The 69,350-nt window shown below is 37.0% G+C and overlaps 4 protein-coding genes across 5 annotated transcripts in view; 2 read left to right on the top strand and 2 right to left on the bottom strand.

Annotated features, from left to right (window-relative positions):
• Positions 1–3,856, bottom strand: part of LOC139114616 (uncharacterized) — a 4,613-nt gene extending 757 nt beyond the window's left edge. The window contains exons 1-2 of the mRNA XM_070676435.1: positions 3,737–3,856; positions 1–1,062 (exon numbers count right to left, since the gene is read on the bottom strand). The exon at positions 1–1,062 is cut by the window's left edge and continues 757 nt beyond it. Of these exons, the coding sequence (XP_070532536.1) occupies positions 347–1,033 (687 nt within the window). The 5' untranslated portion in view covers positions 1,034–1,062; positions 3,737–3,856 and the 3' untranslated portion in view covers positions 1–346. The remainder of the gene's footprint in view (positions 1,063–3,736) is intronic.
• An 8,007-nt stretch (positions 3,857–11,863) lies between these two features.
• LOC139114613 (putative methyltransferase C9orf114) lies at positions 11,864–29,209 on the bottom strand. Of its 2 annotated transcripts, none has more exons than XM_070676433.1 (12): positions 29,088–29,209; positions 28,212–28,242; positions 27,155–27,286; positions 25,365–25,453; positions 24,072–24,142; positions 22,709–22,798; positions 21,279–21,328; positions 18,592–18,722; positions 17,914–17,995; positions 17,417–17,618; positions 14,018–14,165; positions 11,864–12,042 (listed from the first exon to the last, which is right to left on the bottom strand). In XM_070676433.1, the coding sequence occupies exons 1-12, from the start codon at positions 29,145–29,147 to the stop codon at positions 11,980–11,982; spliced, it is 1,149 nt and encodes a 382-aa protein (XP_070532534.1). In that variant the 5' UTR covers positions 29,148–29,209; the 3' UTR covers positions 11,864–11,979. The 2 variants fall into 2 exon arrangements, with proteins under 2 accessions (XP_070532534.1, XP_070532533.1); XM_070676432.1 differs by having other exon boundaries at positions 11,864–12,038; positions 14,014–14,165; positions 29,088–29,208.
• A 175-nt stretch (positions 29,210–29,384) lies between these two features.
• LOC139114614 (eukaryotic translation initiation factor 3 subunit G-like) lies at positions 29,385–41,663 on the top strand. The gene is made up of 10 exons (XM_070676434.1): positions 29,385–29,460; positions 29,568–29,611; positions 33,533–33,621; positions 33,911–33,970; positions 36,551–36,655; positions 37,380–37,533; positions 38,272–38,382; positions 39,379–39,512; positions 39,837–39,943; positions 41,524–41,663. The coding sequence occupies exons 1-10, from the start codon at positions 29,441–29,443 to the stop codon at positions 41,537–41,539; spliced, it is 840 nt and encodes a 279-aa protein (XP_070532535.1). The 5' UTR covers positions 29,385–29,440; the 3' UTR covers positions 41,540–41,663.
• A 25,927-nt stretch (positions 41,664–67,590) lies between these two features.
• Positions 67,591–69,350, top strand: part of LOC139115024 (uncharacterized) — a 2,454-nt gene continuing 694 nt past the window's right edge. The window contains exons 1-2 of the mRNA XM_070676934.1: positions 67,591–67,774; positions 68,839–68,928. Coding sequence (XP_070533035.1) covers positions 67,640–67,774; positions 68,839–68,928 — 225 coding nt within the window. The 5' untranslated portion in view covers positions 67,591–67,639. The remainder of the gene's footprint in view (positions 67,775–68,838; positions 68,929–69,350) is intronic.

The following is a 69,350-nucleotide window of genomic DNA, read 5'->3' as shown; positions in this document are numbered from 1 at the left end:
TGAACAGTTTAACTCAATTAAAGTGTTGCTTGCTCGATTTCATCGACTTGATAGAGAGGTCGCTGTCACATGCAAATAACTGAAGAGGTCATCAATCTTGAAAACTACGCTCACGAATTTCTTCACTGAAGAGGTTGATATAAGTATACTACAGTTCGTTGTATCGAGGTGATATTACAATCGAACTCCCTCTATCGCCAAAAAAATTCAGACATCGATTTCTGTACTCTTCTACGGGACAAGTCTATCCTGGAGTCTACTGCTCATATATCGTTGAATTCCTTCAATTTATTCTGATTTAATATTTATATGCCCACAGACTTGGACCAAGTCTATGTGATATGCTTTAATAAAACAGCTGCAGTGCCATAGCTTTTGCAGAGGGAGGGCTAGTAATTCCAGCAAACGGTTTCTCATCGTTGTACGTATAGTCTTTGTAGAAAATTTCACCGATGTCCTCATAACCCAGCTTCTTGTACAGAATCTGACTTCTTAGAGCAGTAGCAACGAGGCAGATAAATTTTACAACCTTTTTCTCGGCCAGCTCTCGTCGCACGTCGGCAATTTTTGTACCGATACCACGACCTTCATAATCAGGATGGACACTTATTTTGTAACTCTTCAAAATTTTGCAGTCGGGATTATTTAGAAAGTTGGGATTCTGGAAGTAGCATTGTTCAAGTTTTCCAAACAAAGGGCCAAACCGTTCGTAATAAGGTTTGAGTGCGTCAGGCATCAGACTGATCTCATCTAACATCGCGTTTGGGTCAGTTCCGTTCACGATTTTTCCCACCGTGACTCCGATAACTTTATTCAAATTTTTGTCGATAGCAACAACGGACACCCCATCCTGTGCACACTCACGACACATAATTTGATTATATGCAAGTTCTGCTTCGTATGGCATCTTTACAGCCAAACGTAGTGGTTCTCCACCAATAAACGTACTCGTCAAAATGTGGGCAGCTTCTTCGAAGTGATCCTCTGTTAATACTTCATATGCAATCTCAGGATTGGCCTTTGACAAAGACATTCTGAAGTCGATGGTTGTCGAAAAGTAGCCTGCAAAAAAAGAGCAAACCAACGGAACATTTAGTTGTCACGAGAAGTCGTATGATTAAGATTGATACTATTTTTGTGGCACTACACAGAGAGGATATAGTTGATCCATCATCAAAAAAATTCCTACAGCAGAAAAAAAGCTTTAAATATTCTGTTTTCACGGATATGGACTCCTACAGACGTAAGCTGAATAGTCAGGAACTACCATGCTTTTATAAAGTTTACTTTTTTACAAACCATTGTTATGCAAAAATAGTTGCGATCATTATTAAAATTTATAAATCTGTATACCAACAATTCTCAGAGTGTGAAGCTTTAATTCAAAAATTATTGTACGAGTGCTTTCTGAGAGGAAACTATTATTGGCCTAAACGTCATTTATTCTTAGCGTAAAAAAATTCTGATATCGTTTCGAAACCAACAATTCTACACGATCTCCAAAGTCGACCTGTAAACTAAACGAGGTCAAAGCATTGTGATATTAGCTTCTTTCTGTTTTTCAATATCTTACCGTTTTCAAGTTGTCAGCTAATTCACATTCCTTATGAACTGACATGTTCGTTTGAACGAAATCCCATCCTAAACCCATGATGCATCTTCCCAGCATACCCGGATGTGAAACATGGCTATACAAAGACATTCTTTTCACACATCATACTCTATACGGTTCACGTGCACAGGCGTTCTGTTGTATGGGTAGTTTGTAAAAGTGTAGTCTATGCTACGTTCCCGCGTTCTGTTCCGTAGCCTTAATAAGTGATAAGGCTACGGAACAGAACGTCGGAAAGTAGCAGAAACTACACTTTTACAAAATTACCCGCTTAACAGAACGCCTGTGATACGGTTACCAAGGGCAGATAGACTGGTCTTTTGTTAACAACAGTTGATTATCATAGTGGTACTTAAACAGATATACAATAGGCTGGGGAAAATAGGTTAAGGCAAGTAAATCAATTTTAACGGCACTGGGCTATCGTTGTGGGTCATCCCGGCCGGGTCACATTCACCGCAGCAACCGCACATTGCCAGTGGTACACCACAGTCCATCCACAGCGACATGGAGGGACTGACTGAGGGTACACAACAGGGCCCAGTCAGTATTGTATGAAATGTTGTTTCACGGTCGACGTCCCGTGATGTTGTATAAAGGACATTTAGGCCTACATTATGCATATGGATGTTTATCTATTGTACAGCAAGGAAGCTGGTTTTCAATGTTGGCGAGAGTGTCACGGTCTGGTAATCATCGATGCTGGATGATGTTACACCGTCTTCAGATGGTACTGAGATATAACATAGCAAAAACAACGTCTGTTCTTAACCAGTTAACGAACAGGTTGGAGCAATTTCGAGTCAAAGAAAGTAAAAGTGAACAGAGAGAGAGAGAGAGAGAGAGAGAGAGAGAGAGAGAAGAGAGACAGGTCCAGTAGGCATAATTTGTGATGATTTTTTCCTATTATTATCATAAAAAATAATTATGAATATTAATAAATTATTAATATGAATGTTACAGAATATTTAAACTTTTTTACACACAATGTCGTCTACTTTGTGTAAATGCTGTCTGGAAACTCCATTGTTGTGATAATTATGATTATTAATAAATTATGATTATGATTAATAAAGTCATATTTTACACATTGTAATGTGCTTATATGAACAACCCTCTGGAAACCCTTATATAGTTTCACAATCTATGCCAAATATACAAGTGACACCATTGCCCAGGTTCAGTCTACGGCGAGAGTTACCATTGCCCAGGTTCAGTCTACGGCGAGAGTTACTACACAGTGTATACACTGTGTAGTAACTCTCGCCGTAGACTGAACCTGGGCAACGGTAACTCTCGCCGTAGACTGAACCTGGGCAATGGTGTCACTTGTATATTTTGGCATAGATTGTGAAACTATATAAGGGTTTCCAGAGGGTTGTTCATATAAGCACATTACAATGTGTAAAATATGACTTTATTAATCATAATCATAATTTATTAGGCCCCTAATAATCATAATTATCACAACATGGAGTTTCCAGACAGCATTTACACAAAGTAGACGACATTGTGCGGAACAATGTTTTAATATTCTGTAACATTCATATTAATAATTTATTAATATTCATAATTATTTTTTATGACAATAATAGGAAAAAATCATCACAAATTATGCCTACTGGACCTGTGTACACACAAGCAAAACCTCAAGCTACAGTTGTGCAGCCAAACGCAGCTGTCTGTGTTGCTGTGACGGGGTAGGCTGCGACTATGCGGGTCATCAAACCCCGGGGTTAAAAGTCATAAAAAGGCCCATAAAAGGCAGGAATTCCGTCTGTAACTACCACAGCCATGGACCCACAGCTAAGCCCCTGCATACTGCTCATGCTTTATTGGTATATATATTAATTTACATTATCGATTGAAATAGGCTTGTCCCTGTAAAATTATAGGGTATGATTGAGTGGTTTAACGCATAGACGCAGCATACCCCACAGACTGAACAGCTGCGTTTCCGCACTAAACCCTGCCATGCCCTGCATAGTGTGCCCCCATGTTGCGAACATACTGGCGATGGGAGCACCTCGAAAGCACACACCTGTATCCTGTACATAAATCCCATATGTAAGTGTGTACAAAGGACAAGCAAAGTTACTATAATTAATAATTTCTATGACTCACCAGATGGAAGGAGAATCTGACGTACGGAGACAAGTAGGTTTATCAAGTCAAGCCAGCTGCCGGGAGTTCTGCATTGGCTGCAAGTGGTTTTGTAGTCTGGTCCACAGGCCTGTCTGGTCCCTGCCCTATCCTACGCTGGCTGCGCTGCTCACGAAAATAGGTCAGGTATGGGCTAAGGGGTTGACCATTTAATATCCTGGGGGTCCCGGAAGATTGATGAGGTACCATTTTTTTACCTTGTCCATTGTACATTATTTTTTCCACTCTCTGATTTCTGGCACTTTTTTTTTGCACTCCTCATTTTGGTAGGTTCCCCCCAAAAAAGTGAACAAAGTCCTTTAATGCGCGTGGATTAAAATATCGTACATTAGATCACAATCGGTTGGGACATAATACTTGTACATATGTTCAAATACTTATGCCTCGGGAACTGATTGTTATTCTGGTGACAAAATAAAATGCACTTGATCTGAGAAAAGATGACATATCTGCATCCAAGGTGTCTGTACCTAGTGAATGTCTCCAAACAACAATTCAAAGATTCAAAGATATCACAGCTGGATTTACCACAGAATAATTCAAAAAATACCCTCTTTAAAAGCCATCTTTGACATTGTCTCCAGGTGGCTTAATTACAATACATTTAAAATTCAAAGCAGTATTAAATATCGAAATTTAAGTTTCTTGGTCCTATTTACAGTTTCTTTAGATTGTGAACGATGCCCATCAGAGGTATTTATTAAAATGAAAATTTAATCTGTGAAGCACCTTGTATCTTACTCCGGTATCTTACGCACTGGCTTAACATTACGTCACGGTTTTCAACGCAAACAGATACAAGCTACGTGATATTGTTTGGATTCAAATGTTGAATGATATCGGTTCTTAGACGAGGTGCCAAAGCATTTTGCCCACAAGCGATGGAAAAATGCATCGCTAAAACTTTCGATTTTTTTGGTTTTGCAAATGTTTTCAGGTAAAGTATGGGTCAGAATACGGTAATATGATAAATGAAAGCTTGCCCAAAGCCGAAATTTCGCCATTTCAGATGTTAATTTAGTGACTTTTTCGGCGTGTAAAGTTGACTTGCATGGATCAGAGCAAGGACTGACCGAAGTTGTTGCACCCCTTGAGTGACTATATCGAGAAATAGGGAAGAGTGTGTATATAGGGAGGAGAGTGTACATAGGGAAGAGTACTTTACGCAAGGGTTGGCGAACGTCACAGCCTACTCACTAATTTGCAGTATTTTCCAGCAGGGACATGAAATCACGGGCGAACTGAAAGTGAATAGTCTAAAAATATGATATTACTTTCGTAATTATTAAAAAATACCGTCAAGGACAGTGTGCTCACATTCGGTTTGAATTGGTCCATTCGAGAAATATTTAAACCTAAACCAGGAAAAACAAGAATGTCAAAAGCAAATAAGGTCTCCAACTTAGGTACTGGAGGTCATCTTTAGAAACATGCATATCAACTTCTATAGCAATGAGACAAGCAGATCCTAAATACATAAGCAAATGTCAACAACAAAAAATAGACAGAGAAGGCTTGATAAAAAGAAAAGGTGGGAGTGTAAAAAAATGTACAACGGATCTGGTAAAAAAGTAAAGCTACCCTACCTCATCAATCTTCTAGACCCTACCCCTCCTGAATATCAAATGTTCCATCCCTTGGTATTACATAACGCCAGATGACAGGAAATATATTTACAACCTTGGGGAGTTTTTAATTAATGCCATGAGTGTTATCATTCTAATGTAAACAGCACTTAAGTTAGTTACAGATAGTGAAATGCCTTCCACTGTGGGTGGTGATTACAACATCTGGAATTATCCTGGATCCAAATTTCTCATCAGTTCTTGTATGTCTTACATAGAAAAGTTGCACAAATTGGTCCGCAATGAAAAAATTCACCTCAGCTTTGTTTTCTGGATCAAAATTTCCTACAAATTGATACTAAATATGACAAAAATATGTTCACAGCCTTCAAAACTGTCTCACAACATATCCCGGGTTGGTGTAGGTCATTTCAGGTCACAAACTGAGAAAATTACCTGAAATATACAAATTTGGGGGTTTCCCAACACTTTGAGCAAAAAATTTGTCTAATAACATCCCTGGGGACTTAATACCAAATTACAAAGCTATCAAACAAGTAATTTTGAGAACAAGTTTTCTTGACCAAAAATGACAAAATTGTCTTAAAAATACAAATTTGTATATTTCAGGACAATTTCCACATATCTAACTATTGTCATCTCTGTACGTCTGTGTACCAAATATAAACGCTGTCAGTCCAGGGGTTTTAAAAAGAAAACACTGTTTACGATTTTTTGACCAAAAATGACAAAATTGCACCAAAATAGTAATTTTCCCAATTTCGTCATAATTTCAACAAATTAGAAGAGTAACACCCTCGCAAAGATCCAATTCAAATTTGAGAGCCATTTAGCTGGCGGTTTCAGAGAAGAAGAATTTTTACTGAAAATGAGAAAATCACCAAAAAATTCAGCAAAAATACAAAATTAAGGATATCTTCACAATATTCATAAAACTGTATAAGGTTCACCTAAGGTACTTGCACACAAATTTTCAAAGCAATCAAAACAGCAGTTCTTGAGTTATAAATTCTTGACCATTTTCACATTTTGTAAACTCATTTGCATAATTTTGGCAATGCAGACTTCATTTGAACAAAATCCCATCTATAGCCCAGGATGCATCCACACGCCAAATACCAAGCTGAAACGTGCGGCGGTTTGCGTGTTTTTGATGTTGACGGACATACTGTACATACATACATACATACATACATACATACATACATACATACATACATACATACAGACGCCATCGACTTCAGCTTATATGATAAACTCACATTGGTATAACCAAATGTGAGCTAAAAATCACCTCAGTTTTGTTTTCTGGATCAAATTTTCCTACAAATTGGTACCAAATATGACAAAATTATGTTCACAGCCTTCAAAATTGTCTCACAACATATCCTGGGTTGGTGTAGGTCATTTAAGGTCACAAACTGAGAAAAGTACCTAAAATATACAAATTTTGGGGTTTCCCAACACTTTGAGCAGAAAATTTATCTAATAACATCTTTCGGGACTTTATACCAAATTACAAAGCTATCAAACAAGGGACTTTATACCAAATTACAAAGCTATCAAACAAGTAATTTTGAGATAAAGTTTTCTTGACCAAAAATGACAATATTGTTTTGAAATACAATTTTTTATATTTCAGGACAATTTCCACATATCTAACTATTGTCATCTCTGTACGTCTGTGTACCAGATATGAAAGCTGTCTGTCCAGTGGTTTTAAAAAGGAAATACTAAGATTTTTTGACCAAAAATGACAAAATTGCACAAAAATAGTAATTTTCCCAATTTTGTCATAATTTCAACAAATTAGAAGAGTAACACCCTTGCAAAGAGACAACCCAAATTTGAGAGCGATTGGGCTGGCGGTTTCAGAGAAGAATAATTTTTATTGAAAATGAGAAAAATCACCAAAAAATTCAGCAAAAATACAAAATTTAGGATATCTTCACAATATTCATAAAACTGTATAAGGTTCACCTAAGGTACTTGCACACAAATTTTCAAAGCAATCAAAAAAGCGGTTCTTGAGTTATTAATTCTTAACCATTTTCACATTTTGTAAGCTCATTTGCATAATTTTGGCAATGCAGACTTCATTTGAACAAAATCCCATCTATAGCCCAGGATGCATCCACACACCAAATACCAAGCTGAAACGTGCAGCGGTTTGCGTGTTTTTGATGTTGACGGACATACTGTACGTACATACATACATACATACATACATACATACATACACACATACATACAGACGCCATCGACTTCAGCCTATACGATAAACTCACATTGGTAAAACCAAATGTGAGCTTCGTAATTATTAAAAAATAATGTATCGTAATTATGAAACATTGATATCACGTATACTGAGTTAGCCTCATCCGGGTTGAACTTACTATCCGTGGAGCAGCACTCGATAAAATCGCTGTACGTAACACGATTGGAACTAATTTGGGATAATTGGATCTTCATATTTTCCAAAGTTCTCAAAAGTGTTTGGTGCCATATAGCTGAATGTTGAAATATTACAAATTACTCATAAAAACAAGTGTGTAACTTAAAAAGAAAAGCAGATGAGCTTACATTTGCAGGTTAAAACGACCTTACTTCTCCATCCAATTATCCCAAATTAGTTCAAATCGTGTTCCGTGTATGAATTGTGAATGACATACGCCGGCCGGGGCGTCTAGTATAACCTAGTTATATATAGTCGATTTTATCGAGTGCTGCTCCGCAGAAAGGAAGCTCAACCCGGATGAAATACTAACTCGGAACTAGTGATATCAATGTTTCATAATTACGAATTATTATTAATAATTACGAAAATAACATCATATTTTTAGACTATTCATTTTCAGTTCGTCTGTGATGAAACAAAAGACCTGAACTAAAATACAAGAATGATAGGCACCTGCACCTGTTGGTTATTTGTTTCAGACTATGTAGGATTCTCTTTTCACACATCAAACTAGACAATGGAGTACAGTATGGACATATTGATTACTTAGAAGGTATTAACTGAAAGTACACTTCCCCTCGGGCCAAAATTACCTGACATAATTCTATGACACCCGGTCCCAAGAATATAGATATTTTGTGTGTTGAAGATTCATACTGACAGACTAAAGGTTAAAAAGACGTTATGCTGTGGTCATTCATTCAAATACCAAGCTAGATAGTGCATACATCATCATGTTCAGTGTTTGGCAGGCAAGGGGAATTTACTTAGCTTCAGATTTTTTTTCCAGTGATAACTCTTTTGATTTTATTACAAGAACAAGTGACAGAAGTGTTGCCTGTGCAAATTGACATACCAAGCACGCTATCATCTCTGTGGACAGAAGGTGCATTTTTTATTTATTCATTTTTGGTAGGGGATAGGATTCCACCCCCCACACCTCCACCCTGCAGATATGTTTTATGAAAGCAGCATAGGCTTTTAATTTTATTTCCAAACTATAACTTAAGATGGAAGCTTTCTTAGCATGCACAAGATGACACGTCTAAGCTGATATTATTGTACAGTATCAACAGTTCATGTACCATAATTACAGACATTGAAGTTAGTCTGACGCAACACAAATGACACTCATACTGATAGGACTTAGGGACTGGTTACATTGGGTCATGTGAGAATACTTGTGTACCTTGCATCTTGCAATGTACATAAACCACACTTTACCATTTCCCCCTTCTTTCACAATGTTACGCAGCTTTTACGTTCTGAACAAGTCATTTTCTATGACACACAGTCCCCGCCAAACATAAATTTAGTCAAATGTACTATGGTGAAAGTGTGCAAATAAGTTTGTAAATGCACTTTCAAGTCACAAGTCCAGTAATGGTGATAGTCACAAGTGTGTGTACACACTTTGTCGGATACTAAACATGCTGAAACTGCCTGATTGGAACATGGACAGAAAAGTGGCTATAGAAGGCGCTTCACATACAATTTTGCAGGATTATTTGGACAGGAAGTGTTAGCAGTGAGACAATAGTGGACTTGAAGTAGTAGAAATGGGGGATCGAAAAAAATCTTGGAATCGTTTTCTTGAGCAAATTTTGATACAGATTAATACCAATTACGACTATGTTACACTAATTACATGTTTTACCTTGCTATTGGTCATTTAAGGTCGTCAGAAGCAAAGACCCCAAAAATATTCATAAAAAATAAAAAATACAAAATTAAAAGTAGCCCAACAAAAGTTACACATTTGAATAGGAATTGTTAAAAGTACCTTTGAAACATATATCAACCTAATCTGACCAACGAATCAAGAGTTTTGGCAATTTTACGAATATTACCTTTTTCTGCCTCATTTGTATATTTACCAGAAGCACATTCAATTGAATAAATTCACATCTCCACCCTATGATGCACCTGCACACCAAATACTAAGACTGGGAGTTGCGGTTCTGAAGTTTTTGATGTGGAGAGACATACATACATACATAAGGACAAACAGACATTCATATAAATATACAGACAGATAGACAGATATACATACATACAGACATACATATAGACTAAGCCATACAGACATACATAAATACATACATATATATACACAAACACATACCGGTACATACATTTATACATGTAGAGACAGATGGACAGACAGACATACATACATATGTACATACACAAAAAAAAACACATACATACAATGACAGATAAATAAAATATACAGATATATATATATATATAATATATATATATATATACTATATATATATATATATATATATATATATATATATATATATATAGGTATGTACATACACATAACATACACATACATACAATACATACACACATGCATAGTATATACATACATACACTCATACAGACATACTTTCTAGCCTTAAAGTATAGCTTGCATTGCCATATACATATGGCAATATGGAAACTTACTAATATAGGGATCACATAGGTTTTTTATTGCGCGTATTAATTATCATACAAATGTCACCTATAGAAAAATTTAAACTATAATTATCAACAAGACCTAGCACAAAATATAGAAATTGACCTGTTTCACAGAATCAGTAATTTACATCAGTAGATATATCAGCATGATGTCAAATATCAGAGATGAAATTACCGGTTTGTTATGATCGACTCTGTTAAGAAAGCACAAGCTGTGTGACCATACGCAAATGGAAACTCATCAGATTTATGGTTTCTTGCAAAATGTTTACCCATGCTGAATGTTATTGTTTAGAGTCCTTTAGTCGGCAATATATCGATCAAATTTGGCAAAATTGTTCAGCTCAAAGACGGGAACGTGTTTACTTTCATGGCCTAGAGCAGCTCTTTCAGTCTCATTATAGACTCTAAGGGTCTATGGTCTCACATCTCAGTCACGTCACTCATAGTTCTGTAGAATGCTGTCCCATGCATATACCGTCCATACATCATCCTCATGGTCTTCAGACTTGTTGATTTGCATCCTAAATCAGCCAATTTAGCTTCGAAAGAAGAAATCTAACCTGTTTTGCCATCTTTGCCAATATGTTGGGCAAACACTACATAGATTTTTGGCATACTCGTTGATGTCTTGAACTTCATGGTTGAGTACAGCACAGCGGGCTGACATCACAGCCTCTCATAGACCTCAAATTAAACTCTTCACTTGATCAGATTTTCAGTTTTTTCTTTGGAAAGCCAGAGCAGAATAGCAACAGAAGTGAGAGTGCTGCTACTCTTTGGTGTGTGGTGTGAATGTGGCTTTCACTTCGCCTCTGCTTTCCTTCTTGAATTGCCACTGATTAAGATTCGTGTATGGAATGGGATTAAGAAAATTGCGTTCCATCGCGTCAGATTCACATTCATTTTTGGATACTGAAATTTCCACATCAAATAACGAGAAATTATTAAATTGTCTCACAACAAAACTCAACATGCTTATGTATACCAGAGTGTATGACTACATTGAAAGAATTAGTGCAGGAATGTTTGAGTTACAGCTCTGGACATACAAAAATCAGATCTGAATGACTGCCAGACAGCCACATTTGATTGTATCAAAAAATAATTTCATGATCATATTTAGTCCTTGTGCTAATTTTGAATGAAATCAGTTCATATTAAAGCTGCATAATGCCCACAGACATGAAACAAAATGGCCGCCTTGTGGCAATATTGGATCGTATCCCAAAATAAATTGATGTGCATATGTCCGCCATAGTGCGTACCCTTGTACCAAGTTTGAAAGAAATGTCAGGGCATGTCTGAAATATCTCTGCAGATGCACGGATGCATGCCACTCAAGCTATAAGTCTCCATCCAACTTTGTCGGTGGTGGGGACTTAAAAGTGTCACCATGTTTACGTGATACATCACCTTCGAGATATTTCAGACGTTGATAAATCAAATGTGAATCAAGCTATTTATGTCAGACGATTGGAGAACAAAATGAAGTAAAATTATTTGGATAACAACACTTGTTGATTGCTTAAAACACACATATGAACACATTACCATTCACAAAATATCTGTATCTTAAAAGTGGAGATTTAATTCTATGAAGTCAAAGGACAAGTGCAATAAAACATGCTTCACTGGTGAATTTCAAAATTCATTTAAAAAATTAATATTTGAAATATTTGATGTCACGACCAAAACGTTTCTTTTATCTTGGGTCTCAATGTTGCCATGGTGATCAGGATAGCTTCCTGAAACATAAACAAGTGAAGAATTTATTGAAAATGTAAAATCATATAGTATCAATATGCACTGTATGTACACCAATGTATTATTCTGATTTGATAGGAGTTCATGCCAGCTGTGGTAATAACATACGAGTGCTAAATTGGCCCCTCAACCAGCATATTGATAGTTCTTTGAAAAATAGACATCTTGATAAACAAGGAAAATTTGGGGTTTGAAAAACAGAATGATTAAAAACAATAAAATCATTAATAAAGCAGGATAAACTTTTGCAATTGTGTTTAACCCTTTGACAGCTGTAATTTTTCCTACCAAAATTTTAATGCAATATTTTACCAATTTTTGTGAACTTTTCTGTAATTTTCATGATTTTGGACCAAATGGATATCACATTTCATCAACCACAGTTTTTTATCAAAATTTTGGCAAAAGTCGGAAAAGAATTGACCATGGTATATTTTATAAAGGTGAAAAAAATTGATTTGGGCACTCAAAGGCTTGAAGAATTGCCCTATTAAACATTTGGCATGGTTTTCACCATACCAGAATTGTCATTTTGCTGTCTGCTTAATTTCCATGGTTGTAACATAGTATACATGTGATGTATCCTCATTATTTATGATGCTTTGTGTCGGACTGTGTATTTTTATTCAATGACACTTGCTGACTTTGCTAACTGCTTTCTCCCTTTCAGATGCTCCAACTACAGAGAAAATCAGATGCTCCAACTACAGAGAAAATCAGATGTTCCAACTACAGAGAAAATCACTCTAAAGTGGCACATGTAATATTGATTCCCCTATACAGCTGAATACACTTGATTTTAGTACAATTTGTTTCATGACGCACTTGTCTAGCTAATGAGTTAAACCTGGAATTCAAATGGACTACGGTACAAACATATACTTGTATTTTCATATGCATCTGTACACATGGGTAAATTTGTACAGCCACCACGTGATCTATTTCTGCATACTCAGTCTGTAGAACATGTGTCCTTTTTATTCCGGAGTAGAACCACAGTGCTACCTATCACGCAGAGCACCACAATCTTCTGGATACCCACTTGCAGTAGGGTTATTGCCTAATACACAAAATCTGGTAATCACTAAAGTGGTAAAGCTCACAGCTTGTCACTGACAGCACATGATAGTGTGTTGCAGATCCAGAACCCTTACATCACTATTTCTCACTATAGATTGGACTACAGTCCTGAGTATACTACCATTGATTCAAACTGAAGGTGATGAGTGTTCACCATTCAATGCTTCATTGTAGTATACACCAGCGTAATCTACTTGCATGCAAGTATGTCACTGATTCTTTATACATGACTGGCTATCCTTTGATAAACAATGTCTACTTTAAACTCTAATGATATGGACATAGCAGATTGAAAATGTAAATTACAACGTTTTTTTTCCTTTGTACATGTATGGTGTTAATGAAGTCAGCATACTATTTTTCCTAATGTATATCCCTATCACATTGGCCGAATTGCAATGTTTTCAATGTAAGTGGTGAGCCTATAAAAATGTGTGATGGGATGTGTGTGTGCCGTGTCATAGACAGAAAGGGGCACCTTCTTGCTGCTGTGTACAGGGATAAATTAAACGTGTTCAGCCCAAATTCCCTGTAAACAGGTCTACATCTACCATTGTATGGGTTTTACCACAGCATGGTGTTGAAAAGGTTAAAGGTTAGAACAATGTATGATATAGCAGTACATGAAACAGCTTAGATGTCCTCTTTTTTTCCCCTAGAAATCCACAATGTACTTTGTACAATTTTGAGCAAGTAGACCTGCTACTTATCAGGTGTGGTATGTCAAACTAGTGGAACATCTCAAAGGGTCCCAACATGGTGTATTAGGTTAGATAAAAAGCTTGAAATATCTTTAAGAAATTCATATGTACGGGAAAAACTATATCAATGATTTTGCCCACTTGCAATTTCAAATGTTAATGTTAATTTACTTGCCTCTGTTCTTATTGTCCTGCTGCCTTGTCCACTGCATGTGTTCAGATACATGTCAAAGAGATGTTCAACTTCGTTGACTTTCAGTCTTTCATCACATTCAAGACTGTACTCCAGTCCTTTCAATCCACCAAACACCACTAATAGATGACTGCCAAGGGCAAAGTCAAAGAAAAAAAGAAAGGAAAATGATGAATTGCTCATATGGTATAGACAGGTTCACTATAAATGTGTGTGCAGTCATTTGAACTTTTAAAGAGTCTAATTATAGTATTTAGGAGAGACACGCTTATAGTGAATGTAATGCTGACCTTATACATGGCATGTATTCTTAAAGGTATGACATTCCTATCAGTAATGTATAAATAATTATTATTTAACATTGTCATTTGTACATCTGGTACAAAATTTTCAGAAATTATGCATATCCTATTGACCAAAATTGTATTTAGTTATCACAAATGGTATCATGAACTCTATAAAAAGCACCTGTCAAGGGCAGTGATTGTAACTGACTTACTCTAAGCAGTAAGCAGTCTAATTAGACTGGCCCACTAGCTGCTAGGCATGTCTATAAAGTGGTTTATGTAAGCCTTTATATTGTATCTCGCTCAGGCATAGGCAGCAGTAACTAGTTTGTTGAGAGTGGTGCTTGTGATCAGTCCACCAGCAATGTGACAGTTTGCCAAAGTTTCCTTCAATTACAGAGTAACTGTTAAGGTATTTGCTCAGACATCAAAAATCATTATTTGGAGAATTATATGTTAAATTAGTAATTTAGCCAATGCCTCACTTTGCAAAGAATGCTTTTTAGCCAAGCTAGTAAAAGGCAAGTTCTGAATTGAGAATCTTTCATTTTCCCAAATAAAAATATCACGTAAATTTCAAAAACAAATGTAAATATAAAAATACCGCAATTATACGGTGTCGCTCACATTTGATCAGAAATGGCACATACCAGTATGGGTACCAAAGATCAACAATAATGTTGTTTCTATCTGTTCAGTGCAGGAAAATTCTATTTTCAATGTTATGAAAATGATTTCTGCCACAGTACAACCAGAAAAAATACAAGAAATATTTAAACCAGAAAAACAAGTTGACAAAGTTGGACACGCTGCAACAGAGAAATAGATGTTTTGATCAAAAAAGGGCAAAAATTGTCCTAAATACACAAATATTGAAATTTCACCACATTTTTTTGCAAACAGCTTCTCAGCTTGTCAAAAGATGACCTGCAACATTTCGCGAAATCTCTCAGCAATATAAATCACTGGCCATATGTATGTTGTAGTTACAGCACGCAATCTTACTTGCGCTAGTGATATGTATGTACATTGTATCCTCAGACAGCGTCAAACTAAGATAAATTATAAATCTTAAAATTTACTCAGAAACAAAATTAGCATCGCTTTTCTTATTTGGAAAATTTTTAGAAATTTACAATTGTAAAAAAAATGTTCACAATTTCATTGTGACCAGCCCCTCCCAAGATCTAATGGTCCATCCCTTAGTTTGAGCAGGTCTGTTAATATGTAACAGTTCATAAACAATGACAGGAAATGACTCAAGCTCAGTGGAGTAGCATGCTGGCATGTCACCACTCCTGAACATTTGCAGAATTTCCCTTTTTCTTACCTCATTCGCACATTTTTGACACTGATGTGTTCATTAGAACAAATTCACATCTCAACCCCTACATCTACCGGTACACCAAATACTGAGACGGTAGCTTTGGCGGTATGGGAGCCTTTGTGTGTGACGGACATACATCCGCACATACCCACAAATATACAGACATAGACGCCACTCAGACTCATCATATAAGCTCTTTTTGGTATTTATATATAAAACCAAATATGAGCTAAAAATATTATTATACATCTACCATCAAGAACAATACAATTTTGCATGCGTTTAAAAAATCCGTAGGGAATGCCAGTTCCGTAACACGTACGGTTTCCAGGTGCCCCATCCCCTGCAGCTGTATCTGAGCATTCACTGTTTAATGGTTTAACCCTTTTCCTGCCAAGTCCATATTTCACCATCAGGTCAAGATATTTAAAATTAATGAAACACAACATATTCCATATGGTGTATTTTAACATAATACTATACATTTGAAGGCTGTTGAAAACATAAATACTGTAAACTTGATTTTTTTGGACTAAAGATGCTATAACATACCAAGCCAAGTGAGTAAAAATACCGCAATTATACGGTGTCGCTCAAATTTGATCAGAATTGGTACAGACCAAAGATCAACAACAAGTGTTATTTCTATATGTTCAGTGCAGGAAAATTATACCTTGATGTTATGACAATTTCTGCACAGTACAACCAGAAAAACAACAAGAAATATTTAAACCAGAAAATAAAGAATGACAAAAGTAAATAAGGTCTGAAACTTTAGATACTGAAGGTCAACTTCAGCAACATGCATAGCAGAGAATCGTTCTACCATGGATGTACAAAAATAGACACGTCCATATGGTTTTAACAGATCTGTTAATATGTCACAGTTCATAAACAATGACAGGAAATGACCAATTAGCTGTTTCAGTTACTGCTACCACTCCCAAACATAATAGGTACCCTGCATACAAATAGGTTAAAGGTCAAAATCCTCTTATTCAGATGTGTGGGCTGATTCAGTTCACTGCCACCACTCCTGCACACTTGCAGTATTTCCCTTTTCCTTACCTCATTTGCACATTTTTGACACTGATGTGTTCATTTGAACAAATTCACATCTCAACCCCTACATCTACCTGTACACCAAATACTGAGATGGTAGCTTTGGCGGTATAGGAGCCTTTGTGTGTGACGGACATACATCCGCACATACCCACAAATATACAGACATACAGTCATCATATAAGCTCTTTTGGTATTTATATATAAAACCAAATATGAGCTAAAAATACGTCATGTTTTGGCTCAATACCGCTTTTTACTGACTTGGCTGATGGGGAAGTAATAGTCTTAATACTGTCTGGCAGGAAAAGGGTTAAAGGGACTCATTGGATGAGTGCCAGAACATGTCTCACATGCGCTCTGTACATATGTGTGTAGTGCATACACACTAACCAGAACTTGCAGAAATGCATCCGAGATAGTGTTCCACACTTGCGCTATTAGTCAGAAGAAAAATTGTTGACATTGCACGAAAACCGTCACTACTCTGACAATTTGATGCCCCAGTCAGGAATAGATGTATAATAATAAGGTTATCATGAAAACATCACAAAGGACGCATTCAGACATTGGTGCCACATATCACCTGACACAAAGTTGAGGCGATACGCTGTGCCAGTGTCCTTGTGCATCCTTGGTGGTATTTTCGTAATGACCTCATAATATTCTTCTAAAGCTTTACTGTTTCTAAGGCTATTCTCTCACCTAAACTTTGGCAGTGGAACTTCATCAGCATTTTCACCTCTGTCGGATGTTCCTATCGTTAGGTCATAACCACCCTTATATGGACATTTTGTGAAAACAGTGCCCAAAGTAGGTGCCAGCCTAACTGTGTAGCCCCAGTACAGACCCCTGTCTGTACGAGGTACCGTTGGTCCAACAACTGTACCGGTGAAAAATTTCTTTTCTGCAAAATGATGACAGTTAAAAGGCAACTATAAAAGGAACTGTGTCATTTTACATACTGAAGTGTATCATTTTGGAGCAACTGTTTCTATTTTTGTCCCCTAAAACACAAAAAACCTGGAAATTTACATTAAATTTTATGAGCACAAAATAGCTAACATGCTGTAGTTTCTATGTCATCAATTTATGGTGACTGTATGACTGATTTTATTGACAGTGTCGATGCATCCTATAGAGGAAAATTCCCTCGGTTAAAAGGCCGCTAGATTTAAAGTGTGATGTTGCACAGTCCTTACCATTTCCAGTTTGTTTTCCTTTATCATTTAATTTCACAGTCACTCTTATGCCTGCTTGCAACTGTCTGTCAATTCTGACTTCCTGAAAATATAAAAAGAGTACTAAGCTACTTACAATGAATTGTCAATGATGTTATTCCTCTCAACACCATTTTTTAAAGCAATACTTGATACCTATGCTGACAAAGTCAGCTACACCGGTAATTTCATACAATGTGTACCGGTAGACACATACGATGGAAAAATCTTGGTTGACAGAGAAGGGGTTCTTATTTTGAAATATAAGTGATGAAATTCAGCGTCAAATGCACCCACATGTACCTATATGCTACAAAAACACTGTCCAGTCTGATTAGCATTGTCAAAATAATTAAAATAGAAATGTCAACAATTATCTGGAATTTGACGGGGCTTTCAACATAAATCCTGAAAGTGGGTGCAGTAAAATATCGACAAATACAGTGACAATACAATACACTGTGGTTTCAATGGGGATCAAACTCACAACATACGGTAGAATCACCTAGCGGAGAAAGCATCAGAGAGAACCACTCTGCCAAATCCCCACTCTCAAAAAAAAATGCTGTGGTTCAATTTAACCGAGCTAAGCAAAATAGCAATCTGACATTTATTACTCCATTTATTCCTTCTTATTCACTGACACCTTGGAATTCTTACCTTTCTCATTCCAGCATTGACAAAAGAACCTTTTCCTTCCTTCGCTGGCCTGTTCAACACTACTCCTTCCCGAAATTCCGACTCATCATCTGTTCTCATGTGGTGAGGACAATCCAGTGGATTCAGCACACCTACAAAAAGATATTGAATACACAACTTTATTGCGAACGTCAAAATGAACCGGAGATCAACTTTGATAAGCCCCTATCAATTTCCCTCGCAATCTTTCAATATCCCTTGGAAAACACCGAGGTACTTTGGTCAGTAAACATACACTGCGCCTGCTGTGCTATCTCCATTCGATCTCCCTATGCAAGCTTCTGTATGGATCAAACCATTTTGCGCCAGTTTACAGCTATGGCTGTTTGATGTCAGTGTATTCAACGAAGCTCATGGCACACTTGTTATATATTACAAAACAATGGGACGCTGGAGTCCTGAGACAGTATCGTTCGGAAAGTGACACGTTTTCCCAGTACTTTCTTGATCCTTTGACCCTGCCCACCCCATCACCTAAACAGTATAGTTCATTACACAGTTACGTCCGCCATTGTTTATTTTCATTCACGGACCACGGCGATGTTAGTTTTCATCCTCTGAACATGAAGTTTCTTAGTTTGAAAGCAATTATTCTTTCATCTGTGAAGAGTTTTTACTGGTGACTATTACAATTTTCACTGCTATGTTGTTGTTTTCATAAGATGCAGACTGCTTTTCCGTGCAGTCAATCATAGACAGTTTCTCTACGCTCTACAGTCCATGAGTCAATAAATGCCAGTTCTCACTTACACTATGCTGTTGATCGGCACATGACGTCCTCATGTCAGGTTTTGGGATTTTTTTTATGCTGAAATTTCACCAAAATGCCATATCTGTATCCAGAGATTGTGTAATCAGTTTGATTGAAAACAGCGATATAAAACACTGTGTCAGTTAATCTCAGAAATTTCGGCCGAGTTTTGCTGTCAGTATTTTGTCGATCAGTATGTGCACTGCATTGGGGCCAGTATGAAGAGACCTTGATGTAATCAAGGTATGCCAATTCATAAAATCGTGAGAATATTTTTTTCTCTGTCAAGGTCGATTTGCCTTACAATGGATTTTTAGGCAAGAAAGAGCATCATAGAAAAATGGTTGACAGGCATTTCCCAAACCAGTATCGCCACAGAAATGCATCGCATGCTCAGCACTGTGAACGATGTCAATTGTCATATTAGAAATACCGGAGAACTGGGCATTTCCGGCCGGCCGAGAGTCAAATCAGGGCCTCACTCAGTACAACGACATTGTCTTTCACTAGATATACTAACTGGCTGTATCTCAGACGTTCCGTGTGAATGTTTCTAATTTTACTGTTGAACTCAACTTGTACTTGAAACACTGCCATTGCCTATCCATGTGCTCTCACACTGACATTTGTTTACTTTGCAGGCTCATGGAATTTACTATTCAAGTTTGGTAAAAGTATGTCGTGTGACATGACTGCATACAGGAAATACTTCACGATAACAAGATCGACGCAAGTAACAATGCAAAACAAGTTCTGTGAAAAATCGAGTTTGAAATTATTATCACAATTAAAGGTCTTAAAATCGCATGCTTTATTTCATTTCTTGTCAACCACTTTGGGCTTCAAAATGGTTTCTTCCGGAAAGGGAGCCAGAAATAGAAGGGAGATCGAATGGCGGTAACACAGCAGGCGCCTTGTATGTTTATTGGCATGTTTATCGGCAACACCAACCAAAGTACCTCGGTCTTTTCCAAGGGGTATTGGAAGATTGCAAGGGAAATTGATAGGGGCTTATCAAAGTTGATCTCCGGTTCATTTTGACGTTCGCAATAAGATAATGACTGTATATAAATTCAATTCATGGACATTGCGATCCAGTAGGCTACTTGTATATGGCATGTATATTTGTGATAGTACTTGTGCCAGATATGTACTACACAATGTTGAAAATCAGGAAGTTTTTTATTGATAAATAGAATTACGTTTTTATTGCTCTTAAAGGGACAAAGTCAGCCATTTTTCATGAATTTTGTTTGATACGACATACTACTTATATTGTTTGACATGTTGAAAGATACTGAATGAATGGGTGACCATGCATATATTCGACCCCGGTTTTAGACATGATACATGAAACGAATGCAAAAATGAATTAACGGTCATGACCATTAATTCATTTTTGCATTGGTTTCATTTAATTTGTCAAAAACCGGGGTCTAATATATGCATGGTCACCCATTCATTCAGTATCTTTCAACATGTCAAACAATATAAGTAGTATCTCGTATCAAACAAAATTCATGAAAAATGGCCGACTTTGTCCCTTTAAGTCAGTATGAAGCTGTTCAGCAGGGTTAAGATAATTTGCCTGGCATTCTTTGTGACACAATTGATGATTTAATCACCTATAACCCTTATGCTGCCAAGTTCATTTGTCACTATCAGGTCAAGTTGGTTAAAACAAGCAAGGCATAACAGGTTCCATACATTAGGTCCCTAGACCCTGAAAATATTGATACTGAAAATATTATTTTTACTGACAATACCTGCCATTACATACCATGCCAAGTGGGTAAAAATACTTTGGCTATATGGTACTTTTTTACCACCCTGACAAATGGGGAAGAGATAGCCCTGGTACGAAAGTGTTCAGGTATGTACAGTATACTATACTAACCTGCATATTGTAAATCTGAATGTTTTGGGAAAAAACTCTTTCTCAAGTATCTGTAAATTGAGGATATGAAGGATAGTTACCATAATAAAACACTAAATCTTAAGTCAATTTTTGACACTTTGCAGACACAGACACAAATTTTGATGTAAGTCATTCATCAAAAGTCAACAGCGAATAAATTAAAATATAAAGAGTAAGAATACATCAATGTTCACCTGTTTGTCTGTAATGATAAATCTTTACGGCCCTGATACGGCTTTTGCAGCCCGAGGTCGTGCGGCGGAAGGGCCTGAGCCTGCGAGGGCCCGTACGCCGTACGACCAAGGGCTGCAAAAGCCGTATCAGGGCCGTAAAGGTTTTATCATATACCTTATACAATGATAAATATGTAGCTTAAATAATATTCAACATTGTTTAGGAGATAAAAATGCGTGCGATATCAAACATTCATCACAAATTGTGTCAGTTTTTCATAAATACGATGGCCGCTTCCCGTCGCGGATTGACATACATAATGATGTCATTTGTTTACCTGCAGAATTCTAGAACGCGTAAAGCAACATCCGTACTATTACGTGACCAACAGAGATCAAGGCTGAAATCGACGTGTAAGAGGGACAAAAGTGTCATGTCAGTTTCTTGCAATTTATACTGAACAGGCACGCACTTAGTATACACAGGATTTCACTAGAATTGAGAAATAAAAGCCGATGTCACCGGCGCGGCTCCACTGTCGCCACGCGCAACTACGATCTGAGCGAGCAGACGTTTTCCTAATCTCGCGCTGGCTTTGTGTACGAATGGAACGTTTGCGGATAGCAACGTGCATAGTAACCAGAATCGAGATAGTTCAGAAATGCACGCGATTGCCCATATTTGGGCACCGGGCCGGGGCGTGATACATAAAAAAAATGCACGGATCTGAGGGCGCTTTCTCCCATAGCTTTACACAGGCACGTGAATGTAGGTATATGACTGTAATGATAAATATTGACACTGTCAAGATGCTTATGAAATGGATGTCTCTTATAGAGGTACATTACGACAACACAGGATAGAATTGAGGGATTTCACAAAGACAATTAATACAGTTAAAATGCATATACACTCTAAACTTGTTACATACATATTCACTTCAAAGACTTTGTGTTCATAACACATTGTCTCTGAACATTTAAAAATTTCAGCAGAGATCACATTTTTATTACCATCTTCCATATTGCTCACATTTAGCACCCTTTATTTTCTGCATGTTGTTTATCATTCGCTTATTATGCTTACATTTGCCTGCATTTTAAAGTTAACATTTCAGTCATGACATTTACAGACTTGCATTTATGGCAAAATACAATATTTGAATCTGTCAACTTGCGTCACACGTTATGGTAGATGTACAGACCTACGTCACTGAGTTGAGATATGCGACTTACTGTGGACATTCAAGGTACTGAAGTATTCTTGCTAGCTGTACATTGGCATTCCCTTTCTTACCAATACCTTCAAACACACCTTCTGTACTCCTGCAATTGAAAACAATTGAAGCGCTTATTTTCTAGCACCGTGCATGTTCCTTTCTGGGTAAATAAACTGTCTTGTGCTTCAACCAATCATGCAATGCTTTGAACTGTTGCATAAATAAATTCTACTAAAACACGCAGACTCTGTGTCACCTTTATATTGCATTGGTCTCAATAATCAAGTGAAACTTTCTCATGGTACACCTTAAGGATTTATGAAAGTAAATAAGCTGCAAACTCTTTGAAATCATTGTGTAGTATTTGACATATTTTAGGCTATTGATTAATCCCTTTTTTCAAATGAATTAAAGTGTGAGATGCACAGACGGATATTAATTGATCCTGGGGAGAACACTGAATTCTAAATTTTCGATAACTTGCACACATCAAAGATCTATCAAAATACCGAAGTAAACTTACCACTGATAGTTAATTTGAATTTGATTTTCTCATCTTTTGAGATGTCATTAGTACAGAGTTGTTCTACAACACTCTGCTTAGTGAACAAGGATAAATTACACCCATAATAATGGGTTTCTTTGCACATCAGCTGAAGCTAAACTTACAGGTACGGCTTCGTGTATACATCCAGTCTAATGTACATGACATTATTATACAACTGCGCCTGTAACCTATGCCGTTTTGTTGTACAGTAAGTTTCCGCATCAGAGGACATGGAGTCCAATAACTTTGACACAGAGTCCAATAACTTCTGGTGTTATTGAACGCTATTTGACCTTTGACCTCATAACACCTTGGCATCAACATGGGGAAGAAGAAGCAAAGATTTTATATTTTTGATAAAAAACATACTTCTAAACATTCAATACAGTGAAGAATTATCATTCCAAAACCCGTGAATTTGAGTGAAATTATGTTGCTGACCTACAATCTTTGCAATGTGCATTGTGCTGTGCAGGTTGAAATATCATTATTCTGTGTGCTTAGCAGATGCGCTAAACATGTTCCTAGTCTGCTCAGTGCAGTGCGCCACGGACATCCTAAAAACGCTTAAATTTTGACTTTTTCAGGTAAAGTTAGACTTGAAAGAGGTATTATAAGGTTCTTCACAAAACTAGGATTTATGTCCAAGTACATGTACATCCTATGCTTCAGTATTGTGTGCATTTGGACAATACCTCTGCTGCTTGATGTACTCGGACATATATCATGGTATTTTATGAATAATCATATTATTTTCTCAAACTGACAGAGAGACTGTGGCTGGAGGGGAACACAAAATTAAGTTATGATGGAGTGAACATATGATGCTTACTGTTTTGTGGTTCCACTCTCATCAAAAATTATAATTTCATCAACATTGAAGACAACACACGCACGGGCAATCTGCAATTGATAAAACAGAAACACAGTCAATACACATGTACCAATTTTCTTCATTCATTTAGAAAAACACTACCGGAATGTTTTACTTTTCCTGCATGAAATAAAGTATCTGAAAAGTGGTATGTTAATTGAGTGATTCAAATGCCAGACTACATATCTTCATACAACAATGTAAATGCTACTATATTTAACAATACCTTCCCTTTTTAGGGAAGTTGGGGTTCGATGGTGCTTGGTTGTAATGAAGTAATAAGGGGCCGTGGATAATTACAACACATACGTACACAGCAATCACAACTTCCGCATTTAGGGGGGAGGGGATTGGCTGTATTTCGATTGCCATGCGAAAAAATCGCATTACATGTTTTAATATCGGAACATCTCGCTCCATGTTTTACTCTATCACAAAATATCGCACCATATTGTTTGCCATTCTTGTTTTGGCCTGTACCAGGCCAGTGCAGCACTGGTGCTACACCATTCTTTTGACATACATGTGGTTTAGTGCACGGTGTAAAATAACATAACAATCATTTTGGAGTAACCATTTCAATTCATTTCATTGTATCATTGTCGAATATGCACTGATCAAAGATTGATTTTAGACGGGGTATGCCAGTTGGGGTGGGAGCATATGCGTGAAGTATGATTTGACCGAGCAGTTGTGTCTGTTGCTTCTCTGTTAGGTTAGGATGCCGTATGTTGTGGGTTGGAACCTGACTGAAAACACTGTATATTCATTGTGACGTAAATACCGATTGTAGTTATGGAAATGAGGCTGGGTTGGATTTTCGCACTTCCAAACGTTTATTGGGGGGAGGGGGTTGAGACCAAATGCACTGACTTCCGTTTACTGTGCACATTCTTTATTTATCCACAGCCCTTAACAATGAATGCCACCAGACAGTAATTTGCAGTAATAAAACTATCAATTATGCATATGCATCGCTACTTGTAAATTGTGTAATACAAGATACAATGATTTCCCCAACATTATAAAATTAACATTATTATTATATTATTAATATCATAATATTGGGGAAATCATTGTTTCTTGTATCACACAATTTCCCCAATATTATCATATTAATAATACGATAATAATTATAACTTTGTCTTCCAATTAAGGAAATTTCACACAAATGTCTTCAGGGTTAAGGTACCGAAAATACTGATAAATATGTTTCTCTTCTCTTTTTAAGATACATCCAGATGAACACACCTGACCAGCAAGATATGTGCGGAGTTCTGGTGACTGTGCATTGTCCAGTATTGAACCAGGTAGTGCAATGCTTATGGTCCATGGACGACCTACGAATACAGAATGATTTTAACCAACTGATGTTAATATTGATGAACAATAAAAAAACTTTCTTTCTACAACACAAAAAGCGACCTAGCGGCCGATATAGCTCCGCTGTGTGTATGTAGAGAATAACTATTTTTGACACATGTTGATGAAGAAGGTGGAAATCTTTGATAGCTCAATGCAGTGGCCAGAGAAAAGTGGCTAAAATAAGCTGCAAAAATACACAATTGAAGATTTCATCATAATTTGAATATATCACATCGGATCATCCCTAAGAACATGTCAACCAAAGCTATCTGACAAGTAGTTTTTTTGAGAATAAAATTTTCTGACCAAAAAATGGCAAAAATTGCCCAAAATAAAAATTGCAGATTTCACCATAATTTTAAATATATCATGTATTACAATAATCCCTTGGAAACTGTATACCAAATATCAAAGCTATCGACTTGTATTTTTTCAGAAATAAATTTTTTGACCAAAAAGGGAAAAATTGCTCGGAAAATACAAAATTGGAGATTTCATCAGAAATTCAATATATAAATATTACTTAGTTTATATGTTGAAACCTGTATACCAAATTTCAAAGCTAGTAGACCAGTATTTTTGAGAAACACATTTGTGACCAAAAATAGAAAAAATTGCCCAAAAATTCAAAATTGTAGATTTCATCATAATTTCATCATTTAGTTTATCTATAGGAACCTGTATACCAAATTTCAAAGCTATCAGATGAGTAGTTTTGGAAATACACATTTTTTGACCAAAAATTGCAAAAATTGCCCCCAATATACAAAATTACAGATTTCACCAGAAATTCAATATATATGACTTAGTTCATCTATGGGAGCGTGTATACCAAATTTCACAGCTATCACACCAGCACATTTTGAGAAACACATTTTTTGTCAAAAAATGGTAAAATTGCCTTAAAAATGCAAATTTGCATATTTCTGCACAATTTGAACAAATCTGAAATAGATCATCCCTAGGGACCTATGTACCAAATATCAAAGCTATCTGACTGGTAGTTTTGAAGAAGAAGATTTTTAAAGATTTTTTTTACCAAAAACGACAAAAATTACCTTAAAAATACAAATCACGATTTGAACAAATCTGACTGAAGTCACCCTAAGTAAACTGCATATCAAATTTCAAAGCAATCGGACAAGCGGTTTCAGAGAAGATTTTTTACCAAAAACAGCAAAAAATGCCCCAAAAATACAAATATGCAAATTTCACCACAATTGAACAAACTTAAGTGAGGTCAGCTGCATATAAAATTTCAAAGCAATTGGACTTGCAGTTTCAGAGGAGAAGGCAATTGTTGACGGACGACGACCGACGAAGACGGAAAATCAACCTATTTGATAAGCTCCGCATCGCTGACAGCGGAGCTAAAAATACTTTATCCATGATGAGTTCAGAGATATGCAGCATATTTGACACAGTGTTAATACTTAAAGGTATACCGCACGTCTGTCAACAAATAAATATTTCTTTACACATTTCCAGTATGTTTGTGTAGGTACAACTGTATTGGATCAAAATGAATGGATATATGAACTGTAATCCAAATGTTTCAGTCAAGCCACCTGCTGTGCAGCACTGAAAATGAAAAATAATACCATAATGCTGAAGTTACCGATTTCAAAAAGAGCATTATCATGTTTTGAGACCCCATGACACACAATTGTTCTTACCAAGGTTTGCTTTCAATTCTTGTTCTTCACTTTCTAGTTTTTCGGCTTCTTCAGCAGCAACTTTGGCCTTCTCTGCCTTTTTCTGTTTCTTTGCCAGAAGTGCCTCAGTTTGAGCACTCTTCCTTTTCTTCACTGTTTTGAAATCAAAATATGTACAAATATTTCAAAAGAACTGTGTTATATTTAGTACATGTAGTTCATACCATAGCTTTGGTCAGGTCAACGTTGTCAATATCGTTGAACTACATGTATACTTAACCCTGTCACTATGATGGTTTCATCCGAAGCCATCGTTATCAATGGCGAGTGTGGACCTATTAACATTGGATTGGGGTTGGGGTGAACAGTTACGCTATCAGAATTAAGGTTTAAAGTAAGTGACCTGCAGTAAGGAAATTCCTAAGGGTTGATTCCTAATAATGGCACATTTCTGTTATTTAATATGTAAAATAAATGTTTGTTTTTTTGAAGTTTTGACAAGATCTGTGGAAAATCTTGGCGCACAAATAACAAAATCGGTACTCCGCTATAACAAATGATATGATAATGGAAACCATTAAAGTTGCTCACATGTTGAGAATTTAAACCACATATACTGTTGTAAAACTAAAAAAATACTGTCATAAAACTATAAAAAATTTGCCTTCATTTGTGTATGCCCCAGCTTATATGTATATTGCTGTGATGTCACATGTAGTCAGAAACCTAATGTAAACCTCATACATCACATATGTTACGTTAAATGTTACTATGGACAATTGAATTTTGGTCCAGAATAGAATTTATTGGTAGACACGACTGAATTTCAGTCCAGAATAGAATGCATTGGTCGACAACAACATTGCTTCTGCTTGAGTACCATAAATCAATGAGAATCAGTTTATGTAGCTGCATGAGTTTACATTAGGTTTGTGACTACAGAATAAATAACCTATGAGACAATTTTTCCTGGTATTGTAATTGTATTTGTATCGTGTCTATCAATTTTGTAATTCATCAAAATAACATGAATACTGGTACTGGCTATATCATATATGATAAATTAAAGGTTACTTGCTTTCTTGCTTCCATTCCCGCCACTTTGAACTCTGCAAAGAAAGAAATAGGAAAGTTGATATGAACTCTTTCTTGTTCAAACTGATGGCTGTATATTATGTTGTGATGCATTATTATTTTCGCATTTTTGTTGTGTTTGTAAAATACATGTTCATTTTCCAATCATAAAATTAAGTCAAAACACCTAGTCTTCAATTTGTCAACACAGCCTGGATCACGTATGTTACGTGAAATGTTACTATGGACGACTGAATTTCAGTCCAGAATAGAATTCATTGGTCGACAACAACATTGCTTCTGCTTGAAATTGGCCAAGTTGATCATGGCAACACGGTCAAAATGAGCAGTTAGGGTAGACTGTTATTTGCATAAAAAACTTCTGTTCAAAACGTCTACTTGTACCCATTGCCTAAGATATGATGACTCTAAAACATTTGAATATCTTTGTTTGATAATGGCAAAGATTCAAGTTTCTTTTCTCAGACTTTTAGTTTCAACAGATGTCTTTTGGCGTTCTTTTTCTAATAGACACTTATTTTTAACATTTACGAACACTGCTGGCTTGCTCAAATTTTTTCACGAAATAAACGAAAACACGAAATACAGAATAAATAACCCATGTGACAATTTTTCCTGGTATTGCAAAGTACAACGAAGTTATGACTGCATGCAGGGCTCAGGCTGTTCTCTCTGAAACAACAAACGCCCTCTAGTGTGCACATCTTGTGTACTCGTTGCACATGTTGTAGAGCCAGGCGGCTGTGTGGTATATGAAGTGTTCCGTAGTATAGCGAGGACAAGTGTAGGGAAAGTGTGGTGATTCACAGTAACTGACTGTCTCTTCAGTATTCGTTTCGTTCTAAACAATCAAACTTACGGGACTTCCCTCTGAAGGCCGAGTAATGGACTGGCTGTTAGGAGTTGTGCTGCTCTCCATGTCGTAACATTTACCCACAATTCAATATAAGATCACCTATGTTTCTGAAAAAGAATAACACCAGACATTGATATTAAATTTGGAAAGTCGATAATAAACAGAGAATAGTGTTTTTTTATCTATTCAAAATACATTATCCTCTATATCTAAGAGACTTCATTAATTTAGCATCATGCAAAATAAATGTGAAAATGGGAGCATGCATCATTATTTCAACGTATTTGAAATGAGTTAGAGGGTCTTACAATGCGCCATCTTGTACATCTTGACACAACTAGACTGAAAACGTGAAAATGCCCACAGCCGATTCAGAGTAAGTGCGAAGTTATCTGTCACAATTACCAGATTTTTTGGGAAAATGAATATGCCAGGCTTTCATCAGAAATAAGTGAATAACTGCAGTGTTGATTTTGTTCACAGAATCAAGCCGAGCTGGGCTGACCAAGTTGAAGAAGGAGAGGATGGTATGTCGCTGTAGCATACAATTTACAAATGATACACGTCATTTACATTCATTCATTCGGACCTCAATTGCTGTCTCAGAACGAACTCGGGCTGGCAGCTTGTACTAATTCTTATGTAACAACTCAAATTTAGCAAACGAAACTTGTTACCACATGGGATGGTCCATCGAATTATTTAAGACACACTGGCGCAACTCTGGATAGAACCAAAGTATCGTAGTGGACGCGCAGTGGACGCTACTGTACTTTTTTGTGTTTCACAGATAAACAAACAGACGGTACTTGTAAGTGTAACTGACTCTGGCAGTACATTTCCGGGCTAGGCAGTACATCAAGGCAATTCAGTAAATTTACGAAAAATATTTAAGGTCTCTCTCCATTATAGTCTTGACAAACAAGTTTATCAATGCACAGTCCCTCGTGGACTATTCAGCTCTGGGACTATTCGCCCCATAGACGAGTGTACAGAAGCGAGAAACAACCCAAGTCAGGAAATGAAATGGCTATTTCGTATAGGGATTGTGCCACCATGTCATCTTCGACGTTCAATTTTACCGTGAAAAGTAGCAAGTTCATCTATCATGTAACCGTCGACCGTTCCCTATCATTCTCAAAATTCATACCTGGTACTTAATTTGCTTCACAAACGCTCGTTTCGTGTGATTTTCGGCCAAATTCGACGGACACATCGCTAAAACATAAGCGTGAGCAACATTCCGGTCACCTCACAGTGGACGTTGGGCACCTCCACTTTACTGACGTTAGCGCCGTGTACCCATGAGGGGTGACTGGAAGGTTGTTTATGCCACGGTCCCTCCACAAAACGGTCAAGAAACGCCATCAGTTTCTTTTGTTATAGTCCGGGTTTCAATTGGGCTTTCTGTTGATTTTACTGATGGGGATGATCCCGGATTATCACGCGTGCGGCCGGAGGTGTTAACAGTTACGTGCATAAAATTATCGTAAGCAGAAACTTAATTCTTCCAGAATGCATTCTGATTATTGTCTGCGCATGCGTCTAAAGGCCAAAGTTTGTTTACATCTGCCTGCCGCGGAGTCACGCAGCGTGAATTATGTACAAGTTCGGAGACGATTTCGTCAATTTTGACGACTCCCATGTTGATTGGGACTTCATTTTGGAAGATAAAAATCCTGTGTCGACACGTACTGCTGCGAAACCCAAGCCTTGCGTGGTCTATCAATGTCCACAGTGTAGCAACCGATACAATCAGTTTGTATATAAATACCATCGATGGGCTGACCACGGTCTCTCGTGGGTAACATACGAAACCCATACACGACATGATTTGTATCTCACTTGATCCTCAATCAGGAAAATCCATGGCAGAGAGTTTGGCACCCAGGCTTGGAGAGGTCATGTCACCAAATGTCGCGACACTTGTAGGGTTTCTAGATTCTCTAAATTTGGCGGTCTGAGAATTCGAAAGGTCGACAAAATCAAAACATTGGGTTCGGCAGTAACTTGTGTCTTTAGAAAGAACAGATTCCGTCATGAACCCGATTGCCTACTTTTGAGAAGACTGAACGATCGGTAGGGACGCACTTGACACCTCTGAACGATCGATAAAGGAGAAAAAAAGGGGAAAAAACGTTGCACTATTACCATAACGCCAACTCTCAATGGGTCGACGCACGGTCGACGGGAGCACCTTGCAAAAACAAGGTCATCGTAAGAGTTCCTTGATTTCGTGCATTGATTTTGTTGAAAACGATTAAAAATTTCAAATCAAACTCTCAAAGCTTAAAACTGAGGAACTATCATGTTAAATCGATATCAAAAGGGAGTTAAGGAAGACATTTTAGGATTTTCCCATGTAATGCAGATGCGATTCGTCGATCCCAAGCGACGCCATTTTGTTTTCAGTTGAAAATATAAACGCGGCAAAAAAGACTAGTTTTTTTGTCGAATTAGGTTTCAAAATAACAACACGACACGATTCCCTATTTTTTTCGAAGTCTTTGCCTTGTTAGGAGGTGCATGACTTACTTTTTGATGAAAGGTGAAAAAACAAACGGGGGAGTAAAATTCACAGTGTTTCCGAAATGCATGGCGTCGGTCAAGATCACCTCATGGCTGAACTCAGCCATAAAATATCATCCAAGATTTCTCGATAGTGACCTAGATCTTTAAGAAACTGTTTTACTCATCTTCTCACCAGTCTTCAGATACATGCGAAACAGTGCAGAAAGATGAAAATAAAGTAGCTTGATTGACTGAAAATCGTAGGATACCGGAGCGGGACCGTGTCACAAGACGCCACTGAAACAAGACGCTAACTTGCCTATGACGTCATTCGCTTCCTGTGTCCACCGCAACGCGGACTGTTGCAACTGTGTAGGTGATTAGCACCTTTGAACAAAAGCGTTTCTTGACCGTTTGTGGAGGGACCGTGTTTATGCCTTATGTTTTGGCGAGGTGTCTTCTGAACTTGGCCGAAAATCACAAGAAAATCATACCTGATACTTCATCTGCTTACAAATGCTCATTTCGTGTGATTGTCGGCCGAGTTCGAGAGACACCTCGCCAAAACATAAGCGTGAGGAACATTCCAGTCATCTACCCTCATGGTAGGCGGCGCCAACGTCAGTAAAGTGGAGGTACCCAAGAGGTGCCCGGAATGTTGCTCACGCTTATGTTTTGATAATGTATCCGTCGAATTCCTTTGAAAATCACACAAAATGAGCGTTTTTGAAGCAAATTAAGTACTAGGTATGAATTTTGAGAATAATTGGGAACGATCAACGGTTACATGATAGATGAACTTGCTAATTTTCACAGTGAAATCGGACACGGAATGTGACATGGCGTGGTTTTTATAGCCCATTCTGTTTCCAGACTTGGGTTGTTTCTCGCTTATGTACACTCATCTATGGGGTGAATAGTCCCAGAGCTGAATAGCCCATGAGGGACTGTGGTCAATGCCATAATTAAAGCATAATGTCAGAGAAACTCTGTAGATGCCAGTTTACAATACGATACAAGATTGAAGTACATAACGACAGTCCACTACTTTCACAAAGTATATACATGTCTACTGTCACACCTGTTTTTCTCATGTAGTCTTTTCTCGGTGAAAATTTCGTGACTGTGGTAATTTGTACCTTTAAAATTGCGATAAACTTTGGCATACAGTACATGTACAGTGTATTCTTTGTATATTTTGCAATGTGAGTAGTTCAAAACTACCCAGTAAGTTGTGTCTAATTTTAGCGTGTTTCCTTCACAGTGCATTGAACAGAAAATGTCAGTTGATATTGTGCCTTGTTTTCTAAATATTAGCGTGTTTCCTTCACAGTGCATTGAACAGAAAATGTCAGTTGATATTGTGCCTTGTTTTCTAAATATATGATTCACAGCCGTGGATATTCACGCTATATATTTAGACCATTTACAATGGTTCATAAGTTCACTGACGATCAAACTCAGCACATTCCAATGGAATCACCATTATGAATTATGGGTGCTATCGTTCACACACGGTCATCAAGCTTGTTTACACTGGCACAATGCCACTGAAAAGCTCAGCAACTTTGACGGTTTTCAGTACTTTGGTTTTTATGTGCCAATTACATTTTCTTTCTTTCTCTCAAAAGCATGCTGGGGCACAGAGGACTTTGCATGTATTAAAACACACAGCATATTAACACACCTCGTGCATACAGTATATGTGTGACAAGCATACTTGTTAGTTAGGAATTGGTTTGAAATAGACTTGCAATTTTTCAAGAATAACAAGGCACCCAGCATGTACATGTGTATAGGCTGAACTGAGAAGCAAAATATTGGTTACTAACAAGTGTAGAGACTGAATCTAGAAAAACCATGGTTAACAATACATGGAATAGTTATACATAAGAAACTGAGTTTTGGTTTAAAAGGCATAACCCTGTCTATTGCAGATAACCTACCTCCGCCTTCTGAAGTACAAGAAGGTGATTTAAAGATAGTCACAGAGTACAGGCTGAATGATGACGGAAAGAAAATCAAGGTAAGGAGGTTTAAAAAAACTATATTCTTCGGCAGTGATTTTGATGTTTCTGAGCTCTCACTATTGAAAGTTACCTTATACTTTTGAAAGTTAACTTATGAAAAAATTATATATCTACATGTTCATAGATATGCAGTGTGGCATCGAATATAAACATTAGTAATCTTCAAATGAGCCTCTTCTACTGCGAAATGTGTGTCCATAAACAGAATCATATTTTATCTGTTCAATGAAGTCAATGGAGAGCTGTTTGTGTCTACATGTATGTCGATTCCCATCATTCTTGTAGGTTGTGAGGACATTTAAAATAGAAAGGAGGAAAGCATCAAAGTCTGTTGCTCAGAGGAAGGTAAGAACTTTAATTATATGTGTTTATGTTTGTTGTGAAGTGACCATTGTTACCTTCTTGTGTCTATTTATAGACAGAGAAGGTATTAGAGTTGAAAACCAATATGCTACTGTCAAGAACTTCCGTCTGTCAAGACTTCCGTCTGTCAAGATCCGTTGACGTCATGCCATTGTGATGGATCATATCATAAACTGTGGGGGTGTTCATGGCTCAGGTTGAGGTGTGGGAGAACGATTTTGAGCTATGACAAAAATCAAAAGGGACTTAGCGGCATAGCCACAGTGTTAAGCCTTTCTCCAAGGTTTCTTAGTTGACTACAATCTATTACAGACTACTGAGCTGACGTTAGGGGTACTTACTTTGTGTTTGCTCACTCTGTGAGCGCTAGTGTTTGGTACTGAGTTGCGTGGATATCCTCTCATGGCCTCACGTGATCTGGGCCTGTTGCATAATCTGCAGAGATGATCATATGCCTCCCAGTCTGAAAACTGTCATTGTAAGCCGGTCGGCATTTTCCTTGCATTATTTCTCATTCAATTTTGCAAAATATCGGCGAGTACCTCAATATTTCAAGATAACCCTTTCTTCCCAATCGTTTCCTGGAGTTTCAGAGTCATATGAACGAAAATGAGTGAAAGTTTTAGACAGGAAAATCGGATGTCGGCCATGTTCAATGTTTACAGTACAATCAGAAGTTTACGTGGAGGAATTAACCAACAAACACAGGAGTGTTCATGATGCCCGCCCTCTAGAGGCAGACCCTCCTATATGAAGTACCACATTTGATGCTTGTGGAAAGCTTGACCACACAATGGAGCATTTAAACTTTTAGAAAATGACAAACTGAATAAGAAGGTATTCAGAAAATGTCAAATACTGAGGAAAAATGCGCAAATATTCAAAATAAACAGGTTAACTGATTGGTCAGCTATAAAAAACAATGAAAATGTTTATGATCAAAAGTTTTTGAGATGCGCACATTTGTAACAAATACAGAAATTATTAACATTATAAATATAAGACCAAACTATTTTTTCAGGGATGGGACAGGTTGGAAATGAAGGGTGAGAGACAAAGGCACTCCTATTGCTGCATGTGGATGCAGCCACACCATTTCATTTACAGCATACTTATTCACTGTGTTGTGTTCAAGTTCCATATTGTACTGACTGGCATACAAGGATAACATAAGCAAATCAAATCAAATTAGAAAAGGATCAATGCTGTTGTGTGGATTTTGCTGAACATGGCTGATATTTCGCCCTATATATTTGGTATCCAGCAAAGGCATATTTTGATGTAAAGTCAAAATTAACACTACATTGCTGACAATATATTTTACCGTTTCTGCATGAATTTTTCTTTTTTAAATTATAGTATATTAGTACTTCAAACACATCAACAGTTATCGTGATGTCAACCCATAATTTTACATCACAAAGACTGTAATTCTGCCAATTTTTTTTTTTTTTTCAGTCATTTTATAAATTTTGCACTGCACAAGATGATTGAACAAATTGCAATGTTTGAATTTGTAAACTCAAAGAATAAAATCCTTTGGTAACAAATTTAATTATTTTTTGAAAAGAAATTTACTCTTAAACACTTTTAGCATATATTCTTTACACGGTCATGTATTTCAAGGAAAATATGCCTATTAAAAACAGTAATTTCTTAACTTCCAATTTTTTTTCAATACTATGACAATTATCAGCCATGAGGTTATACAAACACAAGACCAGATAAGCGTTTTTCATCATTTCCACAGGACTCTTTGGAAAATCCATTAAAAACAGTTAAAAGTGACTGGAAATGATCACTTGGTATACATTTAATTTACAGATGCCAGGTTGTGTATTTCACATGCACTCAGGTCAGTAAGGAAGTGCGTCATTACTATTTTGGACTGTTAATTCTTATTTCTGAATTGTTTAACTTTTTTCCACATTGAACTATCTTTAGGCAGTTTATACTGTAGCTTAGAATTTTTTTGATTGATGTATTTAATCATCTTTTGGGTTCTTTGGTCCATATCCCACCTCATGCCCCTACATCATCAACTATTTACCAACAACTCCATGCCAACAACCAATTACCTGACCTGGCCACACATTAGAGAAGGTACAGCGTCATTGACGGTATTTTATCGAGATGCTGTCCAAATTTGTGTAAAGACAATTTAATCTAGCTTATAAAAGATCTGAAACTACAGAGCCAAAGTAACCAACCATTTGTGTTCTATAATACAGAAAAGTTGAACTACATAGGAACACTTGGTTACTAGTTGAGTGATTCAGTTGATTCAATTGAATTTAGTGACCAGTGTCCAAACTACATTTCTGACCATTTCTACATTTCATAGTGACTCAGAAACATATTAGGCCGAAGTGATACATGCTAACACAATGCATTCTCCATAAATTTCAGACAAAAGAGTTTTTGAATGAGTATGTGCCTGAGCCGGTCTACATGTATGCATGTAGACTGTAGGTACTGTACTGTAGGTTTGTCTCTCATGGGCTACATATGTACTTCAAACATTACAATTTTCCTGCAAATAAGAGTATTTCCCATTTTCAGAAATGGATAAAGTTCGGAGCTGCTGAAGGTGACAAACCAGGTCCAAATCCAGCTACCACAGCCATTTGTGATGATGTCTTCATGCAGTTTTCAACAAGTAAAGAGGTAATAGTGTTACATACATTCTGCTATAATTTTCACCAGGAGGGACAGCGCTTACAAATTAATCTCTCCAATTATTTTTGGCAATTAAATGATGAAATATGAGTAAAAGAAACCTTGTATAGTTAAGTGAAATACGTATGACACTGTCCATGGCTGTTTTACCTGTCCTGTGTTGTTGAGCAATAGCAATCATTTAAATGTAAGATCATTCTTCTGTATCATGAAATTGTCAACAACCATCAGACAGTGGATGTGTAAAGTCGCTCTTGGTTCTAGAAGTCTTTTCTGAAGTGGTCACACATGTGATAAAGTTTACCTGTTACATAGTAATGGTGATGGAAGAAATACCACGGTTCAAAGTTACTTATTGAGCACCAGTCATGCATAACATGGCCTCATACCTTCTTGATTGATTTGACATTATTAAATTTAAAACACCAAAATTATAATTGGTTTATCAATTGAAGATTCATTACAGCAATCCTTAATTCTAGTCAGTGAACAAAAGAAAGTTGAGACTGAGAATATTATTAGTTTCAATATCCTTGCAATAAAGAAAATCACAATACACTACTGACATAATAGAGCTTCACTATAATTTCATTTATTTTCATTAGTTACCAGTATTGCTTCTTACAATTGGTACATGTAGAGTTGCCTACTTGAAATCTTTTGACCGCCAAAATTGTAATGCCTACAAGAATTTAAATGTCTTTGTTGACAGGATGCATTGAACCAAGTTGATGATGATCCATTGAAGAAACTAACCCAACAGAAAATAGTACAGTGTCGTGTCTGTAAAGGTGACCATTGGACCACCAAATGTCCGTACAAGGACACTTTGGAACCCCTACAAATGGAAGAAGATAAAAATAAACGTATGCATGAAAATTACAAAAACTCTCTGTTTTTGCTATTTACAGAAGTCTTTTCTGTGATACTATGGCAGTGTATGTTGTTATACATGTTGTGCTCAAGTCTTTGGTAAACCAAACCTACCAGAATAGAGACCTAAGCAAATGTAGGCTTTTGTTATGATGATACATGAGTGTTTTGTAGGTCAGTTTATCATGACAGTCAGTGTGGATTCATGCTGACACTTGTCACATTTGCAAATGGTAATAAAATCTGATTTGGAAAAATAAGAGAAGAAAAACTTGGCAAAATATTCCCATCACTAGTCAAATTCTCATTTAGTCAGGACTGAGCAAATACATACATTTATTGAAAAACAAGTTTTCTTTTTAAGCTTTTATTTTCAAATATTCACATTTGCAAACCTACATTTGTTAGCAACTAAAAAGCTGTCTGATTCAGAATTATGCTATGTATGTTTAAGGTCTTTTGTACAAAGAACTTTGAGATTTAGTGGATATAGAGTTTTGACCGTTACTGAAAAGATTGTTCAGCAAAATGTAATGGAAAATTAAGTTACAAGTATTGAAATAGACTTCAGGTTTTGAGCTCCCTCTTCTCTCCAAGCAAACTAGTATTTACCATTTATCTGCATTCTGATAAGTCATGCTAGTTTATACAGTCTGAGTTTTGAAGGTGTTGAAGATACCAATCTGTGTTAACAAAGATAAATTCATTATTTTTTTTGTATACTTTCACAGCAAAACCTGGTGCAGAACCACCCAAACCAGAAAATAAAAGTGGGAAATATGTTCCACCAAGCATGCGAGATGGTGCAAATCGTAGAGGGGAATCAATGGCATCACGCCGAGGTTTGTGAAAATCACAATTTTTAAAGCTCTTGATTGAGGACGATAGATAACTACATTGTAGAGTGAGCTTTTTGAGTCCTGTCTTACAACTATTGTGAAATTACGCAGGTTAATTGTATCTTGAGTAAAATTTAATGACATTCAAGCAAAAAAGGTACTGAGAGAGTAAATGATCTGCTGCAAGAACTCTGATAAGTAAACATTGACAGTAGCCACACACATTTATACCTGCTACTACAAATACCGTATAGTATGTGCAAGTCATTTCTGAGAAAATACAGAACTCGATGTAGGGCTATGTTAAATGCGAAGACTGTTTTTGCACAGATTTTGGACTGATGTATAACAGAAGTTACTTTGTATCCCTCCCCTTTTAGCTAGACTCATGTATACCTGCATTCCTACATTGTTTGTGCATTGGTGTACAGGCTGTGTTAAAATTGACCATGTTGTGTGGGAATTCATGTATAACAGAAGTTACTTCATGCACCTTCCCTTTTCGCTAAACTTGTGTATCCCTTTTCCTGCCAAGTCCATATTTCACCATCAGGTCAAGATGGTTAAAATTAATGAAACACAACGTATTCCATATGATGTATTTTAACATAATACTGTACATTTGAAGGCTGTTGAAAACATAATACTGTAAAGTTGATTTTTTTTGGACAAAAGATGCTATAACATACCAAGCCAAGTGGGTGAAAATACGTCATGTTTTGGCTCAATACTGCTTTTTACTGACTTGGCTGATGGGGAAGTGATACAGTTATTACTGTCTGGCAGGAAAAGGGGTATACCTGCATTTCCATCGTTTCTTGTGTGTTAGTACAAAACAGCTGGTATGAGTTAATACCCAATTAGTTGGCATGAGAAAACATGTAAGTGACACAAACAAAACAGTTGTTGTAATATTGATCCCTTTTCAGAGCTTTAATTAGTGTACAATTCACATTATATCTCATGTTTGAATGAATATGAATTTTCCTTTGTCCGTAGATGAGGGTGCCACGATACGTGTAACAAATCTTTCAGAGGATACACGTGAATCAGATTTACAGGAACTGTTCAGACCATTTGGTACAATATCCAGGATATACCTTGCTAAAGACAAGGCCACAGGCCAATCAAAGGTAAAGAACAATAACATGGGAATCTATCTTTCCTCACTATTGTGAAGATTTTGGTAGAAAAAGGCTAATGCTTTAACCTTATAACCTTCAAATACTTGGCTTCACACTAATTCTTGACATGGTTTTGTATTCAATTCTCTTTTATAAATATTAAAGTTCATAAAGAATATGACGCTGAACACCTTTTGCAACTTCTGTAAATGTGCACAGTCTTATATCATCAGTTTTCCAAAGTGCAAATGTTTAGGATCTGATCAACATATACTTAATATTAGTGCATATCTGTTGCCAGTTGTTAAAGTAATGTTTCATTCTGTCATTTAGGGTTTTGCATTCATAAATTTCCATCGCCGTGATGACGCAGCACGAGCCATCAAAGGTGTATCTGGCTTTGGATATGATCATCTTATCCTCAATGTTGAGTGGGCCAAGTAAGTAACATCAAAATAGAGTATTTCTTGTCTGACTTAAACCCTAGAATCCCCATTTTCTGAATTAAGTCCAAGAGAGGATGCATGGTACGTGAAAGTACCCATAATGCAATATGATTTGTACACATGGAGATCAGATTGCACGTTATCCCATTCACATGTGTACTCTATGTGAATTCATAGCAACGCAATCAGTTGAGCGCACCTGCAATCACAGTCTGTCACCGCGATAGCCTCAAAAATGTTTACATTGTAAGAAGAAAGTTTGCCTTGTGCATGCAGGACATGCCAGGGACATGTACGACATGGTTTTTATGGTTTGAATATATGTAAAGATGGAACTCGTTAGCACAAATGTGCCAATTTTTGATACATGATCACAGAAACAGAAACACATTTTGGCCAACTGCAAGCTGCATTGACTTGATACCCGTCAAATCCAGCAAAGCTGTTGCTGCTGGCTGTGAAAGTATAATAGGCCACAATTTTCAACAAGCGATTGCAAAGCTCTGTAAATATATCAGTATCCTGTGAGCTACAGTAACATATCTAACACCCCTATAGGGTGTGTTCGTAGTGCAACCAGCCGACATCAGTTAGCAGCCTCATAGGTACACATCGAAACGAAAAACCAGCAGTTTAAGTATCATCAAAAATTTCATTTGTTCACCCAATATTTGTGCTGAAATTTCTAAAAATCGGTCAAATGTAAAACTGAGCACTTACTTTCACTGGGAGAAAGCATGGCAATGACATCTGTACTCTTCCAGGCATTATCGATAAAAAACCAGAGCGAGAAGATAGCCAAAAATATCCCAAGAAAGGTCAAACAATAGAAACTCAACTTTAATTTTCCAATGATATGAATATTCCGAATAGAATAATGCAATAAAGATCCGAAAAATAAAATGTACATCTTTCAGACTATTGCATGGAAGTAATAGTGAAGGAGGATAAGAAACATGCATGTGCATACGACCTCAATTTTCAGATTGTCGCCTTTTATGGACTCTGCTTTAGTCATACTTTGTAATGGCGCCCTCAGTGGTAGAATCGTGATCCCCATCTGAACAAATCGTGTTGCATCATTGGATAAACCACATGCTGTGTGATGGATGTACCACAGCCTTGTGGCTAAGGGTTAAGATGTAAACATGTGACATTACCTTTTTGAAAAATGATGAGATTTCGTGCAAACATTGAGCATGGTGTCCAATTTAGCAAATAGTCCACATAGTGGTAACATGCTAAAATCTCATATTTTCTATCAACTCTTCTGTGGCATTTTAAACATTAGTAAACAAGAAAATCACACAATTACAGAAGCAACTGGTAATAGTGACTGCAGTATTTTTGCTACGTGCTTTGGGTGGTAAGCCGGTAAATGTCAACGGGAGCCTCCCAGTCATCTTACTGGAGTTCCCTATAGTATATCAGTGCAATCAGATAAGACGACAGAAGAATTGTTACAAGGGCTCCAAAATCATTGATCAAGATTTCCCACCCATAGCAAAAATGAAACCGACTAATCCAATTGCTGTTGCTCCACCTGAAATGCTCTAAATACACTCTTATTTCAGACCATCTGGAAGTTAGACATCGGGAGAGAAGAAACCATCAGGAAGTCACTTGTCTTTCTTTCATTGTAGTGTATTATTCAAACATAGTTGTATTAACTTAATACTTTACCTGTCATGAGAATAAAACACTTGAAATGTAACTCATAGTGTGAATGTTTGAATGTTTTATTTGCTAGTTTAGGCTGCAGTACTTCGGTTGTTCAAGCTGAGTGTTTTGATGCAGTTTACTGTTGTAAGGTAGAATGCACCCAGGGGACAGATATTTGGACTCTCAAACTTAACAGTTCTTTTCTGCCATACCACTTGTGGGAGTTCATTTTAAAGCTCTTGGTGTAAGAAAACCGCTTAGTTTTTCGAAAATTGAAAATTTTAATTTTACTCCCTAGAGTTAACACAGGGATGGCGGCCATTTAGGATTGTAAATATGGGTAAATCTTGAGTTATTTGTTTCTCTATTACCAAAATTTGCACGGTAGCCCCGATTTTTAGTTCCAGAGACCAGCTCTGGAACTGTTAGTTTTTGCTCACTTTCTTTCTTGCTTTCTTTCTTTCTTTCTTTCTCTTTCTTTCTTTCTTTCTTTCTTTCTCTATTTCCGGTATAACTACCATACAACATGCTATACACAAATTCTATCTTAATTACCCAGAATGCATTGCGACACGCTTATGACGTCATCGCTCAGCTCGGACGGGTTTTACGGGCATTTATTGCTCGACTATCATATTGCGTTCAGCTATTAATAATTCTAGCTTTCTTTCGCTTTGTTTTTTGTTGCTTTTTGATTTTATTTTTCTCTAAATACTCGCCGTACGTGGCGCTATACTGTTTCGCCCGAATACTCATGAGATAACAATGGCGGCGGATTTCACTCGCATAGCGAAAAATATGCTTTCCGTAAGTTTACAAGGACGGCTGGGAACATCGTGTACCTAGGCGAGGTGGGTGTGCTCGAAAACGAAGATCAATGCAAATTTTGGATTCAAAATCGGCTGTTTTGGCGGAGAAACTGCCCGCCGTATTTCTGAGTAGCCACCAGCGGTTTTTCCTATTATATCAGTCTGCGAGGCCGTTTTGCGCCGGTAACACACAGCCTTGTCACCGCATCGCAAGGGCATGCGTTGGCTGCACGTTAAAGCAGCTCAACTTTCCAAGATCAAACGGTCAGTATCTTGTGAAAACAGCGACATTGCAATGAAAATCGTTTTAGTCTGTGCATCAAATGATAATGCATGTGGCCTCGGTTTTCAATTTCAACGGCCTAGGTCCGATCATGGATGTAAAAAATAGATCCCATGGTCCGATGTTTCCTCTCGTCTGATCATCGTCGTAAACCACGCGCCTCTTTACGGCAACAACTCAGCGCTACCCGTCAAGCGATTGATTTTTGCATAGGTCAGCGGAGCGAAAATTATTGCTCTGGCTCGCGAAATGTTGTCTGATATACATTTCCGTGCGTTGTCGCCCCCGTATGTATCTGTTGCGTTTTTACCGTACATGTAGTCATTTGTAATCTGTGGACTGCCTCGCTTTTAGTTGTATTATGTTTACTGCTAGCAGCCCTAACTATAGGTACGTGCTTCAATATTAAAATCCAAAGCACTCTGTTATTCCGCACGTATCTTTGTCACACACTCTCTTGTTTCTTCCGGTGCTCTGCTCTCTGGAACTTCGCTTTTGCTTGCAAATGCTTTCTAGTTATTCTTGATTTTGAAAAAGAATGTTTGAAAGATTCCTTATGGAAAGGTTGAGCAAAAGTGTAAGTCTTTCACTTTCGAGGTGCATACTACCTTAATTCAACGACCATCAGAGAAAGGTAGAGAGAATCATAATAGCTCGCGTCTGAATCTAGCCATCTGCTGGATAGAGGCAGAGTATATATTCTGAACCAAGAAGACTCAGGCTGTAGATGTTGAATGATGAAATTCTAAGAATTTGATTTGCAATGGCATGAGAGAGATGTTATCTACTTAGAGTCTGTAAATCTCACTGTTTGTGACATTGTGAGAGTTCAAGACTTTCAGTTTTTGGTCAATTTTGATCTACTTGCACTTGATTGAGAAACTGATGATGAGTTTGTCAAGGCAGTGATACAGCGATAGAACATGATCATGCTGCAGATAGAACAACATTGATCTTTCTGTGCTGCAGGTACATGCTCACTCTATGCATATATTTCTAATGAAATATGTTTAATAAACCCTTGTATTTTACTATATATAGTACTTTTTGGTTGTTGTTAAATTTGTTTTCACTATAATTCAACCGATTTCAGTGACTTGTATGTGTGTCACCCCCATACATAAATAAAGTCAATATGTACCACTAATCCATACTTGTCATCGGCCAACCCACTTTATGATAAAAAAGAACACTATATATTGAATGCGAAGCTAATATATAATAAAACTTAACCCAATTCTCAAAAAAAACCCTTCATATATGTTTCACTCTATGTCTTTTACAAAGCAGAGAATAACTGAATAGCACAGTTCTGTACAATGTATTACTGATACAGCATTGCAGGATAAAGAACTGACGATTGGATATTAATGATAATTTTTATGGCACAACTATATATTTATACTTACGACAAGTAGTACATATACTCTCAACCCAACGGAATATCACAAATAAAGTCAAATACCTTGCCGTTTGTTGTAATGTTGACGATTTCGTGATGGTAAGTACTCTATTTGGTGTCATTTATGATATTGAATGACGTTCTTGAATACTGATTTCATATTAAAAATTGGACTGGTATCTTTGTTCAGTCTGTCATTCCAATTCTTAGGTAGGCGATAGCTCAATGTGCATTTCAAAGAACAGTTGCGTACGATGACAAAGATGGTTCTGTGAGATTTTCTTTTCTTTCCTGTCATTTCTTAAATTAGACTACTAATTAGTTTTGCCTAGTTTGGTGCAATTTTTGCTGTACTCGCTGCTAGCGACTTAAAAGACATTTTTGAGGCTTGTCTATATCTTTATGGCATTTGAATGTCATCAGGCAAAAATGAGATTCACCCGTTGGCTTGACATGAACATTTGCCTTTGTTGAAAGCAAAATTAGAGGAGAACAAGCGTTTTGCAGAAGTACTAGAAATCGCTCATAAAGATACCTTGAGTGACACTTATACGTCTTTGCCAATACATGTTAACATCAAATATCCCTGAATTTCGGAAAATGTATCATTTGCGTGGGACAGTGTACGTAAGCAAAAGGTTGACATTAAAATCAATCTCAAATAGTGGGGCTAATTTTCAAATCCATGTGTGAAGAAAAACACAAGTAGGGTAGGAGGTAATGCCACTAATGACTGATGTCCAAATGACGTACCAGAGATTGGGAAAAATTGCTTTTTCCGAAAGCTTGTTTTCGTTATCCATACATGCGTAAGCAGCGTATTCCCTTCAACCATATACTGGCACTGTTCAGTGAGTTTTAGTCATAGGTGTTTCTAATTCGACTTGTCTGTAGTAATATATATCATTTGCGCTCTGGCCTCTGGCCTAAAGATGAACTTTAGAGGACCAGAACAAAACACAAATCGCAAGAGAACATTAGAGTAGTACAGGATATTGCTGCAAATAATTGTATACAAACAATGACAGGCTGAGAGCTATTGAACTGTGAGAGGAAAACTTCAGTGAATGAATTGTCGACGGTTGTCTTAAATTCTGGTAAAAAGGGCGGACACAAACAAAAGTGTGTTCATCTTCTATTTCATGTAGAGACACATATTTAATGTCCTCTCTTTAACAACAATGACTTTGGCTCTACCCTTTCCTACTTCTACTCTAAGATCACACCTTCTACGACAGAGAATGGGCCCTAAACCTGAAGAACGGATAATCGTAAGTTCGAAATAAGAACTTAAAGTTACAGTATAGAAGATTTTTAGCTTTACTTCATACAGTTTTATTTGAAAATATTGGGTTAACTCATAGCGAAAAGTTGAATGAATACACCAAAGTGTAAGGCCTCCCAGAACCATTACACTTCTCCAAAACAATACTCACATAGCAGATATTTGATACACGGGTTACCCAAGATTCTTTGTTATAGTTGTCAAGTTCGCTAGCAAGCTCGTCAGTATCTTTCGCCGTTCTGTGTAGGGGTATTTTAGGAGTCTTTACCAACTTACAATATGAATGGAGTGATCCCTAGTGATTTCCATTAGTCAGTAGGGATCAGACCATTCATATTTTAAATGGAAGGTGTGCGAATGATCTTAAAGGAATAATTAGGGGCCCAGCCTACCGGCTGGGCCCCTATTGGTTTCGTAAGAGTTCAACTTTCTTCTTCTTCTACTGCTTCTTCTTCCGCTCTTTTTTTGTCGACCTGGAACTTGAACACCACTTACCGCAAACTTCTGAAACTTGCAGGGCTAATAGGTACCTATGAGATCTCGTGCAGCTGGGTATACAAATTTCGATTGGTCACGTGACCTGGTGGCCATGTTGGATTTTCCAAAAACCTAAAAATGGCTTCTCCAGAAGACCCAGGGGTCTAGTCAATTTGAAATTTTTGTATAGCAAGCATGGCCTAAGGTCTTAAGAATTTGCCAATAAAATCGCATGCGGTCACGTGACCTTGGCCGCCATATTGGATTTTGCGAAAATCGTGATTTAATCTTTAAAAATCTTCTTCTCCAGAACCAAAACACCGATTTGACTGAAATTTCACATGTAACATCTTAAGTGTGATCTCTTTCAAGTTTGCGAAAGGCGTTTTGATCGGTCACGTGGTTTGGCCACCATATTGGATTTTGCAAAAATCGTGATTTAATCTTCAAAAATCTTCTTCTCCAGAACCAACACACCGATTCGACTGAAATTTGACATGTAGCATCTTAAGTGTGATCTCTTTCAAGTTTGCGAAAGGCGTTTTGATCGGTCACGTGGTCTGGCCGCCATATTGGATTTTGCGAAATCGTGATTTAATCTTTAAAAATCTTCTTCTCCAGAACCAATGCACAGATTCGATTGAAATTCGACATGTAACATCTTAAGTGTGATCTCTTTCAAGTTTGCGAAAGGCCTTTTGATCGTGGTTTGGCCGCCATATTGGATTTTTCGAAAATCGTGATTTAATCTTTAAAAATCTTCTTCTCCAGAACAAACATCGAATTGACTGAAATTTTGCATATACCATCTTTAAAGTGATGTGTTTCAAGTTTGTGAAATAGGTTTTGATCGGTCTTGTGGTTTGGCCGCCATATTGGATTTTCCGTAAAATATTAACTTCCAAGTGAAACGTACAGTAACTATTAGATGATGTTCAAAATCCTACTTTTTCAAGCTCGAATTTTGCACATAATATCATTAGTGCAAGATTTTTCAACCATTTAACCGCTTGGGCCCCGCCAACGCTGCTTGCAGCTTTAATTTTATTTGTATTGAAAACGGGGGAACAAGTCTACTGACTAGTGTATTGAATATGTAATATCATTTACTGCTGTATTTCATTTTAGTTGTGTGTTCAATGTTGATCCCTACTCAATTCCAGGAGTCTCCTTCCAAAGTACTCTGTGATAGTGCCTTCCGACATGCACTATTGGTCAAAACCATCAATTTCAAATTTTCCAGTGTCATTGGTGTGCGATTTTTGAAATCACTGATTTTAATCGTATCGCGTGCACTTCTTGCACTGAAATCTCCCCTAAGTAGCAGGCCTAGATGATTGTTGGGATATGTTGCTTTGTAATATGTAATTTGATGAGCCAACATCTGGTTCCCCATCTTTTCAGAAATATATCGCTTAGACCCTTCTGGAGAGATGTAGGAGCCTATAGACATCCTAAAACAACATTCTTGCAATAGTCGAACTTGTGACGGTCAGCATAACGATATCTGAGCATAACGATATCTGAGGTACACCATCTTTGACTAAGACAGATACTCCCTCAGCACATCATGCAACTTTGGAACTTATTTCCTTTGCACGAATGGTATGTTTCATAACCCTTCCAAACAAGATCTGATGACTCCTTCTAGAACTAGGTATCCACAATACAAACAGGGTCAAGTGTTTTAAAGCATTCAACAAGCAGCTATCGTAGAGCAAACCTTGCTCATTCCATGAAAGGAAGTGCACATCCTATTTACAGAGTTCTAGGACGTTGCTAGCCGTTCTATCATGGATGGTCTTCACTTAAAACAGCATCTATTATTCACATTATTTATGATATATTTTTGGTCCATTCTAATAACCCACGAGTGTCTTGTAATTTACAAGGCTCTTACGTTTTTATTGAAAAATTCTTAGTATTTACTAAAGTTTCTTCCTGGTGGAACTTGTCTCACTGGAGAAATGTTCTCCGACGAAAATGTTTGTACGATACCACGGAGCTCCTTTCCTCGAACAGAATCTTCTCCTTGTCTCTAAATACGTAACATGGCGACTATTCGTCTGTCAGTACAAGTTTAGATTATAATTTTATTCAGTCTTTCAAAGTCAATGTTTTCTATGATGTTCATCTCGGATAGTGGCGTCTTTCTTTCAGTTCTGTTCCTCCCAAGTCTCATTATAATCTTTCTTCATCGCTCTAAAAATGATCTTATTGCTTTTCGACCAGTCTTTATTTCTACATAAGCTGAGATTAGACCTTTCATCACTACTTCCATAGTGTAGATGTCATCTTCTAGTCAGTCAGTCTTTCTGATATGTTCTTTTTTCGCCTTCTGCAGTTTGCTTGACACCATCAATCGTTTCTTACATCTCATTTAGTTGTTTCCATTCTCTCTATCTTACTGTTTAACGTTTCCGTTTCCCTTTTAGCTCTCTCAGGTTGTTCCGGGTATCTTTCACTATGTCTGTAATTGATTCATCTGCAGGTGCCGCGCTGAGTTCTCATGTTAGTGTCAGGGTTGCTGGTCAAGGATTTTGTTCAACATTGCCCAATAATTGTAATAATCTGCTCACAAATGCATTTGGATTGCTGTCAACTAGAACTGCCTTGTCGTAGAACTGCCTTGTTGTTACGACTTGGTGCCATTCAGTAGGCATTGAACAGAGCTTTGTGAATAGTCAGTACAGATGATGGGTACTAGCCAGGGCGCGAATTCTTTTGGTGCGTCAACGAACAAGCCATATTTAAATTTCCAAGACAGATATGGTGTTATATTTCAAAGACGTTATCAGCCCATCCAGTAACTTGTCAGTATGGTCAATAGTGAAGGTTCCTATATGTTATGTTAGAAGAAAATGCAACAGGCTTGTCGGTATGCAAGTTCTTTGGCTAGACACCACTCTGAAAATGGCGTATTCTCTGGGCCTTGGCCTCGTGACCTCCCGACAAAGCTATAGTAGTATTTGTCATGTACTACATGAGGAAGCATCAACCACGGTTGACCAAACCATCATGATCGAAGTTATTTATGTACCCAATTTTCGCGAGCTTATACGATGCCTTTAAACGTTCTGCTTTACTGTTGGAAAATATTTGAGTAATATGCCAATTAACAAATATGACCAGCACTTGAATAAGTATGAATCTTGACACGCAATTACAGCGGCCTTTAGTAAATATTCAAATTTATCTCAAATCAAGACGTTTTAAATCGCTAGTGGGAAAGCACTGAAATTTTGAAGGGCCAGACAGCACGACAGTCATCATCATAGCAAAAGGTCAAGATACACAGAAATTGAACTTGTTTAACTTTTGGTTAGGTCGGCCACTATACTTCTAAATGTAAAGACAAAATTGTTCAACTGTAGTTTCAAATTTGTAAGGCTATCATGTAAGCAGAAAATAAAATATTCCTGTGGCATCAAGTAAATCCATGGATGTCTTGCACATTTTGACGGCCGTTTAAGCGTCTTTATGCCTTTTTATATTCCGGCCAAAACAAAAACTGTTTTATATCATATAGCTTCGAACAGTCTCAAGATATAGCTGAGGTATTTGGTAACTTTGCTTTCATTTGATGTTTGGCATCTGTCCATCTATGGAAGTGACATGAGAAATTACTCTAGTTCCCTAAAAGAATATGTTCAGCATTACCGGTCACTTGCGAGGCCGGCTTACATGAAAAATTTTTTGTGTCTCCATGTTCTGTCGGCTACAAATGAGCAACAAGGATAGTCTTCGTGTGGCTTCGGAGTGTGACTGTGTTGGGTTCTCTTCTCGTTTTAAAGTTTACAGACTTCGAGTTATTTGATGTTTGGGATATCGTCTACGTCAGATGTAACATTGATACTGAAACGCTTTTGTGTTTGTGTCATGATATTTACTTATGAGAAAACAAAATAATCGGGTGTAGATTTCGATTAATAACATCTCAATAACAAGTCTTAATCAAAAAAGTGATATAAAAAGTGAAAGATTGTGAAATTTTACCGACGAACTTGATACGCAAGGATGTGCGTCGTCACCTTTTTTGTTATCACATGAAATAAGCAATTGTTTTAAACAATTCCATTTCCTCATCAAATATCTATTAAGTACTTCTTTCGGTTCATTGATTTCGTAACAAGATTTTTACCTTAATAATAACAGTGTACACCTTTCTTTTGGAAATAGAACATCTTTTCTTTTCTAGGTTTCGTTCTGCCGATTCGCAATTATCTCAGTCTCTATCATGTTATTGGCACACGTTCGTGGTGACGAAGAACCACGTTGTAGCAAGTGTAGACTAAGAGTAGATGAAGACGGAAGGGAATACGTAGACAATTGTGAGATTCTTCCATCGTGTACATGTCCATTGAATCTACTGGACATGGTACAAAACATCCAAGAAGGTCTTGTTGATGTTGCCAGTAACGTGTCAACACTTTTTTGTGCCAAAAGTTCTGGCGAAAATTACAAATGGTTTGATTTGTCAGAAGGGATTCTCGACAAGGAATTAAACATGGTATGTAAATATTTTACGAGGAAGTATATCGGAAAAGTGGAATGCAATAACCCGATATGGCTTTTAAATTGGATGAACACATTACAGATAATTTCTTGCTAATTTGCAACTTGAAATGCTTCGAAAGATTTGTATTCCTTTGAAAATCAAATAGATATGCATTTGTACAAATGCCAACGCCGAATGTTAGGTGAACACTGATGCTACAGGCGTGACGACGTTAAGGTTCAATGCGCCTCTGGGACAGATATTCTCAACCTGAAACTTTTAAAATACTTGTTTATTCTACCAATTGTAGAGGCTCATTAAGAAGGTGATAGTAATAGTAAATAAAGAGAAAAAGTGATAAAAGTAAGACCTACATGGGCGAAATTTAGATTGCATTGATCATTGTGTACTTATAGTTTGTATCAGATGACATGTATATGACTTGTGTTGATTAAACCAAACTATGTGGAAACGTCGTGGTTAACAGCAACAAACGTATAGCAGACGTTGGGATGTATCATTGAATAGCTTTCGATGTTGACCTCTTTGCTGTATGCGATTTTGTTTCGTAGGTTGCGAGTTCGAATCCTTGCCAATGCAGACATTACTGAAATTGTTGAAATGGTCACTGTTTTTCCATTAGAAAGCCCAATTAGGGTGGGAAATTCAGCAATAATATAGAATGAACAAATGGAATGCAAAAATAATGCTAAAATAGGACCCGAAACCAGCGGATGATTTTCTCACTATGTAAATATTATTAATACATCATATCGCGAAAGGGAGAACAAAATAAATCTGGCTAGTTACCATCAATAAGACTCGAGCTAAATAGTAGAACCTTCGTACGGTGATTCCTGCACACTGCAGGATATTTTTACATGGTGAAAGTCATATCCAGGCTATGTGAAGTCGTTATTCAAAATCATAACAATCACTTCAATTGCTAAATCATTTTTCAAGGGAAGAGAATTCAGTGAGATTTTGGCGCAGATTTATTTAGAGAATACCAGTATTGTTTTATACGATATCAAAAAATCGATTTCCTTGATATGTGAGAAACTAAGTAAAACATTTAATTTTAACACGATTGGAACTAATTTGGGATAATTGGATTTTCATATTTTTCAAGTTTCTCAAAAGTGTGAGGTGCCATAAAGTTGAATGTTGCAATTTTGCAAATTACTCATGAAACAAGTGTGTAATATAAAAAGAAAAGCAGATGAGATTACATTTGTAGATTAAATCGACATTATTTCACCATCCAATTATCCCAAATTAGTTCTAATCGCGTTTAATTTATCTACGTTTACTGTAGGGCGGTAGTGCTGGGGACAAGCTGTTAGATGTCTGTGATCGGTGTGAAACGGCAGCCTATGAAAACGGAGTTACATCTGGAGATTGTGAGGTACGTATGAACAATATTCAATATAAACGCTATATTTTATAGAGGAGTAGGAATTTCTTTGTTAGTTCGACTTCAAACTGGCAATGTGTGCATCGTCATTATCTATAGTACTGACTCTGAACAAGGATGGCTTCTTAAAGTTTACCCTGTTTACATGCAATATGTGAATATTATATCTGAGACAGAGGAAGTGGGGACAAATCCGCAGATTATCTGTAAGTGTGGTTGGCTATGTTTCTGAATCATTGATCGAATGGAAACAATAAAAGTGCATGATTTACACAATTAAGACACCTAAAATCTTATTACATTAACATAGGTTTTAGCACATTTCACTTGATACAAGTGTGCGTCCAGTCAAGATATAGATCTGATCCATAATGAGATAAATCTTAGAGAATATAGCAATTATCTTCATTTTTTATCCTCAAGACAAATCAACATATTATTCTAAAGTGTCCAATGGGGAATGAATGTATCTATAGTTAAATGATTTAAGCTTTTCATGCCACCATTAATGCATTCACTCCTAAACTGACTGAACACTAAAGCGTAAAGCGGCATTCGTAGAGTTCCATGATTGTTTCAATTTATTGCGAATGGAGTCTATAGGTTTGTAGACGCCGGGACATAACAACTTTCATTCAATGAAAACACTATGTGAATTTGTCCTCTAAGTATAAGCATCATAACACTTCCTCACATCATACGTCCCACTTCCTCTTACGTAAAGATTTGGCACATTCAGCTGCGGCAATATAAACAAACTTAAAAGGGTGGCGAACTTTCTCAGCCATCTTGATGTCAGACAAACGTTGATCTGATCACGAATACGTTCTAACATATCCTTTTCAGAAACTGATATACCTAGAAAGTATTCCAGTCTGTAAACTTACCTTTCACAAGTCTAATTGATACTAGCTATTTCTTCCTGTTTGTTATCCTACCTTATCAGGAGATAGAATGCCCGGATGAGTTTATCGGTAGCTTTTCTTGGGATCCGTTCCGACCTGTCATCACCATTCTACCCACTGTAACATGTACAAGTATCGTTGGCGAAGATACAGACAAGTACTATTGTTACTACAACATGTAACTAAGGTTTTGGCGCCTGTTCATTTGATGATTTCGCATGGAGACAAAGTAACTTTTTTTGGAAATACAAAGTTTGCGGCGTTGACTGTGACATTGTGATGTTAAGAAACAGTCACTCCAATTCGACAATATAAAAGTGCTACCGTATATGTATAGGCCTAGAGGGGTCATTATGTACGATGTAGATATAGCTCTCTCTCTCTCTCTCTCTCTCTCTCTCTCTCTCTCTCTCTCTCTCTCTCTCTCTCTCTCTCTCTCTCTCTCTCTCTCTCCAATATACCCAATAAAACAACATGACATTTATCAGTCTAAGTTGATTTGAGCTAATCAAACTCTAACCAGGTCAATTGCACCTGCTGACGAGCACACGAAATGACAATCATGAAAAAGTATGCAAATTGCGATTTTCTGGCTACATTTTGCCAAATTGTGAAAAACTGATCACAATGACTTACCAAAAATATTATTTCAAAAGTACAAGATATATAATGTTGATCTAAATTGAGAATTGTGGAAATTTAAAATATTCCATAAAATAAGCGTTTGAATCTCTGAAATAATGGCAAATTTGGTAAAAAATAATTCCATTTAGTTGCACATTTTTTCATTTACATTAGAGTCTTTACTGGTCAAAGTTTTACTTTTGTGTTATTTTACGATGAGAATGTGAAAATTTAGAAGATCAAGCATGGTAGCCCCTATTTTTTCTTTAACATTTGATTATTTTCATATGCAAGAATTAAAAAATTACAGTTACTTTCAAGTCTACTGGTCTAACATATCATGTGTTGCATTCTGGCCTGATCTTGTGTATAAGTATATAATTCACCGTCATGAGCGTCATTTGACCAAGACTTTTCTTCAACTACATCAGAGTCAGAGCTATCTCTGTCACTGCCGGTATTCGGTGACAGTGACACTGCCTGTAGGCAGTAGCAGGGCAGTAGCTGTGTTAACTTTGATAATTTTTACAATATTTTCCTTCAGTTTACACAACTGTGTTCTTGTTCTTCTTCCCGCAGCATGTTAAACTGTCCAGTATTCAGCTTGCCAGTTTGGATTCTAATTCAATTATCACTCAATACATATATTCATATATACAAGCTTTGCCAACAAACTGAATATTTTGTGCTTCATGCTGTAAGAAGACAGCAAGAAACTGTAATTGATATATTGCATAGAAATATTGAAAACATTATCAACAGTTGCAGCTTCTGCCTCGTGATGAAAAATGTGATGATGATCAGAGTAACTGTATTTCAACATCGGTACATAAAGATTATAGAGCTATCCTAGCATCAACAAATGCTACAATTGGCAATATTACTTTAAAAGTAAATTTCGTTCATCAAAATGTAAAAGGAATAATTAAATAAAAGTGAATACCACGATTAGAACTAATGTGAGGTAATTGGATGTTCATATTTTTCAAATTTCTCAAAAGTGTTAGGTGCCCTATGGCTGAATATTGCAAATTACTCCTAAAAACAAGTGTGGTAACTTTAAAAGAAAAGCAGATGAGCTTACATTTGCTGATTAAAATGACCTTACTTCACCATCCCATTATCCCAAATGAGTTCCAAGCGTGTTAACTATTCAATGACCGTCACACTCTCATGCCAACCGTGAATGGCAGTGGTTTAATTCTAGTTAAACGCTGAAAATAAGAAATGCCTATCTTAAATCGGTGATGCCAAAATATATTTCAGATGATTTACCAACTAAACTAATGCTAGAATCGTACATCTGCAACCTGAATGATTAAGGATGGTTTTACTTCCATGTCAAGCCACGTCACTAAGGCGGTCAACAAAATAGACACTGTAAACAGTAGCATCTTACAGTTTTGGTTGGATGAACAGTGCACTAAGGACATTGTATTTGAATGACATGTACATTCTCTGTTATAATTACATATGAAAAAAGCACGAATCCGTCAAAACATGTCTTTAATCTTTTGGAACAAATGTCAATCGTGCAAAATACACTGTTTCATTTTGTTCCATGCAGACGTATGCGTGAACACCACTAAAAGATAAAACGTCTTTCTGAAATATTTAAAGCTCCGCCGATCAATGCGTACACGGCTTGTAAATACCGGTGTAGAACTGTAAAACAAATGCCTCTTTTTATTCATAGGTGACTGCATTTTAATTACACGGCAAATCATTCTGAGTCACGCAAATTACACACTAATTGCTAAAATTTCGAGCTGTATACGTATTTAATTGACTGGGTGCAGATATCAAACAACATACTCTGGATAACACATATAGACATAAGCCTCGACAAGAACGCTACATGTAAGAATATACAAAGAGCATTTTAGGAAGATTTAACGTTCCAAGACAAGAAATTGACCTTCTTAAGCCAACAATTTTCTACTGGTCAATAAGCTCAGAACCCCTGTAAATTATATATTTTCGGAAAACCTAGATGTAGGGTAACATTTTGGTTACCATAGTGTGACTATTGTTTACATAACTATCACGTGAGAGGTAATTTGCATAACCTTTCAAAAATCAGTTTTCCCTATGTTCTGTTTCAATGCTATGAGATATTTGGCTGAAATTTGTGTGAGTGTAAGCTGTTCTTAAGATCTTCCAAAGTTTGTCTCAGAGTTTTTTAAACCTTCTTAAACAATTTTTATGCCAGAAAAACTTCCAGAGCGGTGAATTTAACCCTAGTTAAAATAAAAACCAAGCAAGATATAAAAAATCTGAGACACACTTTTAAAGAGCGTTGTGACAGCTTGCATTCCAGTAAGTTTGAGTCAGATATGTTGAAGTATTGAGACAAAACATAGGGAAAACCGATTTTTGAAAGGTTATGCAAATTACCTCTCACATGATAGTTATGTAAACAATGGTGGCACTGTGATTACCAATATCTTCCCCCATATCTAGGCTTTTAGAAAATGTATAATGTACGGGGGGTTTGAGCTTATTAACCACTGGAGAATTGTTAGACTAAAGAGGTCCATTCCTAGTCTTGGAACCTTAAGTAAATATTTAGTCGGATATGAAAATAACTTTTGTTTTGGCTGGTCACGTGCTGCTGAAGCGTTAGCAGTGCTTTCTCTTCGCTCCGTCTCTGAACTGAATTTTTTCGTCGAAACGACCTTGATATCTGGGAATTTCAGTTAACGAAGTCGTACATAGAAGGATAACATCATGACTGTGAGTATAACGGCATGGAGGTTACAAATTGGCAGTTTTTTGCACCCAAGAAGTTGGAGAGATGTGTCACTCGAAGGTTACACACCGTTCACTGTATGGTCACCATTCAATGACCTGATGTACCGGCTTTTTTGCACTATGTCAGTAATTGGTTTCGTACTTGCTGGAACGTTTACTCTACTGCACGCAGTTGATCAATTTCATAATTTGATACAACTAAGCTGTGAGATTTCGAATGAAAATTACTGCAATGTTGAAGAAAACTGTAAGGAGTTGAACTTGCAACGTGGATGGCATACCAATTACGTAACCAGCACATTGAACGCATTAAGGCAGGTAAAATTCAGCGACAAGAATGTGGATGCTGCTGTCCTGCCTTTTGTCCCCTGCCTCCTACAACTTGGTGGTGATGTTGAATTGAACCCGGGTCCCCCAAAAACACGACAAATGAAACTTTCAGCAAGTGGAGACCTAATTAATACCGAGGAACAAGAAGACGAGAGCATGGACTTAGTTCTACCGATTTTGAAAGCAATACAGGTGGATATGAAAGATTTGAAGAAAGAAATGAAACACGTAACAAAAACCGTTGAAAACATACAGAAAACACAAGACGATCTGGTAAGGGAAAATAAAAGACTGTCAGAAAGAATTGATGAACTAGAAAAGGAAGTTGTCGGTCTTCGTTCACAGACATGTCGGAACAATTTGGTTTTCAGAGGGATTAAAGAACAACAAAATGAACCTGGGAAGATTGTGAAAAAGCTATACGTGAAGTTTTAAGATCAAAGTTACAAATACCGGATGAAGAACTCGAACAGGAAATACGGATAGAAAGAGCGCACCGACTAAACTTTAGACCTAAGGTCGGAGACCCACGCCCGATTATTGTAAGATTTTTGTCATTTAAGGCAAAAATGAAAATTCTACGACTAGCGCGACAGGTATTAACAACAGAATCAGGTTTTAGTATTTCAGAAGATTTCCCACCGGCGGTTCGACGTATACGAAAGATCTTGATTCCTTTCATGGTGAAAGCACGCAAAGAAGAGAAACAATCATATCTAAGTTATGAACAAACTCGTTATTAACGGTAAAAAGTATTCATACAATGTCGCAACGAATGATTTGTTTGCTTATAGAGGTGTGGCCAGGCCCAGCAACTGCAACAAGTTCAGAGAGAAAATTTACACTGTAATGTTAACCAAAAGGTTTCATATTCTATAATATCATGGAATGCAAGAGGATTAAAATCACACATTCAAAATTATTCTTTGAGAGATTATTTTTCTACTTTTTCTATTGTTAGTATATGTGAAACATGGGCAAAGTCTAATAATGAGTTTATAAATTGGTTAGCACCTACTCACAAAGCCTACTCTACTGTACGAAACAGAGTACATAAAAGTGGAAGGTATTCTGGAGGGATTTGTGTTTTTGTTTCAAATTATATTGATAAATATACTAAAAGAGTCTATGGTGATTTTGAAGACACTTTATTTCTTGAAATCAAAAAAGAAGCATTTAATGTACCAAATGACATAATCCTAGGAAGTGTATATGTACCACCCGAGGGAGCCTCAACATATGGCGATGAGCCCAACGGTATTGTTCGTTTAGAAAATTATGTTACGGAGCTTAAATCAAGGTATATAAATCCAGATTTCATTTTAGTTGGTGACTTCAACGCTAGAACTGGTAATCTTTGTGACTATTTTAAAGAGTCTCTAGAAGAAAATGATATACACCACCTTGACTACGAGATTGATGATTTTTGTGAAAGTAGAAAATCCAGAGACAACACAATAAATACTTTTGGTCGTACTTTAATTGATTTTTGTTGTAAACTGTATGTACATTTTCTAAATGGTCGTTTTCAAGGTGACAACAATGGTAATTTTACTTGCTGTACAAATAATGGAACAAGTGTTGTGGACTACATTATAGTTAGCACTTCACTATTTGATTACATATGTGACTTTACTGTTGGTAATAATGATTGGTCAGATCATTTCCCAGTCTCTTGTACATTGTCAATTGATGTTGACAATAGCAATGCGTTTGCTGAAAGTTTTGATTCCATTGAGCTACATACATGGGAAAAATATAGATGGAAGCCAGATTTTTTGTCAGATTTTGTTAACCTTTTACAGGATGATGTTTCACGGAAGGGGTTTGCTGACTTCCAACATTCAATTCAACAATGTAGTGTAGATAATGCTGTACAATTTTGAAAATATTTTTGCAAAGAGCTGGTAAAAATATGAAAATTCCCACAAAGTTTATAAATAATGATTGTACAGAACCAACAAGACTTTGGTGGGATAATGAATGTGTTAATATTAGGAAAAAGAAATTTGAATATCTTAATAGATTCCGTACTTCAAACAGTGCAGATGATTTAAAAAGTTATATAGATTCTCGCAATCTTTTCAAGAAAGTGTGTGCCGCAAAAATTAAAGCTCACAAGTCGAAGCAACGTACAGACCTACTAGAAAGTGTGAACGATCCTTCCAAATTTTGGAGTGTGATAAAACAGATTAAGACGGGAAGGACAGTTACGAGTCAAAATAAAATTGCATCTGCCGAATGGTATCATTATTTTGAAGATTTGTTCAACACTCGTTGTAATCCTGTTGACACTGATTTCGATATTAAGATCTCAAGTGAATTGGAAAATCATGATTTATATTGTGACAGTTGTCAAAATGATCTTCCCATCTCTGTAAATAAGGATATTACTCATCAAGAAGTTGTGAACTCTGTTAAACATTTAAAGAGGAATAAGTCACCCGGTCCAGATGGACTTGTCAATGAAATGTTTCAACATGGTACTGAGATAATGTGTAATTATTTGTGTGACTTATTTAATCTTATTTTGAGCAAAGGAAATTTTCCTGAGAGCTGGTGTAAAGGGATAATATTCCCCCTACATAAAAAAGGCTCCTTATCTGATGTAAATAATTTCAGAGGGATTTCTTTACTCTCTGCGATGAGTAAAATATTTACAAAAATTATTAACGACAGATTTGTAAAATGGGCAGACGAATCTGGAATTATTGTTGAAGCCCAGGCTGGTTTTCGAAAAAAATATTGTACCATTGACAATATATTTTCTCTTCAATCAATGATTCAGAAGTATTTATCTCAAAAGAAAGGTCGAATGTATTGCGTATTCATAGACTTTTCGAAAGCATTTGATTCAGTAAACCACACTTATTTATGGCATAGATTAATCTCGTATGGTCTTCACGGTAGGGTTTTAACTGTCCTTCGCTCAATGTACAATAACTTAAAGTCATGTGTCTTATGTAATGGAGGTTTAACAGAATATTTTGATTGTACTGTAGGTACTAGGCAAGGATGTATGTTAAGTCCCTTTTTATTTTGTTTATTTGTGAACGAGTTAGCTTCATATATGGATATAAATCAGAACAATGGTATTTTTATTAATGACGATTTCCCAAATTTAGGAATTTTGATGTACGCAGATGACGTTGCCGATGTTGCTGATTTACCAATATCTTTACAAAGAAAGTTAAATCAACTTGAGTTGTTTTGCAAGCAATGGCTCATGTCTGTAAATTTAGATAAAACCAAAGTCATTGTCTTTAGAAACGGTGGTATCCTTAAACATTATGAACGTTGGTTCTACAATGGTGCAAAAATCAATACAGTCAAACATTATAATTATCTCGGGATTTTAATTTCATCCAGACTGTCTTGGTCACCAGCAAAACATCAATTAGCCATGAAAGGAAAGAGAGCTTTGCACCAAATAAAAATTGTCATAAAAAAATTAGGAGGTCTCCCTTTAAGGGAAGCATTTAAGTTGTTTGATACGTCAGTTTTACCCGTACTTTGTTATGGGGCTGAAATCTGGGGGTGTGATTATTCTTTAGAGATAGAAAGAGTTCAATTGGACTTTTGTCGTTTCTTAATGGGGGTAAATACAAGTGTAAATTTTGAGGTACTCCTTGGAGAATGTGGTCGATTTCCCCTGTCATGTACATATATGAAACGTTGCATATCTTATTGGTTAAAACTTTTAGAAATGGACACTACCCGTTATCCCAAAGCTTGTTACACTATGTTAACCAAATTAGATGAAGCAGGAAGGAGTAATTGGGTAACAAAGGTTAAAGATCTCTTTATAAATATGGCTTTGGAATTGCGTGGGTTGAACAACAGGTCGGAGATAAAAAGGCTTTTTACGTTTATTTCAATTAAGACTTCAGGACTGCTACAAGCAAGAGTGGTCTGCTAGTATGCAACAATCACGAAGACTGTGTACTTATGTAAAATTTAAATCTCTACTAGAGCCTGAAATGTATTTATCCTCTATTAGTGTAATGAAATTCAAATCTTGTTTATCCAGGCTTCGCACATCCAGTCATAATCTAGCCATTGAATCTGGTCGTCACTCTAAACCAGTTGTTCCAGCGGAACAAAGATTTTGTGTTTTCTGCCAAAGTAAATGTCGTAAGGTTGTTGAGGACGAATGCCACTTTGTATTGTTTTGTCCTTTATATGACCAGCATAGACTAGAATTGATTCCAGAAAGATTCCGATTGTATCCTACACATGACAAATTTATTGCTCTGTTAACTTCAAAAAACCAGTTTGTTCAATACAAATTATCTCTTTATGTGCACAGATCATTTAAAGCTCGAGAAGAGTTTTCTTCTGAAAAGTGTTAACTGTTGAAAATTAACAAGTACACTTTTTTGCATTGTATTTTTCTATCTCTCTGTTCTGATGTATGCTTTTTGCGATGGGCTGAGCCCAAGCATTAGAAATAAACTACCTATCAATTTTGGAGTTTGGTAAAAAAAAAATAACTTTTGTTTTATGGGAATTCAATTGTTGAACTAAAAGGATAGGTAGGTTCTCAATGATAAAAAGAAACTTTTTATCATAATGCTAGTTTAGGCCACAGACAAGGAGAAAAAACAAACAATCTAAAAACGCGGCACGCCGTTTGATGTCATGGTCGTCTCGATAAATTATGGCCTTTTCATATTAAAATGAGCTTCACAGGCGTCTATACAAAGACAAAGACAAACAAATATGGATGAGTGCGTCAGTCAGTAAGGCGTCTTTTTTTCGTGACAAGCTTGAAGCTGAACTCAAAATTGACGAATCTTTTGACAAATCAGTGGTGTTGTACTGCCTGTCGCAATCATATTTACTTTGCGTTGATCTCAGGGCCGAAACACTGCTTCACGCCAATCGAAACATATCACCCCAGTTGTTTCATAAACGTTTCCTCCCAGGACGAACTTATAGGAGACGATATGACTGATCGTAAACCATTTAGTAAAATTTTACGGTATCGATAAAAGACTTTCAAATTTGGTTCAAACACTGATCATATATTCATAAAAATACTGAGAGGAATTTTGAAAATCGTCAAACTAGCCTCCCCGAAGCTCAAACTTTCTCTCCCAGCTACACAAACTTTCCCGAAATACTTTCGCTCAAAAATCGGCGAAAATCTGCAAACTATCGAAGGATGCCTGTAATAAGCCCTTGTATTTTGCTATAGATAATACTGTTTGGTCATTGTTGATTTTGTTTTCACTATAGTTTAACCACTTTGCCATTATGTGCATGCCTGTGTATCATCCGTACATAGATAAAGCCAATAAACAACTAATCCATACTTGTCATTAGCTAACACACTTTGTGATAAAAAAGAACAGTAAGCTAATCTATATTAAAACTTAACCAATTTTCAAAAAAAGACACCTTGATATAAGCTTATGTTTCACTCCACATCTCGGACAAAGCAGAGAATAACTGAATAGCACAATTCTGTACAATGTATTACTGATACAGCATTGCAGGATAGAGAACTGACGATTGGATGTTGATGATAATTTATAGGACGACTATATATATATATTTATAGATATACTCATGACAAGTGGTACACATTGTACTATCGGCACAACCGAATATCACACATAAAGTCAAATACCTTGCCGTTTGTTGTAACGCTGACGATTACGTGATGGTAAGTACTCTAAACGTTGTCATTCATGGTATTGAATAACGTTCTTGATTACTTATTCCAAGTTAAAAATTGGACCAGTATCTCTGTTCAGTCTGTAATTCGAAATTCTTAGGTAGTCGATAGCTCAATGTTTATTTTAAAGAAAAGTTGCGTACAATGACTAAGACATTTCTTTGAGATTTTCTTTTCTTTCCTGTCATTTCTTGAAGTAGACTAGTTTAGCGCAATGTTTGCTGTATTTGCTGCTAGCGACTTAACACATCGAGTAATTTCGTCACCGTAACACCATATCTTTGTGAAAATCAATTTCATTCAATGACGACAATACAAAATGCTTGTCATTGCAGTTTCAAACTGAGTTAAGCAGCTTCTCATAATGATTTTTCCACATATCAGCAATGTTATCCTGCCCACTGCAACATCAGTTGGAAGGGGACACCTCTGAGTGGTGGTAACAGATTTCCAACATTTGCGCGAACCTCCCTTGCGTCAGTCACATTATTAGCTAATGCATCCGCCTTTGCTTGACCTTCGTTCCTTTTACATGCCTAATGCGACTTAAACATGAGTCTTACTACTCCAGCTTAAACTTGCACGAGTTTTATGCATGAGATCAAACAGCGGACTAGTTCTTCGCCTACCATTAGCGGTCCATAATTTAAACGCATCACGAGCGGCATTATGAAAGTTAGGCACATGCTCATTGCACCCTCGAACTATGTCGAACCCCGTTGCAGCAGACATAGTAGGAATACTATTGTGAGCTGCTGTAGTGAGACTAGTAACAATATTAGAGTACAGGGAGTGCAAACCATATATGTGGTCGATGCTCCGTAGATGCTTTAAAGTGTCACGACACTTTAAAGCATCTACTGGCATATCTATTATACGAAGTAACCGATCTGAAATGTGCTTGTAAGTGGACAAATTCTGAGGAGTGGCTTTGCTCCATTAAAATTCTTCGTAATAGGGATCATTGTGAAACAAGAAATATTTTTGCTCCATTCTAATAAGCCACAAGTGTCTTGTAATTCGCAAGGATTTTACCGTTTTTATTGAAAAACTTTTTGCATCTACCGAAAATTTCTTACTGGTGGAACTTGTTACTAGACAAATGTTCTCCTTCGAAAATGTACGTACCGTACCATGGAGCTCCTTTCCTCTAGATTCAGCCAACCAATTGGATAACAGCTTCCGAGATGCTGCACATTAGCTCCATTTCCTGGGACATCATCTTTTTCTTGTCTTTAGATACGCAACACATGGCGACTATTGGTCTGTCGGTACAGGTTCGGATTTTCATGCTATGCAGTCTTTCAAAGTCTATGTTTTCTGTGATGTTCATTTTCTCCAATAGTAGCGTCTTTTTCAAATCCGTTTCCTCGCAGTCTCAATATGTCTTTCTTCATCGCCCTGAAAATAATGCTGTTGCTTTTCGATCAGTCTTCCTTTTCTACCTTAGCTGATATTAGATCATTCAGCACCACTTCGATAGTGAAGATATTCGGTCAATCTTTCTGAGACGTTCTTCTTTCGCCTTCTGCACTTTGCCTGACATCATCAATCTTTTTTTTCATCTCATTTATTTGGTTTTGCATTCCCTCTACCTTACTGTTTATCATTTTCCCTCTACCTTACTGTTTATCATTTTCGTATCACTGTTTTCTGGATATCTTTTAACATTTCTGTAATTGATTGATATGAAGATGCCGCTCTTTGTTTCTTGTAAGTGTCAGGGCTGCAGCTGTCTGACGGGTCGCTGGTCCAGGATTTAGTTCAACATCACACGATAATTGTATTAATCTGTTTACTAATAGACTTTATCATATACCTAGATTCACGTACCCATGTAAACCTATGGGAAAAGGCGCTCTTACAGGTGCGTAATAAGTTGCTGTATCACGGACCGGCACACTTTGTCTAAATATGGACATTCACGCGCAGTCCTGAACTACTTTCAGTGTGGTTGCTATGCGCGTTGCTATTTGTACATTTCCCAACTTGTAAACAAATCAGCGCGAGATTCAAAAATTGTCGTCAGCGTTCTTCAGTTCTCAGTGCTGATCAAAACACCATGGCACAAGCTGATGAAATAATGCAGTGGTTGCAGGAAATTCCCGCAGAAAATCTAAACAGTATCTTGTTCGGTGATATCGATGATGGCTCTGAAACGACAAACACCTGCGCATCCGCCATAGGAAACGAAGACATGGATTCCGTGAACAATTTCATAAAATCTCAGCGAAAGGTCAGTACCGTAAGAACGACCGAGAGAGATGTAAACAAAGTACGACGGTTTATCGAGACTCGGTATGATGACCATCGTGAGCTGTCTGACATCCCAGCAACTGCCCTGAATGAATACCTAGCGGCGTTTTTCATCAATATGAAGAAAGACGATGGGAGCGACTACGAGCCTGATTCGATCTCGGCAGTGAAACACAGCATTGAGAGGTATGTTTCGGAAAAGCGATACGGCGTTTCTCTAAATGATAAGCAATTCGACCTAGCTAACGAAGCATTGAAGGCAAAAGCGGATGCAACTCAAGAAGCGTGGGATGGGCGGAAAGCCTCAAGCATCTGAGGCAATTTCTCCCGAGGAAGAAAATGCAATGTGGAAGTCTGGCGTTCTTGGAAAGAAGGACGGTGAAACTATCATCTTCACGCTGTGGTATATCTTTACGAAGAACTTTGGACTCCGCGGTCGCGACGAACATAAAAAACTGACCTTCGGCGATATAAAACTACAGAGAGACAACTCCGGACACTTGTTCCTAGAATTTCGCGAGCGTGACACGAAGACTAGAAACGGAAAGTATATGGATTGTCGCTCCGTCCCCCCTCGCGTGTTTGAAGCTCCCGGAAGTGACCGTGACCCGATTTCGATCTACCGCGAGTTCATCAATCGGAGACCCATTGACGCGTGCAACGATGATAGTCCGTTTTACCTTCAACCGATCCCGTCTCATAAGATCAACTCCTTGCTATGGTTTTATCCGCGACCGATGGGTAAAAACAAGCTTGGATCTTTCATGCAACGGGCTGCAAAATCTATGTCATTTGCTGGACGCAAAACAAACCACTCCGTTCGCAAAACAACAGTGCAAACCCTGAGCAAAGCCGGCGTTCCGCCTCAGCAGATCATCAAGATCACTGGCCATAAAAATGTGTCGAGTCTCCAGCATTATGACACCGTCTCCATCGATGACCACCGCCGTATTTCAGGCATTCTGACAGATGTCGCCAATCAGCAGAGGTACAGTTCTGAGCCTGCCACGGTGACAGGCGTGAAGACGGAGTGCCCGGCGAAACCCATCGCAAATTCACCGATCGCGAAAAGACCACTCTCCCCGCTGCAACCGAAGACAGAAAACGCGCTCGCCCATGCACATACGATAATGAATAACTGTACATTTAACATCACGCTCGCACCGAAAGTCAAGAGAAGCCGTCCATTTGTCATCGAATCTGACAGTGATAGTCAGTGATTCAGTCTGTTGACTGTTGCATTTGTTTTTCGATTTTTGATGTTTTTGCTGACGTTGCACGTCCGTGTCGTTGCGTTCTTGTTTTTCAACTTCAAGTCTATTTCGATTGTACGTTGCCGTGCTCATTCAGTCGTTTCAATCATTAGAAAATTTAATTGTCAGCACTAATGTTCACTTTGAAAAGTTTATTAAACGTTCGGATTTGTGTAACTTTAACAAAGGTCTCTGCACTTTTTGAATGAGTTTGCGATGACAGCTGTAAATAGATTACATCATACTTATATCAATGCGCAAAGTGATTTGGCTTGGGCTTTCGCCGATGGAATGACGATGTCACGGCTAATTTCGCCATAAAAATGAAAAAAAAAACCGCTCAATTTAGCCATAAGAGATTGAAAAAATAAATAATTTTCCTGGATATTCAGTAATAATAAGGTATATGATAAAACCTTTACGGCCCTGATACGGATTTTGCGGACCTCGGTCGTACGGCGTACGGGCCCTCGCACGCTCGGGCCCTTCCGCCGTACAACCTCGATCCGCAAAACCCGTATCAGGGCCGTAAAGATTATCAATTTCTGTCCAATAGAACACAGTCGTTTGGTGGGCTATTCAGCTCTGGGACTATTCGCCCCATAGACGAGTGTAAAGAAGCGAGAAACACCTCAACTTGGGTTGTTTCTCGCTTCTGTACACTCGTCTATGGGGCGAATAGTCCCGGAGCTGAATAGCCCACGAGGGACTGTGAATAGAATTGCCATGTTGGTACAACTTAGTGCCATTCACTGGGTATTGCACAGACTTTGTGAAAGAGTCAGTACCAATGAGGGACCCTAGCCGGGGCGCGAATTCGTTCGTACGTCAACGAACAAGCTGTACTTAAGGTATTATGCGCATCGAAACTGAAAGATTTAAACTTTTGCTCAAACTTTCCTTAATGAAAGTTTCCAGCCATTCTCTTACTAAATTAAGAATAAAAATCGGGTGTCACCGTGCAAATTTTGGTACTACAGAAACAAATAACCCAAGATTTACCGATACTTAAAATCCACAATAGCCGCATCACTGTGTTAACTCTTTAGAGAAGAAAATAAGATTTTCGATTTTCGAAAAACTAAACCTGTGAATAGTTTTTGTACACCAAGAGCATTAAAATGAAAACCCACAAGTGGTATATCAGAATTGTAAAAGTTCGAATATCTGTCCCAGAGGCGCGTTCTTAAAGTCACGAAAGAGATATGTTGTTATTCTTCTAGATGCTTTCAGCAAACTTGTCAGTATGGACAATAGTAAAGCTTCCTATATGTTACGTAAGAAAAGACAAAAAATGCAACAGGCCAGTCTGTATGCAAGTTCGTTGGCGAGAGACCATTTTGAAGATGGTGTACACTCTGGTATTGCCACTCCCCTCGAGCTTGTTGGCTACACATGAGTGCCAATTGTTTCCTTCCATCCTTTAATTCCACTATGTATGGCTTCAATGGGATTTGATTTTTGTAGACGCAAATATCATGTACTGCATATATATATATATATATATATATATATATATATATATATATATATATATATATATATATATATATACTGAAACGCTTTTGTGTCATAATATTTATTTATCAGGAAGCAAATAATCGACAATGGATTACGAAAAATAAAATCTCGATAACAAAAAGTCATAGCAAAAAATAAATTGCGAAATGTTACCGAGAACTTCAAATGCAATGATGTGCGTCGTCAGTAATTTTTTGAGTTATCATACGAAAATAACCAATTGTTTTAAAACAATTCAATTTCCTCATTAAAAATCTATTGAGTACTTCTTTCAGTGCATTGATTTCGTAACAAACAAATTAGCCTGATACTAACGATGTACAGTTTTATGGTGTAAAATTGAACATCTTTTCTTTACTAGGTTTTGCTCTGCCGATTCGCAGTTATCTCAGTCTCCATCATGTTATTGGCACACGTTCGTGGTGACGATGAACCACTTTGTAGCAAGTGCAGACTAAGAGTAGATGAAGACGGAAGGAATACGCAGACAATTGTGAGATTCTACCATCGTGTCCGTTGGATCTACTGGACATGGTACAAAACATCCAAGAAGGTCTTGTTGATGTTGCCAATAATATGTCGACACTGTTTTGTGCCAAAAGTTCTGGCGAAAATTACAAATGGTTTGATTTGCCAGAAGGGATTCTTGGCAAGGGATTAAGCATGGTATGTAAATATTTTACGAGCAAGTATCTTAGAAAACTGGAATTTAATAACCTGACATGGCTTTTAAATTGGATGAACACATTACAGATGATTTCTTACTAATTTGCAACTTGACATGCTTCGAAAGATTTGTATTCATTTGAAAAACGTATGGTATGCATTTGAACCAATGCCAACCCGAATATAGTTATGTGAACATTGATACTAGAGGCGCAACGATATTAGGGTACAATGCGCCTAGGGGACACATATTCTCAACCTGAAACTTTTAAAATACTTGTTTTGGTCTACTTTTTTTGTAGAGGCCCATCAAGGTGATTGAGTAAATATAAAGAAAATCAAACAAATGTAGGACGAGTTTGGTGGAATTCAGATACATTGATTTGTGTGTTTGTAGTGTTTATTAGCATGTATGCATATGTGTGGATTAAATCAAACTATGTAGAAAGGTCGTGGTAAAAGGCAGCAGCTTAGTTTGGTTATTGTAACAACCTACAGTAGAAGTTTGGATGTAAAATCGAAAAGTTTTCGATGTCGACCTCTTTGATATATGCGATTTTGTTTCGTAGGTTGCGAGTTGCAATCCTTGCCGATGCTGAAATTGTTCAAATGGTCATTGCTTTTCCATTAGAATACCCAATTAGGGCAGAACATTCAGTAATCGAATGAACAAAATGAAATGCAAAAAAATAGGATCTGAAAATAGCTCATATTTTTTTTTAATCTGGAATATTAATACATATCGCGAAAGGAAGAACAGAATACCTTTGGTTTAGTACCATCAATCAGACTCAAAGTAAATGGCAGCATCTTCATATACGGTAACTCCTGAACACTGCGGGTTTTGTTTACAGGGTGAAAGTAATAACCAGGCTATGTGAAATCCTCTTTAAAAATCGTAGCAATCACGTCAATTACTAAATAATCGTTCAAGGGAAAGAATGTAGTAAGATCTTTGGTGAAGATTTCTTCCGAAAATATCAGTTCTGCATACGATATCAAAAAGTCGGTATTGTATGATGTGTACCTAGCTAAACATTTAATTTTATCTTCATTTACTGTAGGGTGATGGTGCTGGGGACGAGCTGTTAGATTTCTGTAATCGATGTGAAGTGGCAGCCTACGAAAACGGAGTTATATCAGGCGATTGTGAGGTAGGTACGAACAATTAACTCTTTATCTTATAGAAGGAAATAAATTTCTTTGTTAGTTCAACTTCAAAGTGGTAATGTTTGTATCCGTATTATCTATGTTACTGACACTGAACGAAGATGGCTGCTTAAAGTTTACCCTGTTTACATTTCATATGTGCATATCATATCTTAGACAGAGCAGGTGGGGACAAATCCGCAGATTATTTGTAAGTGTGGTTGGATGTTGTGTCATTGATTGAATTGAAAAAATACAATTGCATGATAGCTTTAGTACATTTCACTTGATACTATTATGCCTCCAGTCAAAGTATAGGTCTTATCCATAATGAGATAAATTTTAGAGCGTATAGCAATTATCCTCATTCTTTATCCTAGAGATAAATCAACATATTTATACAAAAGTGTTCAGTGTTGATTTAATT

This window comes from Ptychodera flava, chromosome 16 (assembly GCF_041260155.1).
Source record: "Ptychodera flava strain L36383 chromosome 16, AS_Pfla_20210202, whole genome shotgun sequence".
Taxonomy (NCBI): Eukaryota; Metazoa; Hemichordata; class Enteropneusta; family Ptychoderidae; genus Ptychodera; species Ptychodera flava.
Note: the sequence above shows the minus strand (reverse complement) of the source record. Positions and strands in the feature narration are given on the sequence as shown.

Bases quoted from the DNA above. Each gene is read 5' to 3' on its own strand.
- LOC139114613 (XM_070676433.1), bottom strand. From the start codon at position 29,147: ATGGAGAGCAGCACAACTCCTAACAGCCAGTCCATTACTCGGCCTTCA. The intron at 25,454-27,154 runs GTAAGAACAATT...CTGTATTCGTAG, and splicing joins AGAATTGAAAGCAAACCTTG to GTCGTCCATGGACCATAAGC. The intron at 21,329-22,708 runs GTAAGTCGCATA...CTCAATTTACAG, and splicing joins CAGTACCTTGAATGTCCACA to ATACTTGAGAAAGAGTTTTT.
- LOC139114614 (XM_070676434.1), top strand. From the start codon at position 29,441: ATGCCCACAGCCGATTCAGA. The intron at 29,461-29,567 runs GTAAGTGCGAAG...TTTTGTTCACAG, and splicing joins ATGCCCACAGCCGATTCAGA to AATCAAGCCGAGCTGGGCTG. The intron at 33,971-36,550 runs GTAAGAACTTTA...TCCCATTTTCAG, and splicing joins AGTCTGTTGCTCAGAGGAAG to AAATGGATAAAGTTCGGAGC.